Source organism: Amblyomma mixtum, chromosome 10 (genome assembly GCF_055824585.1).
Source record: "Amblyomma mixtum isolate Tamu chromosome 10, ASM5582458v1, whole genome shotgun sequence".
Taxonomy (NCBI): domain Eukaryota; kingdom Metazoa; phylum Arthropoda; class Arachnida; order Ixodida; family Ixodidae; genus Amblyomma; species Amblyomma mixtum.
In genome coordinates this window covers 134,964,624-135,036,712 of record NC_143021.1, presented here as the reverse complement: position 1 = coordinate 135,036,712, position 72,089 = coordinate 134,964,624, and the positions used below count along the sequence as shown (strand labels likewise).

The 72,089-nt window shown below is 47.1% G+C and overlaps 1 protein-coding gene and 1 long non-coding RNA gene across 2 annotated transcripts in view; both read left to right on the top strand.

The window, feature by feature from the left end:
* Positions 1 to 49,634: 49,634 nt before the first annotated feature.
* LOC149327021 (uncharacterized) lies at positions 49,635 to 63,821 on the top strand. Its single transcript, XR_016286282.1, has 3 exons — positions 49,635 to 50,038; positions 53,323 to 53,396; positions 63,678 to 63,821. It is a non-coding gene; the product is annotated as an uncharacterized LOC149327021 (long non-coding RNA).
* A 3,308-nt stretch (positions 63,822 to 67,129) lies between these two features.
* LOC149327020 (uncharacterized) overlaps positions 67,130 to 72,089 on the top strand; it is a 17,959-nt gene continuing 12,999 nt past the window's right edge. The window contains exons 1-2 of the mRNA XM_089564760.1: positions 67,130 to 67,313; positions 67,394 to 67,482. Of these exons, the coding sequence (XP_089420886.1) occupies positions 67,130 to 67,313; positions 67,394 to 67,482 (273 nt within the window). The remainder of the gene's footprint in view (positions 67,314 to 67,393; positions 67,483 to 72,089) is intronic.

Below are 72,089 nucleotides of genomic sequence, written 5' to 3'. Positions count from 1 at the left end.
AAAAGCTAGGTGGTCTGAATAGTCTAAGTCTACAACTGGAGCTCTTGTCTTTCAGTTTATTTCAAATAGCTGTTGCTATTTATTGAAACCCTGGGCTGAGGCATGCACCGAAAGTGAGCAAATTCCCGTGCCTCCCATTTTTTTTTGTATACGAACTACTGCCAGCTGTCAGCGAAAAATATTCGGAGCGTCGCAGGTTGCAGCGTCGCAGGCTCTTAGTTGCGGGTTGGGAGCACTAAAGCACTCAGCTTAAGCCCTTGGTTGCGTGCCAACGTTTGCCCTTATCCCGCGTCATGGATGCCTCCTTTGTGTGCAATAAGTTTTAAAATGCGGTCGCACCAGTAGAAAAAAATAAACCATGCGCTGACACAGCGAGGAGCTGATTGTCCGTGTAAATACCTTCATTACATAAATTAGATTAAATTTTTTAAAGGCTTTTACGATAACAAATAAAGCAAAGTTTGAGGGTGGCTTTGTAAAGTTTTTATTTTGCAATGTACTCAGGTAAAACCCTTTAGAAACACGTGTAAGTGTGTACAGTTCGAAAAAAAATCTTTGTTTTCAACACAAACTCTTTTGGGATTAAGACAAGCGTCCTCTGGAAGGAATCAACATGCCTTTGGCGCTACGAATTCCTGTGTGCTCTCTGCGGCGGCTATGACCTCGTGCTTCGGAGGCGCGAACGGTAGGGTTCTCTCTGGCGCTGCCCTGAGCTTCTACTCGGGCAGCTCGTTAACCAGCAGCGGCAGACGAAGCATTTCCGCCTATTGCATCACTCATTCTTTACCAATAACTTCATGAGACTATTTATCATAGTTAGGGCACTTGCCGGTTGTTGTTATGGTCCTCAAGGACTTAATGGCGCTTGCCCACGGCGGGGAACTGGCCAAGACACAGGCGGCGACCACAAGATGGAGAACAACGTGTTCAGGTAAAAAAATTACTGCAGCTTAAGTGGTTTAATTTAAGAACAAATCGCAAACAGCGAGGTCGGTAACTAATTGTAACTAATAGAACCGGGGACATACGTGCACTGTTTAGGATGCCTTGACTACTGATTATTTTTCACATCAATAGCCAGAAGATGGAATTCAGAAATATTTTCCGATGGGAGCCATTTTGTACATAAATCAAAGCTGAATGGTGGAGAACACAACAGGCAGCTGGTATTTCCTCACATATCTCCCTGTTCTTTTCGAAATTGCATAATATTCGGAATGACGATGATGTGCAATGCACTGAGCAAGTGCGTGTTGTATTTTCCAATCCAACTGACACAACACCAAGTGTGCGCTTCAGTTTAACACCGCGTGTGATCGGTTGTGATAATGTGTGTCCGCGTGGCAGAATAGCGTGTGTGGAATAGTTAGTCGTATACAGTACTATGCGGCGGGCATGTGTTGTGCAATCGTGGATTAGCGGACAGACGACAGACAAGAACTAGGTGCAGGATTTCTTTATCAATCAGGATATTGCTGGCAACATGAAGGAGTTGTAGAGTATTAACGAGAGGATGGTAGCTATCGCAACTAGGCTTAATAAGGGGTACAAGCTGAAGATGGTGGAGGTCTACGTGCTCACATCCAGCCATGCTGACCAGATTGTTCAAAGATTCTGTGAAGACGTGGCATCGGCAATGAATAAAGCAAAATCACAGTACACTGCACTAATGGGCGGCGTCAGTGCGAAGGTAGGCAAGAAGCAGTCCGGAAATCAGCCGGTAGGCGACTATGGCATAGCCTCCAGAAATAGCATGGGAGAGTTATTAGTAGAGTTCGCCGATAGAAATGACTTACGGATCATCAATACCTTCTTCCTAAAAAGAAAGAACAGGAAGTGGACACGGAAGGGCCCCCATAGTGGAATAAAATCGAAATATATTTTATACTATGCGCTCTACCTGGCATCGTAGAGGTGGTGCTCGGAAAGGTGCGTTGTAGCGATCACTGAATGGTAAGGTCTAGAATTAGCTGAGACCTGAGGATAGAATGAAAGAAATCAGTGCAGCGAAAGCCGATTAACGAGTTAGCGGTAAGAATTAAAGTAGAGGAATCCAGGATATCGCTGCACAACAGATATTCCGCCCTAACTCATGAAGACGACCTTAAACTTCAAACAATCTACGATAATGTCACGGTTATCATTAGAGAGTGCACAGTATAAGTAGACGGTAGGATCGTTCGACACGATACCGATAAGCTATCTCAGAAGAAAAAAAGTCTGATATAGAAACGCCCACTGGCAGAGCTACGAAAGTTAACAAATTAGCCCAAGGTAGCCGACATAAGGAAGTTTATAATAGAGAAATAAAGCGGGCTCTCAAGAACGGAGGTACCCTCAAAAGTGGTGAACAGGAAACTAGGCAAAGGTAAAAACCAGATGTATGCGCTAAGAGACGAAGAGGGCAATGTCACTAGCATTATGAATAAGATAGTTAAAGTAGCCGAAGAATTATACACATATCTATCCAGCCGCCAATGTAATCAGAACGTTAATGAGAGTTGCAGGAGAGCATAGCAATGGGACATCCCGCCAGTAACGACATAGCAAGAAAAGAAAGCCTTATGAGCAATGTAAAGGGGCACGCAGCTGGTGAGGATATGGTAACAGCGAAACTCTTGAAGAACAGAGGGTAGGCTGAGCGAGAAAAACTAGCCACACTGTAGACCAGTGCCTTATGACCTCGAGCATAGCTATACTTTCTATGCTACTCACAATATATAAGTCCTAATGAATGCAATACAATGTTTTAGTGTTTAAGCATGTTTCAATGTTTAGGAAGAGCAGAGCATTGTCAGGTGCGAAACTACCTTTTGCTTCCTGTTACTTGATTTGCGTAATGTAAGTAAGAAAGAAAGAAAAAGAAAAAGTTGTAGAAAACTAACTTTATATTAATTGATAAGGAGACGTCTACGCCTTGAAAAATTTTAGACTGATCAGCTTACTGCCCGTCGCCTACAAGGTATGTACTGATGATAGTGAATTTTTATGGCGCAAGGGCATCTGCAAGGTATTTGCTAATTTAATCACAAATAGTATTGCAGCAACCTTAGATTTCTATCCACCAAATGATCAGGCAGGCTTTCGTAACAGATAATCGATAATAGACCATATTCACAATATAGATCAGATGATAGAGAAATGCTCAGAATATCACCAACCCCTATGTATAGCTTTCATTGGTTACGAGAAAGCATTTGACTCAGTGGACATCTCAGCTGTCATCCAGGCATTGCGGAACCGGTATGCAAATGAGTTTTATGTGAAAATACTGGAAGATATCTCTAACGAATGCACAGGTGCCATAGTCCTTCATAGAGAGAGATATATAAAGAGAGGGGGAAAGGCAGGGATGTTAACCAAAAGGTTTCCGGTTGGCTACCCTGCACTGGGGAAGGGAATGAGGGGATAAAAAGGGAAGAGAAGTCCTTCATAAAGTCAGCAATAAAACTATAGTAAGAAAGGGTGTTAGGCAGGGAGATACTATCTTGCGGATGTTATTCACTGCCTATTTACAGGAGGTGTTTCGAGGCCTGAATTGGGAACAGTTGCGGACAAGAATTAGTGGAGAATACCTAAAAAGTGTGCGATTCGCTGATGACATTTTTTTGCTAAGTCACCTAGAAGATGAACTGGAAAGCATGGGCAATGAGTTAGGCAACGCAGAAAGGTGGGTATAAAAATTAACATTCAGAAAACCAAAGTAATATTCAACAGTCTCGAAAGGGAACCGCGAGGTGGCCGCATATGGCAGGTTCTTTGAGGTCACGAATGCAGGTTACCAATATCCCTCAAGAGAAAAGTAAGAGCAGCTGTATGACAGCGGTACTCACCTATGGGGCAAAATTGTGGAGGCTAACAAAGAGGGTTCAACTTAAGTTAGGGACAATGAAACGAGCTACGGAAAGATGTATGATTTCTGTAGTTTTGAGTGCCATGAAGAGAGCAAAGTGGGCAAGGGATCAAAGACGTGGTAATGACATCCTCGTCAAAATGACGAGGAATAAACGGGCTTGGTAAGGGAATCTTGTTGGGAAAGCTAGAAACCATTGGTCCTTAAGGGTAACGGAGTGGATTCTAAGAGAAGGCAAGCATGGCAGGGGGCGGCAGGAAGTTAGGTCGGCGGATTAGGTTGTAATATGTTTGCAGGGCTAGGGTGGCCACAGTGGGCGAAGGGCAGAGTTAATTGGAGAGACAAGGAAGAGGCCTTCGCCTTGCAGTGTTCGTAGTGGGGCTGATGATGAAGATGATACGTAAAACATTTGGTGAGTTAGCCTGCTTGATTTCAATTCAGTAAAGAAAAAAAACTGTGGCAATGGCACAGTCCTCTCGTGCAGTGGCCAGAGAAGCTGGTCAATTCGCGCCGCCGCTGGTTCGAATCTAAGTCGCGAAAACGCTTGAATTCTTGTTGTGCGAAAAGGAAAAACACTAATATAGCGGTTGACAGCGGCGCCTCGCACGAACAGTGCGGCATTGGTAGGTGTGGATCCAACTAACAATGCAAGTCGCGTTTTCTTTCACTGAGCTGCCCGATCAGGTGCCCTTTAAGTACGCTTGTTCATTTAACACTTGTTAAGTTCCAGGCAAACAGAAACAAAGAGATGAACTGATCATCATCATCACTCTGACTACTCACACTGCAGGGCAAAGGCTTCTCCCATGTCTCTCCATTCAACCCTGTCCTTTGCTAGCGGCGGCCACTGTATCCTCGAAAACATCTTAATCGCATCCGCCCACCTAACTTTGGGCCGCCCCCTGGTACGTTTGCCTTCTCTTGGAATCCACGGAGCGGATATGAACTAGAGGCACAAATTTTGATTTTGTTCATCAAATCGGTTCTATTTATCACCGCTAGATGGCGTCACAGGCCAAACAACTCTGCTTAACCTTACCAGCGGAACAATTTGCTTTTACAAAGCTTGCTCGCAGCACGTCCCCTATGCTTATCATGAGCAGGCCAGCATAAGCGGAGGGGACCGTAAAACCGGTCAGCTAAAACTGTCTTATGGCATCCTTCACAGCGAACCGCAGTGATAGGGGCTAAATTTTAGGCGACCTTACAAAATTATGTGAACGATATATTGGTGACACTCTGCTGCTTATGTTTCGTTACAGAACGCTTTTCCTTTCGATTTCGCATCCGTATCATCGTGAAACCTTACCGTGTATCAGTCCTGGTTACAGTTGTCATAAAGCGCCAGCCCAATCACACTGTGAGCAATAACCTACCTGTCCGGCTCTGCCTCAATAAAGGTAAGGACGTGAATTACGGGTAAATACCAATTGCGTTTCCGTTTCTTGCATGGAGAGCCCGAATGACTGAACAGCCGCACATGTTTCTTAAAAACAGGCGCCGTGTCTCTTGATTGCTGTGCTTTTCATAATACTGCTGGTGAAACAAAACAAAAATATTATGACTGCAATCTTTCGCTTTGCCGTGAAGCCTGCGCAATTCTTCAGCAGGTCCTTGGAACAATGAGACATATTTCCTTTTCTAATACCGCTCACCTGGCAAACGTACGCTGGAGACAAGCTATTGGCCTCCATGCTTGGTATAACACCCGTGCGCACCAAATAAAATTTATTCACAAAAGGAAAAAACGCTGAAAAAAAGAAAAAAAGGAAAATAAGTCTAAGTTTTGTGTGTCTTCAACAACTACGGTGCTGACAGTAATTCGCATGGCAACATCTTAAACGTTTTTCGAGATGTGCGTGCGTAAGCTTTTACGTACATCAATTCTCAAGCACGCGGTAACTTCTAGCCTTACTAAGGAATCCACCAGAGCGTCAGGAAGCCGCTTTCTTTTCAAAGACGCGCGCTTTAGAACCACGGTTACTACCATCTCCTCCTACACGTCCTACTGCTGCAGCACCACGTCTAGAACTATGTAGGACCGAACAACGTGCAATGCTGCGGCGATAAGAAACGAGTTTTCCTGCACTCCTACAGGAGGTATAGTTGAAAAATGTATCATGGTATGAGAAGAAATGCTAGTCATTCCCTTTATTGGGCTCATGCCTACTATAGTGCAGTAACACCTATAGTGTGGATTCCCAGTCTTTAGCCGCTTTGTTTTGAAGCGAAAAGCTTCACTACGCTAGTCAACCCTGCGTTTCGTGTGAGCCAGCGTATGTCGGAGCACGAGTGACGTCACGCACGGCGCTGGCTACTGCGCATGTGCGCCACCGTTTGACCTTTCGCCGCAGCTGTGCGCAGTGCGCTTTTGAAAGAAGGGGTATATAAGGCGGGCTTGTCCATAGGACAGGCGCACGCTGCGGCGTGCTATGCGCCATCGTTTGACGATCGCCTCAAGAGCGTGTTTATCGAGGAGGTCAGCCGTATAACCGCTTGCAGCCATAAGCTAAATCGTAAGCATAACCTTAAGTTAAACAATAATCATATTGCCACGTATCATTGTAGTGTTTGTTCGTTCACGCTCAAGGCTGCAGGAAAGGGTTGTTATCACTTTTGTTCGTGGCGCGAGAAGCGACCAGACTAATCTCGATTGATCGCAGCCATGAAGGGCTGCATCTAGGTTTTTCTAGATTACTGTAGATGATCTTGTCCTGTTATCTGGAAGTTTCCTTGCCGCCTTTAAATTGAGCGATGCCGCGAGCGGCGGACATTCGTAGTTCGACGACCGCCGAGCACGCCTGTTGCTGCCCGAGCTCGTCCAGACCCAGCGAAGGTTTTTTTCGGCGCTGGCTTCCTGAGAAGTTTCATCGACAAGTGCAGGCGGGCCCCGGATCCACTGCGACCCGGAGGTTCCGCAACCAGGATCCCCCGCCCAGGCGCCGTGCCTTTGCCGGTGCTCGGGCAAACTGCGTGAAGTTCGTGCAAGCAGCAGCCCAGCCGGCCACCCGTGACGTCATGGGAGGCCCGGGACCTGCTGCCCCTCCCGTGTTCCGTGCGCCGCCCCCAAAGGCGCACTGTTTTTCATTTACAGTTACTTCCGACGCGACAGCTGACGACATCGTGGACGGCATCGAGTTGGTTGTAGGCCCGAAAGGGCTAGAGAGCCTCCAGCACCATGGAGGCATGAAGTTCTGCGTCGCCATGGCCTCGGCTGCGGCGGCGGAGAAGATGCTCGTGGAAGGCGCCTTCAACGTGAACGGCACTTCCGTCCCAGTAGCCTGCGTGGGTCCTGCCGTGGTCCACGTGACGGCTTTTCGTGTGCCGCTGTTCGTGGGAGACGCGGCGCTGGCAGCGGCACTGAGCTCCTACGGCAAGGTGCTTGACATCACCCATCCCGTCCTCAAGGGCCGTCGTCACGTCGGCAACGGGACGCGGGTGGTCCGGATCGAGATGAAGCAGGCGGTGCCGAACTTCTTGACCGTCCAGGGCCACCGCGTCATGTTTGACTACCGAGGCGTCCGGAAGGTGTGTTCCCGCTGCGGGCAGGACGGCCACATCGGCGCGGCGTGTCGAACGCCGCGGTGCGCTCGCTGCGAGGTGTTCGGCCACGACACGGCCGGATGCGGAGCGGCTTGCAGGCGCTGCGGTGGAAGCCACGCCACAGCGGACTGCCTGCGACCACGGTCCTATGCGGCGGCCGCCGCCTCGAGAAAGGAACCGAGCAAGGACAACGTGGTCGCAGAAACGCGGAGCACACCAACTGTCCGGACGCCTGTTGCCGACGCGGACCTTACGACCAGCAGCCCGAGGGAGCCCGAGCCCACCCCCGCGACGGAGGTGCCCGTGAAGGAGCAGCTCGAGGGGACGCCTTCAAACGAGGTGGAGCCGTTCGGTGCTGTTTTCGCGGAACCCTTGCCGCCGCTACCGCGCACAGCTTCCTTCAACACCGAGAGCAGCAGCGGCGATGAGTCGAGCGTGGCGTCGGGCGACCTGGTGGACGTACCGGACAAAGTCACGCCGCTTCGCCTGACAGGCGACTTGACGTGCGGCCAGGTGTCAGGAACGACGACTCCTGGAGGTGCGGACGACGCGCGCTTCCCGTCACCAGCCAGCCACACCCTCCCATCGGCGACCCTGGCGTCGGCATCGGCTTCAGCTGCGAGCGTCGCCAAGACCACGCAGCAACCGGTGAGCGAGGCCACAAGCGCCGACGGCCCCGAAAACATGGACTTTTCCCGACCAGACTTCAAACGTGCCCACCCCCAATCATCGGAATCCGAAGGGACTGTTAACGAACGTTCTAGCAAAAAAGTGCCGCGCGCGCCAAGCGCCGCCCATGGCAGCGCTCTTTAGGTTGTATGCTATGCCGTCGGTGCTCTTGGCAGTCATGGCGGTTGTGCATCTCCTCTCCCTGAATGTTCGGGGATTTCAATCCGTAGACAGACAGAGAGAGGTGATGCATTTTGCCAGGGCTAGGGGCGTCGACATCTTGTTTTTACAGGAATGCAACTTCCGTACTTCACTTGATGTGCTGAATTTCACCACCCGGTTTTCTGTTTTTGCTTATTTTTCGTTGACTGATTTTCATATGTGCGGTGTTGGTGTCGTTTTTGTAAACCCCTGCCTGCGCGCGGGTGCTCATTGCACTTTCGGGCTGGACGGCCGCACTCTTGCGGTCGACTTCACACTAAACCAGCGGCGGGTACGTGCGTTGGTTGTATATGCGCCAGCACGGCGGACTAGTAGTTCTGATTTTTTTGAGCGCCTCGACTCATTCCTCCTTGATCCCTACCCCACTTTCATCGTCGGTGACTTCAATTGTGTACTTAACATCGACCGTGACGTCCGCGGACAGGGTCACGGTCGCCGTTATTGCGGTGCCCCCGCGCTCCGCGATCTCGTGACTCAGTTCCGCTTGTCTGACGCGTGGGTGCAGCTTCACGGGGATGCCTTTGGAGCGACGTTTGAGAGAGCACAGTCAGCGAGTCGGATAGACAAATTCTATTTTCCACCAGAGCTCGCTTCCTTTGTCGTTAGCTGCGAAGTTCTCGCGTTCCCTGCAGGCACGCCGGTGATTTCCGATCACCACCCCTTGTCAGTCAGGCTCGACTTTGGTGAGGACACCCCACGTACTGTTACGTGGCGCATGGACACGAGCCTACTGGCGGACCCGGAAAGCGTGGCGTCGCTGCGTACGGCGTTGGCAGCATCGTGCAAGAGCTTCGCTGCGACTGATTCATGGGACACACTCAAGGCTCGTTGGCAGGCAACTCTGGTGGCGGCCGGTCAAGACCGCAGACGCCGGGTAACTCATGCACTGAATGACACCCTCAAGCGCATCCGTATAGTGCAAAGGGGAGCACCCTTAATCTTTGCCATGAGCGATTACCTCAGCCTACTTAAAGCACGTTACCACGTGTTGCTCTGCCAGTCATCACGGGCAGCTAGTCGTGCACACCAGCTCGGGCGGCCGATATCAGACCCGGCTGTGCTACGACACGTACGCGCAGGCACGGCAGAGGAATTCGCTCCCGCTACTGTGCCTTTCGTGACACTCCCAGACGGCACCCAAAGCAAAACCACGGCCGATATCTGCACGATCTTCGCAAGCCACTTTTCGAACCTGTTCTCTACGGACAGTTGGCTACATCTTCAAGATGGTTATGACGGGCTTCTACAAAGTTTTTTTGGAAACTTGCCCCGAGTAGCTGAAGAGTTGCATGAAAACCTTTGCGCACCAGCCACAAGCCAAGAGCTGCACGCCATCCTGCAGAGTATGAATGCAGCCTCTGCCCCCGGTCCAGACGGCATTCCAACAAGTTTTTATTCAAAATGTTTTTACGAGATCCAAGGAGCGCTCCTGAAGATGGTCAACGGCTTCCTCGCGGATGGGTTACGTCCAAACTCTTTCCGCGAATGTCGCATCATACTCATTCCGAAAGCGGGCGGTGACCCCTCCGACCCGCAAGCATGGCGGCCCATAAGCCTCTTAAACGCAGATTACAAAATAGTCACATCTTTACTGAACACAAGAATGCGGACGATCCTACCTCACCTAATCCACCGGGCTCAAACCAGCAGCGTCCCTGACCGCTCTGTGTTTGATGCATTGGCACTCACTAGAGACCTGTTCACATTTGCCAGCAGGACGGGCTTCAGCGGGTGCTTTGTTTCACTAGACCAGGCGAAAGCATTCGATCGGGTGGAACACTCGTATCTGTTCGGAGTCCTTGAAGCTTTCGGATTCCCTCCGCAAATTGTCAGCAGGCTGCGCTTACTTTACGCAGACCTGAACGCTCGTCTCTCCGTAAACGGCCACCAGAGCGCTCCCTTCTCAGTCACCAGGGGCATAAGGCAAGGATGCCCTCTCTCCCCAACATTCTTCGTGTTGTGCCTGGATCCACTCATCCGGCGCATTATCGACAGCCCATCCATACGCGGCTTCCCTCTGCCTGGCCAGGGCCAAATCAAGGTATCGGCCTACGCTGATGACGTGTCGCTTTTCCTCAAGGACGAGGATAGCTACGCCGCTTTTTCGCGGCTGTTTCTCGAGTACAGCGAGATATCTGGGGCCCTATTGAACAGGAGAAAAAGCAAGGCACTAAGGTTTGGCACCTTCACACCGAACCTTGCGGGCGAGGTGGAGTGGGTGCAGGGAGTGAAAGTCCTGGGAGTAGTATTCCTCGCCAGCGGAGAAGTAGCCCGCGAAACCTGGACTACCCTCCGCACGAACGCTGAGAAACGCCTCTCGGTGGCGTCAACTTTCCGCCTTTCAATGGCAGAGCGCTGCTATATAGTTAAGTCCACAATCCTAGCCGCATGTTATTTTGTCGCCCGCGTCGCAAACCCACCGCGCACGTTTGCGCGCAGGCTAACCTCGGCCTGTGGCTCTTTCGTTTGGGCGGGCAAAACCGAACTTGTGTCACGAATGTTCATGCGCCTTCCATCGTACATGGGTGGGTTTGGTGTACCTTGTATCCGCACCATGTGCAATGTGCTCGCCTTGCGAGGAGTACGAGATCTTGTACGCAACCCAGACTATCCCGGGAGAACACTCCTCACATACTTTCTGGGTACAGCGCGTAACGTGTTTTTTTCACAACACGTGGTTGGCCCTACAGCCGAGCAGCCGCCGGCATTTTTCGTTAATGTGCGTCGCACACTGACGTCGTTGACTGCCAGCGTGCCCGATCTGGATGTTGATGAAACCCCGGCCTCCAGAATGTGTGAAGCACTAACGGTCGCTGCGCTGACCCGCGAACAACTCCAGAAAACGAGACGGGCACGCTGGCGCCAACTGACCTCAGCTACGCTTCCTGCAGATGTCAGGGACTTCGGCTGGCTGCGAGGCTGGCGGGTCCTGCCCACAAGAGACCGCCTTGCGGCGTGGGGCGTGGCGCCCTCCGCCCGATGCCCGCAGTGCGGTCTGCTTGAAACTTTGCAGCACGCAATGTTTGAGTGTGTAGTTGCGCGCACCTTTTGGACATTAGTGTCACGCATGTTTTTAACCCGCCTCGAAACGCGCACTAGTTCACGCGAACTGTTCACAAATATGCTCTTGTGTGTCGGCATGTTCGTTTTGTGGCGGCAGCGTGGAGTGGCATCCTTAAATGGGCGTCCGCAAAGAACAATGTTCCCAATGTTGCAGCGCCTGCGCACGCGCCTCTTTGAACAAGCATGCATGGACGCTCTGTCAATGAGCGAGGCCGAGTTCTTGCGCAAATGGTCGACATACTTTATCGTCCTGCGCGGCGGTCGAGTATCGGCATTTTTACTGCATTACTGACGTGCTCAGTGCTGCGTCACTGCGCATGTGCTTGACTGATCAGAGAATTAAGTTCATCTGTTTTGTTTTTGGTATTTTCTATGTTAAAACAGAAAAAATAAACTTCTCTTTCTACGCCGCCGCTTACAACTGTTGCTTACAACTCCAGAAAACGAGACGGGCACGCTGGCGCCAACTGACCTCAGCTACGCTTCCTGCAGATGTCAGGGACTTCGGCTGGCTGCGAGGCTGGCGGGTCCTGCCCACAAGAGACCGCCTTGCGGCGTGGGGCGTGGCGCCCTCCGCCCGATGCCAGCAGCGCGGTCTGCTTGAAACTTTGCAGCACGCAATGTTTGAGTGTGTAGTTGCGCGCACTTTTTGGACATTAGTGTCACGCATGTTTTTAACCCGCCTGGAAGCGCGCACTAGTTCTCCCGGAGTGTTTCAAAATATGCTCTTGTGTGTCGGCATGTTCGTTTTGTGGCGGCAGCATGGAGTGGCATCCTAATGGGCGTCCGCAAAGAACAATGTTCCCAATGTTGCAGCGCCTGCGCACGCGCCTCTTTGAACAAGCATGCATGGACGCTCTGTCAATGAGCGAGGCTGAGTTCTTGCGCAAATGGTCGACATACTTTATCGTCCTGCGCGGCGGTCGAGTATCGGCATTTTTACTGCATTACTGACATGCTCAGTGCTGCGTCACTGCGCATGTGCTTGAATGATCAGAGAATTAAGTTCATCTGTTTTGTTGTATTTTCTATGCTATGACAGATAAAATAAACTTCTCTTTCTACGCCGCCGCCGAGTGATTCAGTTCTTTTGAGGGCGCAAGTCAGCCCAAATAAAGAGCTTCGTTTGCAAGTATTTCTGGTGTCTTCCTGACCGCTGGACTGCCGTCACTACAACGTGACATCTGGTGGAGGTGCGGGGTAGCCTCCCATGTTCCGGACACCCCCTACAAGTCGAGACGCCAGCCCTTTGAGTCATCTACCGCAGGACCTGAGTCCAGTCCACCGCGCAAGCCGACGCCTGCAAGGGGACGCACCTGAGTTCGGGACCCTGCCGGACCCTACCCGGAAGCGGAAGCAAGTACCAACATCCATCATGACCTTGCCCCAGACGACCACTCCAATCATTCTGCAGCAGCCCTGGGTGCCACCAACCTTCGACGCTTCGCCTGGCGCCGACCCCGAGGAATGGCTGGAGCAGTTCGACCGTGTGGCTGTCTTCAACAACTGGGACGACGCCATGAAATTTAGGTACGTCTTCTTCGCCCTGGAGGGACCAGCAAGAGTCTGGTTCGAGAATGAGGAAGCCAGCCTTGCCAACTGGGAAACCTTCAAGGAACAGCTTCTGAAGACCTTCACAAACGTCGTGCGAAAGGAGAGAGCCCAGCAGCTGCTACAGTCTCGCATACAACACCCAAACGAGACCGTTGCAGTGTATACTGAGGAGATGAAGCGTCTCTTCCGGCGTGCCGACATGAACTTGAAGGAAGAAGAGAAGGTGAAGTTGCTTATGCGAGGAGTTAAAGAGCAACTATTTGCCGGCCTCGTTCGCAACCCACCGAAAACCGTCGCTGAATTCGTAGAAGAGGCATCCACAATGGAGAAAACTCTCGACGCCCGAGCCCGCCAGTATGACCGCCAGCAGCGCTTTTTGTCAGCAAGCTGCATGGACACCGCCAACAATGATAACCTGCGGGAGGTTATACGTGAAGTTGTGCGAGAGGAGCTCCGACGGTTGCTGCCAACGGGAACGCAGCCGCAACTTTCATCGCTCACTGACGTCATCCGGGACGAGGTTCAACAGGCCTTGGGTGTGACGCCGACACCCACGCAGCCTCTGCAGCCCCAGCCATGACTTACGCCGCAGCTGTGCGCCGTCCTGCACCTCGACGACGGGACCCAAGCCCCTATCGCCCTCAGCCAGCTGCGTTGGACCGCCGCCCATTCGCCCCAACCCGCCCGTCCTACGAGCGACGCGCGCAGCCGAGGAAATGCGACGAGTGGAGAACTCCCGACCAGCGCCGCCCACTATGCTTCTACTGTGGCGAAGCCGGTCACGTCCTCCGGCACTGCCCATAGAGAAGACTGGGCATCCGAGGGTTCTCTTACGACGCTCCACGACCCCGACCCGGCCAGCGACCAGCCGAAATCGAGGAGTTTTTACGTCGGGAAGAATACTCATCGCCGAGCCGCCTATCACGTTCCCCGTCGCCATCGTCCCCGCGCTTTGTTTCTCCTAGCCGAGGTTACGCCGAGCGTGGACGCTCCCCCAGCCCACGAAGGTTAAACTAAATAAAGCAGCCTCTGGAGGTGAGGTTGCTTCTAAGCGCAATGACAAAGATCCTCCATCGACGAGTACTCAAGACCATGCCTCAACTACGACGACAACACCGACGACGACAACACCGACGACGACAACACCGACGACGACACCGACGACGACGCGGCCAGACTTGAAGCTTTTACCGCTGCCCAGTGAAGTAACGTCGCAGTACGCCCACCGCAGCCTCACTACTCGACGAAGCCGAGATCGGACACCGAAGACAACGTACAATACCAGAACGCGAACAAGTGACCTTCAAGTTACGGTCGACGGTCACGCGGTTACTGCCTTGGTGGACACGGGAGCTGACTACTCTGTCATGAGTGGCCCACTCGCTGTCCGACTCAGGAAGGTGACAACAACCTGGGATGGTCCGCTGATCCGCACCGCAGGTGGCAACCTGATTACGCCGTCAGGACGCTGCACCGCGAGAGTTACTGTAAATGGGAGAACCTATGCGACAACCTTCATGATCCTACAACAATGCTCGAGAGACGTGATTTTGGAAATGGACTTCCTGAACGAACATCGGGCGATCATCGACCTTCGATCTAAGTCAATCAAGCTTTCCACGGAAAAAGCCATACCTGTTGCGACGAGCGCGACTCATCACGTTGCCTTAAACGTCCTCGATGAAGCATTGAGCGTGCCGCCCCGATCAAGTGTCCTCGTCGGCATAGGTACTGGAGACATCGAAAATGCCGAAGGTGTTATCGAGGGGAACACCCAGTTACTCCTAGATCGTGGATTGGGCGTCGCGAGGGGAGTCGCCGAAATCCGAAATGGCCGAGCCCAGGTGTTGCTAACCAACTTCACCGAAGAATACCGGCATCTAAACAAAGGTACGACGATCGCTTTCCTCGACGAGCTGGCAGACATCAGAGACGTATTTGCCCTACCCGACCAACCTGCAGAACTACCTGAACAAGGCCATCAACCCACGTTCGACATCAACCCAGCATTACCCCGGAGGAGACAAGACCAAATACGCATTCTTCTTGAAAGGTACACCGATTGCTTCTCATCAGCATCGAATGTGCGACGAACCCGGCTTGCCAAGCACCGCATTGTCACAGACGAACCGCAAGACCACTGCGACAGAGCCCCTACCGCGTATCGCCGTTAGAACGCCAAGCTATCCGCAAGCAAGTTGAGGAAATGCTTCGTGACGACGTCATCCAGCCATCGAGGAGCCCCTGGGCAGCACCGGTCGTCCTAGTGAAAAAGAAAGACGGCACCCTTCGCTTTTGCGTCGATTACCGCCGCCTGAACAACATTACGAAGAAGGATGTCTACCCCCTCCCCCGCATCGACGATACACTGGACCGGCTGTGCAACGCTAAGTACTTCTCATCGATGGACCTGAAGAGCGGCTACTGGCAAATTGAAGTCGACGAAAGAGATCGCGAGAAGACTGCGTTCATCACGCCAGACGGACTCTTCGAGTTCAAGGTGATGCCATTCGGCCTCTGCTCTGCCCCAGCGACGTTCCAGCGAGTAATGGATACGGTGCTCGCAGGCTTGAAATGGCAGATTTGCCTAGTCTACTTAGATGACGTTGTTGTCTTCTCCTCAAGCTTTGAAGACCACCTCAGAAGGCTTCGGATAGTGCTGGAAACGATCAAGTCTTCAGGCCTGACACTGAAACGAGAGAAGTGCCACTTCGCTTACGAGGGGCTGCTGTTCCTTGGTCACGTCGTAAGCAAGGATGGAGTTCGCCCAGACCCCAAGAAGACGGCTGCGATCGCAGAGTTTCCACAGCCTAATGACAAGAAGGCTATACGCAGATTCCTTGGATTATGCGCTTATTACCGGCGATTCGTCAAGAACTTTTCGCGCATCGCTGAACCTTTGACCCAACTTACCAAGGCTGACGTGCCTTTTAAATGGGAAAGGCCGCAAGAGGAAGCTTTCAACGAACTGAAGCGCCGCTTACAGTCCCCTCCTGTGCTCGGGCACTTTGATGCAAACGCCGAAACCGAAGTTCATACCGATGCAAGCAGTGTGGGCTTAGGAGCGGTCCTCGTTCAGAAAAATGGCAGACAGGAGAAGGTTATCGCGTACGCTAGCCGTTCACTGTCGAAAGCCGAGGCCAACTACTCGACCACCGAGAAAGAATGTCTCGCCATTATTTGGGCCACGTCGAAATTTCGCCCCTACCTGTACGGACGACCATTCAAGGTTGTGAGCGATCACCATGCTCTGTGTTGGCTAGCCAATTTGAAAGATCCCTCCGGCCGCCTTGATCGTTGGAGCCTGCGCCTTCAAGAATTCGACATAACTGTAGTCTACAAATCTGGCCGCAAGCATTCCGACGCAGACTGCTTGTCGCGAGCCCCCGTCGACGCAGCACCGGAAGAGGAAGACGACGACGCTTTCTTAGGACCGGTAAGCGCGAGCAGTTTCGCGCAGCAGCAGCGCTCGGATCCTGAGTTGCAAAGCCTGATTGATTATCTGCAAGGCAAGACCGCATCGCCTCCCCGAGGGTTCAAGCGCCAACTGTCGTCCTTCGTCCTTCACAATAATGTCCTTCTGAAGAAGAACTTCGCGCCCAACAGGACAGTGCATCTTCTTGTCGTGCCCAAAAATCTCAGGCAAGAAATTATGCAGGCATGTCATGATGAGCCGACTGCAGGGCATCTGGGGATTGCTCGCACGTTGCACCGCATCCAGGAGAAGTACTATTGGCCGCGGCTAGCTACCGACGTTTCGCATTACGTGCAAACGTGCCGTGAGTGTCAACGACGCAAAACGCCTCCGACTAGACCAGCCGGACTCCTGAACCCCATACCACCGCCAACTAAGCCCTTTCAGCAAATCGGGATGGACCTACTCGGCCCCTTTCCTACTTCATCATCAGGTAACAAGTGGATCATCGTGGCCACCGACTACATGACCCGCTACGCCGAAGCAAAAGCGTTGCCTAGTGGTACCGCAACAGAAGTTGCAAAATTTTTTGTCGAACAAATTTTCCTCCGACACGGCGCACCCGAAGTACTCATCACAGACAGAGGAACAGCATTTACAGCGGAACTGACGCAAGCCATTTTAAAGTACAGCCAGACAAGTCATCGGAGGACAACTGCCTATCATCCGCAAACCAACGGACTCACAGAGCGTCTGAACAAGACCATCGCAGACATGCTCTCCATGTTCATCGACGCCGAACACAAGACGTGGGACTCTATTCTGCCCTACGTGATCTTCGCCTATAATACTGCCACCCAGGAGACAACCAGGTTTACTCCATTCCAGCTGGTATACGGCAGGAAGCCCACAACAACACTCGACGCAATGCTCCCGCACGTTTCCGACGAAGACAACCTCGACGTCGCCGCCTACCTTCATCGCGCCGAGGAAGCCCGAAGACTTGCACGGCTTCGCATTCAAGACCAGCAGCACACCGACGCCCGACGCTACAATCTGCGCCGACGAGACACGCATTACAAGCCAGGTGATCGGGTTTGGATATGGACGCCAGTTCGCCGCCGCGGATAGAGCGAAAAGTTGCTGCGACGCTACTTTGGCCCGTACAGGGTTCTCCGTCGCATCGCTGACCTCGACTATGAAGTCATCCCCGACGGCACGACAGCATCTCAGCGACGCCGCCCACGCCCGGAAGTCGTACATGTCGTACTCCTGAAGCCATATTATGAACGCTGAAAGACTCGAAGTTTCATTCTCCGTGTTTATTTTCATTTTAAAGCATCGAGACGATGCTTCTTTGGAAGGGGGGTAATGCCACGTATCATTGTAGTGTTTGTTCGTTCACGCTCAAGGCTGCAGGAAAGGGTTGTTATCACTTTTGTTCGTGGCGCGAGAAGCGACCAGACTAATCTCGATTGATCGCAGCCATGAAGGGCTGCATCTAGGTTTTTCTAGATTACTGTAGATGATCTTGTCCTGTTATCTGGAAGTTTCCTTGCCGCCTTTAAATTGAGCGATGCCGCGAGCGGCGGACATTCGTAGTTCGACGACCGCCGAGCACGCCTGTTGCTTACGCCGCCGCCGAGTGATTCAGTTCTTTTGAGGGCTCAAGTCAGCCCAAATAAAGAGCTTCGTTTGCAAGTATTTCTGGTGTCTTCCTGACCGCTGGACTGCCGTCACTACAACGTGACAATATCCATAAGTTAAACTGTAAGCATATCCATAGGCTAAATCATAACGCATAACCGTAAGCTAAACCGTAAGCACATCCATAGGCTAAATCATAAATCATAACCGTAAGCTAAACCATAAGCATCACCGCAGCTTTTCGCTTCGAGATATCCAGGCTTAACCTTAGCTAAGCCTCAGCCAATTTTTTTTTGGCCGGTTCTCTTAGATTATGAATGACAGTTCACCACGATCCCGCGAGAGAAAAGTATATAATAGTTCTTTCTTACCGGTTCTAACCGACGATGGCGAAACGTTCATGGTTCCGACCAGGCTTCAAATTTAATTGAGGACAAGAGAGCTAGCTAGCGGAAGAGAGCAGAAAGGTACCGGAAGTGGGCAGAGTGGGTCATAAAACAAACCGGGGTGAATGGTATTCTAGCCGGAGTGAAGAAGAAGAAATGGGCTTGGTCAGGACATGTAATGCCTCGAATACATTGAGTGAACTCATCGACCAGCGTGAGGCAAACAGAGCACGTCAATGCCTGTCAATGCAATAATAGTTCAAATGCTTTAACGGAACATGAAAAGGTACTGACCAAGCCATTGTCTGGGACGTGGCTTGTGTGGCTGCCAAAGTAAAATCCATATCAGCACGCTTGCTCACGGAATTAATCTGCATTCACATGGCACAACATACTACCAACCAACACGACACAATCTTCAAAGGGTACACAAGTTATGTTCCAGAAAAATTGTCGCAACTTAAGGCAGTGGCCAATTTTCTCATCATAGTGTGATCAAGGTACTGGTAGGGGTGCCGAAAGGTCCAAAGCTTTTTTTTTGATTGGGCGCGGCGGCACAGCAAGCATGCGGTACGATAATCCGCTCGTCTACTTTTTGCACATAGCTGTCACCTTGCTGCTGGTGCCAGAAACCTATGGACCGCAAGACTATGCGACACAATCATCGTTAACTCGACTCTTCGATGAATGTGAACACCACGTACTGACGGCTTTACCAAAGCTGGACTGCCGCGGCATCAACCACGACTACCCATCTCCTGGAACACAGAGCGCAGACTCAGAATTCGGCGCACCCCTGGCGGCAAACCGGACGCGTATAAAAGAACACCACAGGCATCACGGCACCATTGGGCGCGGCGGCACTGCAAGCATGCCGTACGATAATCCGCTCGTCTACTTTTTGCAGGTGAGCAAAAAATTTGGCAAATGTATTCGTTCAGATAATCCATTCTTGGTAGTGCTGCCGTGCCCAAGGCTGCTGTGTCTTGTACTGTATGATTTAGCATCTTATGTACGAAATCAACTTCTGCTGGCTGGAGACATCGAGTCAAACCCTGGCCCCGACATGGCCCAAGTGATGAAACAAATTCAAGAAATAGCGACTGACCTAAAAGAAATCAAGGAGAAACGTCTAACTTCCATAGATGAAAAATTAGAAAATCTTGCTATCCTCGATAACAAGATCTCGCGCTGTTTGAACGAGGTGGTCAGCCTGCAGGGGGTGGTTTCAGACCTTGAACTGAAACTTGACGATTTAGAAAATCGCTCTAGAAGGAACAATTTGATTGTTTACGGTGTACCGGATGATTCTGAAGAGAGCGACGACTCGCTTGACAAATCAGTGAACCAAAACATCTTTAACAAGCTCCTCAAAATTAAACCTGCAACAATCGAAAGGATACATAGGCTAGGAAAACCGGGAAAGAAGAAGAGCAGAACAATAATAATGAAACTCCTGAACTTCCGGGATAAAGCCCGAGTGCTGAAAAATTGGCACAAACTAAAAGAAAGTGCCTTTTCAATTGGCGAAGACCACTCGGTACGGGTACGCGATATCAGGAGGAAACTATGGCAGTGTGCAAAACCAAATAAGGATAGTGGAGACAAAGTAAATTTGGTATACGATAAAATACGCATAAACGGAAACCTTTACCGTTGGGATGACACAACAAACGATAAGGTACTCATTGAAACAGATTCTCAGGTTCCACAGGAGCCTGATTCACCCCCCAGCGAAAAAAAACGAACAGGTAGATGCACCGGCGTCGCGCACGCGTCGCCAAGCGAACCGTACCAAATAAGCTTCCTAAACATAAATGCCCGCAGTATTATAAACAAGACAGACTCACTGGAATCCTTGCTTCTGTGCCTGGAACCTGATTTTATTGCCGTAACCGAAACGTGGCTATCATGCGATGTCCGGGACGCTGAGATTACGCCACCTGCGTACTCTGTCATACGAAAAGATAGAACAACACGTGGCGCCGGAGTGGCTATCTTCATCAAGAATGAAATACCGTACACAGTCTTGCCGGACGTCGAAAACGTCGAGGCGTTATTTTGCAAACTAATCTTTGGCTCACGTAGGATTACCGTTGGATGTCTTTACCGCAGCCCTACAGCCGATCGTAACTGTATGTGGTCTCTTTATAATTACATGCGTCGCTATGCTTTGGGTCGAGATTAATACTACTCGGTGATTTCAATCTCCCTGACATCAACTGGCAGACATTAGAGTTTAATTCTCCTTCCTCAAAAATCATCATTGATTTCATGCTCAACTTCAACCTATCACAAGTAGTTAATCAACCCACACGATCACAGGGACTCGCATCGAATATCCTTGACTTGAGCCGCCGCGGTGGCTCAGTGGCTATGGTACTCGGCTGCTAACCCAAAAGACGCGGGTTCGATCCCGGCCGCGGCGGCTAGAATTTCTTTGGAGGAGAAATTCTAGAGGCCCGTGTACTGTGCGATGTCAGTGCACGTTAAAGAACCCCAGGTGGTCGAAATTTCCGGAGCCCTTCACTACGGCGTCTCTCATAGCCTTAGTCGCTTTGGGACGTTAAACCCCATAAACCAACCAACCTTGACTTGATATTTCTCAGCGATCATTTTCCTACTGACAAAGCTCAAACTGAAAGCCTAGATGGGATATCTGATCACAAATTGGTGTTATGCAATGTTCCCGTCCATGATGCCGTAATCTCGTCTCAAACGCAAGTCTTGTACCGTGATTTCTGTAACGCAGACGACACCAGTATTCTAGATTACCTGAATTTTGAATTCTCACGTTTCGAGGTTTTATCTTCCAACGCTTCAACAGACATTGAAATGTTATGGCTTAGGTTCAAAACCATTGTATTGCACTGCATTCAATGTTTTGTTCCAACTAAAACAAAGAAAACAAAGAAACAAAATCCATGGATTACGCGGGACATCATTCACGCCAAGAGGAAGGTGAAAAGACTGCGAAAGCAATTTAAGTCAAATCCAGAAGCTACACTCGTTTAAAGCGCGTCAAATTTGACAAAGATCGCTCTTTGCACTGCGGCGTAGTCAGGGTCAATCCTTTCGAGCGACTGTGAACGCATGTGTTAGCGGGTGTCTGAAAATGCCGCAGTGGGAACCCAGCGCGATTGGACGTTGCGAGCTGCGAAAAACGGCGTGGACCTCCGTACGGGCTACACCAGCAAAATGCAGAGCAAATTTGGGAAAGTAGCCCCCTCCACGCATGTCTGAATTTATTTTGCTAATGTGCAGACGTTCGTGCACTCATATCCGGAAGTGTTCACCCCGACACACTGCAAACGTTTCCAAATGAAGTGATCGTCTATTTACCTCCAGTTTAGTAGCGCCAAAGGGAACATGCACTGCCACAGTCTGAATTCTTGTTTTGCGCACCGTAGAAAAAAGGAAAAACACTAATATAGCGGTTCACAGCGGCGCCTCGCATGAACAGTGTGGCATTGGTCGGTGTGGATCAAACTACCAATGTAAGTCGCGTTTTCTTTCACTGAGCTGCCCGATCAGGTGCTCTTTAAGTACGCTTGTTCACTTAACACTTGTTAAGTTCCAGGCAAACAAAAACAAAGAGATCTGAACTGATCATAATCACCACTCTGACTACTCCCATTGCAGGGCAAAGGCCTCGGCCATGTCTCTCCAATTAACCCTGTTCTTTGCCAGTTGCGGCCACCGTATCCCCGCAAACCTCTTTATCTCATCCGCCCACCTAACTTTCTGCCGCCCCCTGATACGTTTGCCTTTTCTTGGAATCCACGGCGGGAGTGGATATGAACTAGAAGCACAAGTTTCGATTTTATTCATCAAATTGGGTCTATTTATCACCGCTAGATGGCATCACAAGCCAAACCACTCTGCTTAGCCTTACCAGCGGAACAATTTGCTTTTATAAACTTGCTCGCCGCATGTCCGCTGTGCTTATGTTGGGCGGGCCAGCGTAATCGGAGGGGACCGTAAAACCGGTCAGCTAAAACTGCCTTATGGCATCCTTCATAGCGAGCGCAAGTGATAGGGGCTAAATTTTAGGCGACCTTATAAAATTATGTGAACGATATATTGGTGACATTGTGCTGCCAATGTTTTCAGAAACAACGCTTCCTTTTTTAGTTTCGCATCCTAACCATGAAGCAACCTTACTATGTACCAGTCCCGATTACAGTTCTCATAAAGCGCCAGCCCAATCACATTGTGGTCAATAACCTACCTGTCCGGCTCTGCCACAATAAAAGAATGGACGTGAATGGCGGCTAATAAAGAATTGCGTTTCTGCTTCTTGCATGCAGAACCCGAATGGCTGAATAACCGCGCATGTTTCTTGAAAACTGGCGTCGTGTCTCTCGATCGCTGTGCTTTTCATAGTACTGCTATTGAAAAAAAAAAAAAACATTATCACTGCAAACTTTTGCTTTGCCGTGCAGCTGGCGTGCAGTTCTTTAGCAGCTGCTTCGAACAGTAAGACATATTTCCTTTTCTAATACAGCTCACCTGGCAAACGTAGGCTGGAGATAAGCTATCAGCTATGCTTGGTATAACAACCGTGCGCTGGAAATTAAATACATTCACGCATGGAGAACACCCTGAAAATAAATACTAAAAGAAGGCTAGGTTTCGTGTGTCTTCAACAGCTACGGTGCTGATAGTAATTGGTATGTAAACATCGCAAAATTTTTTCGATATGTGAGGGCGAGAGCTTTTACGTACATCGAATCTCAAGCACGCGGTAACTTCCAGCCTTAATAAGGAATCCACCAGAGCGTCAAGAAGCCGCTTTTTCTTTTCAACGACGTGCGCATTAGAACCGGCGTTACCACCACCTCCTCGTGCATGCCCTGCTGCTGCAGCACCACGTGTAGAACTGGGAAGGACCGAACAACGTGCAACGAGTTTCCCTGCACTCCGCCATACAACACCTTTTTCAGGAGGTAGAGTTGAAAAACTTGCAAATACATGATAAGATCTGCTAGTCGTTCCATTTGTTTTGATCATGCCCACTATAGCGCTGTAACACCTATAGTGTGGATTCCCCGTCTGTAGCCGATGTCTTTTTGTTCGGCTGTTCCCTCAGATTATGAAACGCAGTTCACCACGATCCTGCGAGAGAAAAGTATATAACAGCTTTTTCTTACCGGTACTAACCCATGAGGCCGGAACGTGCTGGGTACCGATCACGATTCAAATTTAATTGAGGGCAAGAGAGTTAGCTAGTGGAAGAGGGCAGAGTGGGTCATAAAAGAAACCGAGGTGAATGGTATTTTAGACGAAGCGAAGAAGAAGAAATGGCCTTGGTCAGGACGGGCAATGCGACGGCGAGATAACCCGTGGTCATCAGTCAACGGCGTGGACAGCAAGAGAAGGCAGGCGTAGCAGGGGACGGCAGCAAATTACGAGGTCGAGTGAAATAAAGAAGTTTGAGGGGATAACGTGGCACCAGCTGCCAAAGGACCGTGTTAATTGTACAGGTATGGGCGAGGCCTTTGTCCAGCAGTGAACGTAGTCAGGTTGATAAATATGATTCGTTTGTTTGGTTGTCTCTTTGTTAGGAGCCTGCCATGGGTTTTATTGATTTATGGGGGATGAACGTCCCGAAGCAACTCAGCTTATACGGGACGCCGTACTGAAGGGCTCCGGAAATTTCGACCACCTGGGGTTCTTAACGTGCACAGACATCGCACAGCACACGCGCCTCTTGAATTTCGCCTTCACCCAAATTCGGCCGCCGTGGCCGGGATCGAACCTATGCCTTTCGGGTCAGCAGCCGAGCGCCGTAACCACTGAGCAGCCGCGCCGGGGAACCTGCCTTGTTTGTCTCTAGCTGCCAACCGTCCCTCAGAGTTGTGGGCCACCCGCCAGGCGTGTATATAGGGGGTGTTTCAGGGAACACTATAAAAAATTTTCAAAAACAACTCTTTTTGTGAAAATATGGCTTTTGAGGCATAGTATTATGAGAGTTGGCGGACTTCGGAAAACAGGTCAATATGCTGAAGTAGTGAGGTGGTTAACTAATTAATAATAATAAACTTTTCAAGTAGTAAAATTGGGCACCGGGTCGAAACTGTAGCCGGTCGTTTTCTAGACGGTCGTTGGTATTAGCCCTATCATAGTTTAGAATTTCCAAAACGCGGTTACCCTTCGCGCTACAGCTCGAGAAAATTTGGCGTTCTTACCTGCACTGGAGGTGTTGCTTTTCATGCATGCTTTCGAAAGAGCATGTATTTTTGCACTGTGCAGCGAAATTGGCGCTCTTTCTCATTCAAAAAGAGCGGCGGAGTGCGGGCAGAATCGTCCAATCTCTCAGCAATTTCAGAAGCTCCCACTATCTCACTCGTCACTTTGTTCACGTATTTGTGAATTATCGTCGTTATTTCGAAGAAGAGCGCCAATTGTGTTAGAAATGCAACCCGCCGTGAGTCACTAATGTGGGGATATAATTCTGGCCCTCCTGGGTTCGTGCGTGATAGTTTTTTAGCGCGCATTTTGCTTGCCTGTTCATTGGAGAGTGGGTCCTGGTGCAATGCGATGCCGGTGCCAGATAAAGCGTGACATCTTCCCTTTTTTCCTTTCGTTTCTGCGCATGCGCGCGATAAGGTATACGTATACGTGGCGCGCCGCAATAAAGTTTTGGTGAAGTCAGCGCTTTGTGGTGTTTCCGTACTTGTCCGTGTTTGACTATGCGTCGTGTAGTTGTAAGCATGATTTTCCAGCACACCCAGCAAGTGGTGTTTAACTGGCAATAGTATGCCACAAAAGGTGTATGTTTACACCAAAAAGATTTTTTTTAGAAAATTTTAAGTAGTCCCTAAACACCTGGTGTATATTGTAAAAAGAAGACGCAGATTTGCGGGATAGAAGAAGGTGAACCTGCGCTTGAGCGGCACTGCCATCGCAGCATGTTTCTGTGCTTGACCTCGCTTCGTTGCTTGCATTATTCTTTACGACATTTATGTGCCTGCTACTGTAGCGACCATTCTCTCTTACCAGCCCGGTGTCTCTGAAATATACTCCTGTTTCCGAACTCGTGCAAGATGCCGAACACTGCCGCCAGATCTCCCGCTGAACCATGACCGACAATCAGCATCGCCGGAAATGCTTCTCCACTGGCCCCCTTGTGGGAGTTTGTATGCTGTCAAGCACCCTTGGACTGTCCTATACGCAGTGCCCACCATGGCGGGTGGCAGCTCAGTTAATGAATGCTCCTGGGGGGTGCTCGGGAAGAGCAGCCTAAGTCTCTCAAATTCCACCGTTGCCACACCTGCCAGCAAAGGGCAGTGCCGCATCGCTTAACCAGTAGAGCCAGTGCAATCATTCCAGTGTCACTTCCACGAAACATACAATTATTCTGCCTGACCTTTCTCTGTGTCTCAAGAACTTGCGCCTGTCTTTTTTTATAAAATGTGCCACATTATTCCATACCTGAAAGCCTTGTTCAACTAATTGGTGCACATCTGCCGAGTGGAGTGTCATACCCAGCCTCAAAGTATACATTTTTTCAGCAGTTCTGTGCAGTAGAAAAACAGTATGCCAAACATTTCTACTGCAGTGAGTGTACTGAATATATTGGAGAGCTTACTGATGGCACAAATGTCTCATGTAAAAAATGCAGCTATGAACACTCGATTGATAGCCTGAGAAAGTCTTCATCCTATTTTCTTATTCTGGACTTGAAAGCCCAGCTACGTGAGCTGCTAGAGTCTGGAGCGGTTCCAAGAAGCCGCGCATCATTATCATATGATGCAACTGATATTACCGAGAGCATGGAGTACCACAGGTTGCCCTTAAAAAAAGAAGACATTACACTGACTTTCAATACAGATGGTGTACCTCTTTTTGAAAGCTCTAAGGTTAGTATGTGGCCACTCCTGGTAATGGTTAATGAACTTCCCTTCAAGCAACGCATTCAAAGATTGATTTTGGCCGGGTTGTGGCTCAGCGCTAGGAAGCCTCCTGTTAACTGTTTTATGCTGCCATTTGTCAAAATTATGAATGACTTGTCGTCCAGAGGAATAACATGGAAAGATAATGAGGGAAAAATGCATACAACAAAGGTGTTCCCTGGCCCGTGTGCTGTAGACAGTGTTGCCAGGTGTGAGCTAATGAAAATGATTCAGTTTAATGGACTCCATGGCTGTGCCTGGTGTGAGGAACCAGGCAAGGTCGTGCCTAAAGGGAATGGATTCTGTCGGGTCTACCCTTCACCTTCTTCGGCATTAAAGTTGAGGACACAGGATTCATTTCAAAAACATGCACGAAAGGCGAAAGCAAAAGAACGCCCAAGTTGCGGCATCAAAGGGTCCAGCGTACTTAGTTTCTTGGCATTCTTCACATTTGCCTCGGGCTTCGTCATTGACTGCATGCATGCAGTCTGCTCCGGTTTTGTTCGTGCAACACTGTACATGTGGCTTAGGTCGGAGCGCTGCCGGGGCTTTCAATTGCGCCAGTGCCTTGATGATGTGGACAGGCAACTAATGGGGCTCACTGCAACATGAGAACTTTCAAGGTTGCCTCGGTCCTTGCATGACAGGAAAGTATGGAAGGCATCCGAGTGGAGAAATTGGATGCTCTTTTACTCTCCATTAATACTTAAAGATAAAATTCCGGAACGGCACTACAAACACTGGATGCGGTTTGTTGCGATAATGCATTATCTCCTTGGCCCATCTGTTTGTATTGAACATCTTGTCACTGTGCAGAAGGAAATGACTGAATTTGTCGTCGAATATGAACATTTGTACGGTGTTCAATACATGACATATAATACTCATCTTCTCCTCCATCTAGTTGACAGTGTGAAGAACTGGGGCCCATTATGGGGATACTCGCTTTTTCCTTTTGAAGCGATGAATGGCACCCTAGTTAAATTTGTTCAAGGCACACGGTATGCACATTTCCAGATTGCACAAAAATTTTGTGTCCTGCAGGCACTGACAAAGCTATGGGCAACAAATTCTGTTCACAATATGCAGAGCACTCTTGGATCAGCATTCAAATGCTTGCTGAAAGGATATGCTCTCCGAAAGCATTTTGTACAAAATGGATCAGTGTTGCTTTTGGGCAAAGGCGTGCAGAAAGACGAAGGGATAGAGTTCCAAAAAATGGTGATTGGATCATTTAAATTTTGCACTGCACGGCTGGACAAATCGAGGAGAAAAAACTCTTATGTGTGTGCAAATGTTTTTGGGCGCATTGTGCGAGTTGTGTTCTTGGAGAGCAGTAGTGAAGTGAATGTGCACATTAATGTTTTGAGCGTAACAAAAAGGCTATTCAGCGCACATGTTCTTGACAAGTTTTTAGACTTTGTGGAGGCACGGTGGACCAGTCAAAACGTTATTGTAAGTGCAGCCTGCCTGAAAAAGTGCATTTGTCTAGCCAATGGCGAGTCTGTTAGCTTGTGTGTACTGCATGAATACCTGGTCCTCGAGTCTGTGTAAGTTAGAGGTCATTTCCCTGCTTACTGTATGACTCCACAAAAACCGTGATCTTTCATTACCATCTGATTATTGAGACTGTGTTGCATATGTCACCGTTTTTTGCACCAAACCTATGAAGCCGAATGCTGAGAGAGTTTAATTTAGTGCAGCATTTGTGTCATTGTAGCAACTGTAAATATTAATATCCTTGATATGCTTGTATAGTTTTGTATGTATAGTTTTGTAATAGTTTTGTATGCTTGGTTTGTTGGTCTGAACCATTTGCACTGGAGCACCAGTTGGATGGATGAGAGTTCAGTTGGCTGTGCTGATTATTGAACCTCAGTAATGTTTGATCCCTCTATTTCAGATAATTTAGTTTAATTATTCAGAGTGCCATTTGTCTTCCTACACATCTGTTGCACAGCTGCTGCGGTTTTAAGTATTCATTAGCCTCGGGGATCTTTTTGCCAATTGTCCTGTTTTCATGTCAGTTTCGGTGAGCGCGAACATTGTACGAAAATTCTGTCTGAATGAAATCACCGAGTTGCAGAAAATAAAATGCACCTAGAAGTGAATATTTTCATAATGTTCACATTTTTAAAGGGGGCCTGTTGTGTTTGTGTGATACATTTCTGGCCCTAAATATCAGGAATACAAACACAATGAAGCAAAACGTTCCAAAATCTCGATTGACAAGACGTCAGTTGTGTACCAATAGCTGTGCTTTACGACTGTCATGCTGTTTCCATGAATTGATTTTTGTAGACAGCCATGTCATCGCCAAGATATTGCTTTGATGGTGATGGCAATATAATGGCAATATTTTAATGACATTATCGTAAATAATTTATACTTTTTCAGTAACAACAATTTACAGAAGTATTTAACACTACCACCAGGAAACTACAAAGGGCAAATATTTTCCCACTGGAAGCATGCTAAATCAATCAATGTGTAGAACTAACCAGTCCCAGTTAGCACCTTGCTGTCATAAATTACACTTTCATTTCTGTACTGCATTCTCTGGACAGAGAGCTATGAAGAGAACTAAAAAAAATAATCTACTTGAGCTAATTAAGCAAGCGGTGCAAAGACAAGCAAATAAAATGCCAGAAGTAGCAGCAGGAACTCTCATCATGAGGCGCCCTTCTCTGGTGAAGAGTGAAAAAGCTATCGTTGCTGCCGCAAGCTATTGTGTACAAGTACTTCAATGCTGCCAATAAACAGTAGAACAAAGGAATTAGCGCAACAGTAACCACAAATATATTGGCCATCTTTGAAGGTAGAGGAAAGTCCCTGAGATGCCTCTCCAAGTCCAACAACAGTTAAGAAGGCATTTCCAAAAGTTTAAAACATTTGCCCTCATGCCGCATGTGCAGCTATACAAAATATATATGTGTGTTTGAAGTTTGAAAATGTCTCCCAGACTACTGTCACTGTTACTATCTATTTGTATGCTCCATAAAACCACAACTGAAAATCAACACAAAATCCCCAACAGAAATTTTATTGAAAAGAGTGCATGGAAATTCTTTTGAGGTACAGTTGAGTGAACTCAACATACTCCGAGTCCATGTTGGCTTTCTGTTGATTCAACTTGAGCTCAACAAGACCTCAACTGTAGCTCAAAATTCATTTTTGTAAGGGTTATGGTCACTGTGCTACCGTTTAGTTAAAAACAGTACATTTAAATATGCCCCTTCTATACCCTCATAGTATAATGCATGCATGTGTGCCTAGGTTCGACGAGTAAAAGGCTTATTGAAAGTTATGAATGCTGCATATAAAGATAAGAGTGAAAACAGCGTGAAAGAAGCCCGAAGGCGAAACGAAGAAGGAACAGGAAAGAGCCTTCGGGCTTCTTTCGCGCTGTTTTCACTCTTATCACAAAGAACCAACTAGCCCAGCAAAAAGTTCTGTTAGACTGCATATAAAGGTTGGTATGTTCTACGGATTATTCTTTCGCTTGAATTGCAAAATGAAAGTGATCTATTGTCGCGCGTCTGTTACAAAGCCAGCCGGGTCTTTTCGTTGACTGAAGTCTAAAATAGGGCTTATTCTGTAAGCACTTGACTTAGTCCTAGTATACATATACTGGTATGAATACATACCAGTATTCATTGTGTCTTGCATTATGAAGAATGATACTTTCCCGTATATTTGCAAGGTCCGTTGAAAATGTAGTGTCGCTGTGTACTTATAATTCATACAGCTTAATCACACGATACTGATGGATGACTATTGCATCCATATCGCGGTATTAGAAAAATAAAGAGCTTGTAGGTGCTAAATTTTTAGTGCCATTTATTGCTCTCACTGCATGTTTTGTAATATTAAAGCCTAAATATTGGTTTGCGTCGTTGTACCGCGAAGCTAAGTGACAATAATTGACATAAAGTCAAACAGAGCATGGTAGATTACATGTTTTGTCCTAGTAGGTACCACGCTCTTTAACTTTCTGAGTGTGCCGACAATGCGAGCTAGTTTACCCTCTTGTTGCTCAATGGGGTTATCCCATAACATGAATTCATTAAAGTGAGCTCCAAGTATTTTTATATTAGTTAATTCTGTCGTATAACCACCCAATTCTAAATTTGTATGAACATTCCAGATAACATTTTCGGCTCTAAAAAAATCGCCTGCGTTCTACGTGTGTTTATTAGTAAAGAATTTTTCTGAGACCACGAGTAAAGCTTACCGATCACGATGTTGGCTTTTCCGACTATATCATTTGAGGTGATACTTGACAGAAATAAATTTGTCTCATGAGTGTAAATACTATATTCTGTTTCAGAGTAAATTTGTATTAGACCTATAATATATACATTTTATAATAAGGGGCCAATTATACTTCCCGGTGGTATACCATGGTTTATTTTACTATAAGTTGAACCACGATTATCTATGAAAACATACTGATATTGGTCACTTAAATAGCTGGTTTGAAGTTTTGAGGTTAAAAAGAAAGTTTACGAACGAATCAAAACAAAGTTACGAGCGTATACAGCGATAGGTGCCATGGTACAACACCCGGGTGTGCCAGACACCGTATGTAGAAAATGTAATAAGTAGAGTCTCCTGAATATTACTGCGAAATTTTTTAGAGAAATCTGTGTATATTCCCCGATATACTTGTTTAGAATTTATGTTAATGAAGATTATTTGTTTTTCCCCAAGAAAGCCATTTCAGTTGACGACTTGGGTCCAAATCCAAACTGTTTCATTGTTATCACATTTCATTTGTCGAGAAAATTAGAAAGACAGAAATGCATCTTTTTGTCCAAACCCTTAGAAAATTAGGCAGCGCAGATACTGGACTGTAGCTAACGATATAGTTTTTTTAACCACTTTTATAGAGAACGACGACTTTCGCTACTTTCTTGTCTGAAGGGGAAATTCTCCAGTAAGATACGAGTTACAGATATAAGTAACTATCGGCAAATACTGCCTAAGGCGTACGTAACAGGTTCCATTTCCGGCCCAGACGCATCTTCACTGTTCGTAATGTTCACGGCTGCATATGTATAAATCACCCTATTTTCATCACATGTTAGAAAAGTACCATTGCTTGTATGGTTAGTAATGTAATCCAGTGGCATATTGTTGAATAATAGAATTGATTGGGCGAGTTGGTTTCCCATTTTGACAGTGAAAGCGCTCAAAAAGACAAGGACGACAGAAAAGGAGTGACTTACAAACCGCTTACTTTCAACTGATTTTATTTTATGCGCAAAACAATTTCATACTATTGGTAATCACCTGCGCATGCTTACAAGACCATTACCAACGAGTGATAGCTGGCACGTTTTTTAAGACAACCGGCGTGCCCGATGTAAGATAGGACATCTCTTTTTCTGACAACAGTATTGAAGGAGCGCTTACGCAATCATCGCCTGCTCGTGCTATCTCAAGAGCCTCCACAATCTTTCGCGTTATTTGCCATTCACTTTTTAAAATACTTTACAAATGTGAAAAATGGGACGGCAGCTTTCCTTGCTTTTCTCCTTGCACTTCAGACGATGGATACTCAATTGCCCACCTCCTTTTTTTTCAGGTTGCAGTTATCCTCTCCTAACCCCTCATTTATGCATCTTCCTGTCTGCCCGATGTAATATTTGCCACATGTCAAGGGCACCTTGTACACGACTCTTTCGACGCATCTTACAAACGGCTTTTGTTGCCTGATTGTGCAAGCGGCCTTTCCCTGGTTAGAGCCCCCTATGCAGGAAAAGAACTTCCAGAAACCAGGCCGCTTGCACATTCAGGTACCAGAAGCCATTTGTAAGATTCGTACAAGTGCTTTTTAAAAGTGATTGCCAAATAACTCGAGAGATAGCGGTGGCTCTGGAGATTGCAAGAGCGGGCAATGATTGCTTAAGCGCTCCATTAATTTTGTTGTCAGAAAAAGAGATGTCGTGTAAGGCCGCTGCTAAATTCTAGCTGCAACTACTGTGTAGGGCGCTGCCCTCGCGGCGGTGGCTGTCCATTGTGAACGACAGCACCGCCGCTACCTTCAGGGCGCCCCCACCCCTATCCCCCCTTATGCATACGCTAACGTCGGAGAGGCGCCCGATGGGTCAACGCTCATTTCCAGATACCACGGTGCAGGGCGCTGCCCCCGCGGAAGGGGCTGTCCATTATGAACGAAAGCCCCTCCAAGCACAGTGCAGTAGGGAGTTCGTCTTTTGACGCACTGCTATCTTCACGGTGTCTCTATCAATGTGTGGGGGAAAACAGGAACCCTTTCGTAGCTGGTATGCCGAGCCGACCGAGAGAGCCCAGGAAAGGACGATTCGAGCATTTTTCTGGCGACGTGGGGAACGACATGCATTCCTCACTTTTATCCGCCCGCTCATCGATCACCCTTGTCCGAGCGCCCCACCGTCTGTGCCGTACCGGCTTCTCCCTCATCTATTGTTTGCATATGACAAACACTAAGGACAGGGGGTACGCATCTGTACCAAGATCTTGACTTGCATTGCGAGTGGAGAGGGGGGGCGGCGGTGTGCTTGGGACAGGTCGGAAGGAGAGCCCCAACGGGAGAGGATGAGCATGCTCTTTCCGACGAGAGAGGGGTGTTGTATTTGTTCTTTATTTTTGTTTTCTTAGAGAGACCCTGGGTTTGGGGCTCAGCTCAACCCACGGGGTAGGTCAATGATTGGAGAATTGATGCTTGGGGCGGGCCACTTAAAATGACCGCCCCATTTCTTTGTTTGTTACGGTTATAAAAACCGAAGTAAACGGATGGAGACCAGCCTGAGCTGGGGCTCCATGCTTAGCATGTAACATTCTGCTACTTAGGCTCTAACCTGCTGGGTCGAAGAGTAAAGTAGCGCAGTTTGTTTTTCTTTTGTAAATTTATGTCTGCTGTTTTCCAGTTTTACTCCTTGTACATGTGTATATTGTAAATATATGCTCCTTATATCTGTCATCATCTGCAAGAATGCCTCCTGGTCTTCCTCCACGCCGAATCAACTAGAGGAAGGGTTTTGGAAACCTTCCTTGAGAAAACGAACAAACTTTACTGGCGCAGTCGACAGGATTCGGCACGTGTTATCACCAAGAGCAGTCACCGCAGCGACAACCACAGGCCATCCGACACGGAGCAGCGAGGAGCTGTCAAGGGACGACTTCACTTCGGCTGCTTCCGACGCTGGTAGAGCGGACGCATCATCCGGGCTCTGGGCGGCAGACATCAGAAGATCTGCGCCGGGTGAGTGGGATTTCTTGCGTTTTGTCGAGGTTGGCATGGTTGCTATTCTGTGAGGCTTAGGGTGCAGACGCGGAAGACGTGAATACCATGGAGGAAAATTTCAGCATTAAGAACTCCTTCAGTTCTAAATTAGGCCTGGAATTGAAAACGCGTCAAGGTGTTATTCTCTCAGAGGCAGGGCAAGAAACTATTCGCCGCCTTGAGTTGAAATTTCATGAGCGGATGAGAGAGATAGAGAGGCAGGAGCAGGAACAGCTAAGGATGCTCGAGCTGAGGTACGCGGGCGGCGGGCAGCATGGTACTGCTTCCGATGGAAGGAAGAGAGACCATGCAGACCTAGGCCCTGAAGCTCAGAGTATTGGGAAAGTTAATAAGGACCTCCCTAAAAAATTGACGGAGGCAGAGAGCCAGGGCGAAAGAGAAAGAACTCATTCCCAGGCGCGGAACATGTCGACTGACATGAAAGGACATTTCAGTCATGGAATACCCTTCAGGCCTGAAGTTGTCCCCGGGTGGGAAGCTCTTCAAGGCGTTACCCTATCAGAGGCAGGGCAGAAGACTATTCACCGCCTTGAATTAAAATTCCACGAGGGAATGCGGCAGATTGAGCTGAATGAGAAGGAAGAGCTAAGAAAGCTGGAGCTCATGTATGCGGGCGGCGGGCAGCATGGCACTGCGTCCGATCGAAAGGACCGAGACCATGCAGACCTAGGCCCTGAAGCTCAGAGGACAGGCGAGGTTGATAACGACTTCCCTGAAAAGCTGACAGAGGAGGTCACTGAGATCCAGGTAGTGGAGGCCTCTGATGCCTTGTCAATTCAGGTGGAAAAACCACTATCAGGGAAAGCAGCGCCTGAGATAGAACGATTGCAGGGCACTGAGAGCGAAATGATGGGAGAGAAAAGTGGCGAAAACACAGACGATATAGTCAGCGCACTTTCAGAGCTCCCTAAAATCCAATCGCAGCAGTCGTTTCCGGACAGAGCTATTTTTGAGGATTCCGCAGTCAGCCGCACTCAACCTACAGATCAGGACGGCGAGCTAGGTGACAAACTAAGCTCTAATGGCTCACAGGAGCTTCTGAACAAGGTTCAGCATGTGCGCGAAAGCGCAAACAACGAAGCAATCAGTAGCGACCAGCTTTATTGCTTCCAGGGTACTGATCAAAAGACAGTAACGGCCAAGTCGCAGCTAGGTCCCTGCTACTGGCTAGAAGATGATTGCGTAAGTGGTCACGAGAACGCAGTGACATCCAGCAGCCGAGAAAGATCGTGTCCGATAGAGGGTAAGCGCGAGAGCAGCCCAGCTTGTGTCAATGACCTTGTGTTGAGGGATTGCGAAGACACCTGCGTGACAGAGTTGGTAGCACAAAGTGCCGCGGATACGGCAGAAATGCGGAAATTCGCCGCAGAGAATCACTGCAGGTGCGGTGGACTATTCGAAGATAGTCCAGTCACCGCCCAAATAGACCAAGCGGGCTATGTACCATCTCCGCCGCCTAAGCCGCCATGGAAGGGTAGGCCCGATTTTTGGAGCGAGAGCCTAACGGTCAGCTTTTGTGGCAGACCGAGTGGTGCAACCAGGCCGGCCTCGGCAGGCGTGAATGTTCCCACTCAGCCGATGTGGTTGGTGCACGAACTGTGTGGTGATGACGAGACTTTTGAAAGTCTACTATATGAGAACACTCAGCCTGTATTAATGAGTGTTGTGCGCGGACTTCTGAACCGCTATGAACAATGCAATGAAGCGTAGTGTGTCTGTGCGCAAGAATGTGGACTCTCCGCAGTGTAATGTGGCCGCATATTTGGCAGATCTGTACGCCAGCATGCACCAGTGTTGTGTTTTATAATTTTTTTTTTGGTTTGAACGGTTCTCGAAGTGTCGAGGTAACCCTGAGAAACGGTGTCCTGGGAGGACCTACAGTGCGGGCGGTGAACGTGCTGCGGCCTTTTTGTTAGTAAGTATAAACGAGCTGATAGCAAGCTAGATTATACTCTTAGAGGGGGCGTGTAAGGCCGCTGCTAAATTCTAGCTGCAACTACTGTGTAGGGCGCTGCCCTCGCGGCGGTGGCTGTCCATTGTGAACGACAGCACCGCCGCTACCTTCAGGGCGCCCCCACCCCTATCCCCCTTATGCATACGCTAACGTCGGAAAGGCGCCCGATGGGTCAACGCTCATTTCCAGATACCACGGTGCAGGGCGCTGCCCCCGCGGAAGGGGCTGTCCATTATGAACGAAAGCCCCTCCAAGCACAGTGCAGTAGGGAGTTCGTCTTTTGACGCACTGCTATCTTCACGGTGTCTCTATCAATTTGTGGGGGAAAACAGGAACCCTTTCGTAGTTGGTATGCCGAGCCGACCGAGAGAGCCCAGGAAAGGACGATTCGAGCATTTTTCTGGCGACGTGGGGAACGACATGCATTCCTCACTTTTATCCGCCCGCTATCGATCACCCTTGTCCGAGCGCCCCACCGTCTGTGCCGTACCGGCTTCTCCCTCATCTATTGTTTGCATATGACAAGCACTGAGGACAGGGGGTACGCATCTGTACCAAGATCTTGACTTGCATTGCGAGTGGAGAGGGGGGGGGGGGCGGCGGTGTGCTTGGGACAGGTCGGAAGGAGAGCCCCAACGGGAGAGGATGAGCATGCTCTTTCCGACGAGAGAGGGGTGTTGTATTTGTTCTTTATTTTTGTTTTCTTAGAGAGACCCTGGGTTTGGGGCTGAGCTCAACCCACGGGGTAGGTCAATGATTGGAGAATTGATGCTTGGGGCGGGCCACTTAAAATGACCACCCCATTTCTTTGTTTGTTACGGTTATAAAAATCGAAGTAAACGGATGGAGACCAGCCTGAGCTGGGGCTCCATGCTTAGCATGTAACATTCTGCTACTTAGGCTCTAACCTGCTGGGTCGAACAGTAAAGTGGCGCAGTTTGTTTTTCTTTTGTAAATTTATGTCTGCTGTTTTCCAGTTTTACTCCTTGTACATGTGTATGTTGTAAATATATGCTCCTTATATCTGTCATCATCTGCAAGAATGCCTCCTGGTCTTCCTCCACGCCGAATCAACTAGAGGAAGGGTTTTGGAAACCTTCCTTGAGAAAACGAACAAACTTTACTTGTCTCATCTTACATCGGGCACGCCGGTTGTCTGAAAAAACGTGGCAGCTATCGCTCGTTGGTAATGGTCTTGTAAGCATGTGCAGGCGATTACCAGCAGTATAAAACTGTTTTTCGAATAAAATAAAATCATTTGACAGTAAGCGCTTTGTATGTCTCTCCTTTTCTGTCGTCCTTGTCTTTCTGAGCGCTTTCAGTGTCAAAATGCCATATTGTTGGGTTCACTCTCAGCAAATGTACATTCTTCGAAATACTGCAAAAAGGGTATGAAGATCACGCCATAAACTACAAGATTTTTGCACAGAATGGAAGGTTCGAAGGCGCCATGTGATCCTTTAGTGCTCATGAGACTCTTTAGCCTGTGGAAAAGCCGGATGACAGATCACCACGCACAGCCACCCCGTTCATCGTAGACTCTGTTCAGAAAGCAATGTGGAATAGTGAGGAGGTATATGCTGCACTGGATAAACCTGTCGGGCTGTATTACTCTATGCATGTGTGTATTCCGGAATTTTGATGTGTGGGCAAGATGAGAGTAGGGCGCTTGTGTGGGTTTCTTTTTCTTTTTTCTACATATGCAGTCTGTAGACTATCGTTTGATCAACGTCAATAAGAAGTTCAATTTCTTTTGCCTATTCGAGGACTACATGCAGTAAACTCTCGTTGGTAGGAGGCCCACATGGCGGGATCGCCGCTGATATCTTTTTCATCTGTCTACGTGAGCAGATGGATAAGTGACTAGATTCATTGCAAATGGTTGCATTCTTGACGAAGCAGAAAGCGCACGCTGCTGAAGGCCAGCTTTTTCTGCACGATGCGTGCGTTGTCTTTCCAAGCTTTTAAAACGGGTATTTTTCAAGCTTTAAGCATATGTCGAAGAATTGCAGTCTGTAATTGCTTGGCATTTCTGTTTTGAAATACTGCGGTTGTGAAACACTGCATAAAATGCAGTTCTTCGACCTATGCTTGAAGCTTGAAAAGACAAGCGTTTGCTGGGTGGATCGGTGCATTAAAAACTGGTAACGAGAGGCATTTCTTTGAATGCCATCCGCACTGTTCTCAACAAGTCGTGCCAGCTCTGCATCACCAAAAGCGTGACTTTGAAAAACCTGCGCCTAGAGGACGCCGGGTTTCCTGAGGAAACCATAACATCTCTGGAAGAAAAGCTACTGAAAAAAGTAAGGGGCGGGCAGCTACAAAAATGCGAAGATCCACGCCGACGAACTCGACTTGTGGTCATGCCGTATGTGCACAATTTGTCGCACCGTCGAAAAAAGACGGCAAAAAGTGTGTGGCGTCGATCTTGTACTGACAGCCGCGGGAAACCTTGTGCGCCTGTACCCTCTCGTGAACGGCGCGGCAAGGCTGCCAAGTTGCACCCCGAACCACCGAACACAGTTCGTTCCTTTCAAAGTAGGTGTCGTGTACAGAATTCCGCTCACTTGTGGCGTCACACATTGGGCAGTTTGGTCGATGCATAAATGACTGGCTTAGAGAGCACCGCTTGGCAGCGGGATCCTTATCGGCAGCGGGGAATCTCGCTGATCACTGTAAACGGTGTGTCATCGAAAGATATCCTGATGACCCTGAGCCTATACCTTGCACTCCTATCTTGCACAAAACGAGCGGACTATCCAAGATAACTTCGTAAGTGCTATAGAAAAAAAAAATTGGCAGTCAGATCGCGAAATTTTTGAAGGCCTATGTATTGATATCGCAGGAAAAATTGCATCATCACTTTTTCTGTCGATTTCTCCAAAAAGATATCGTTCCTGAATAATGGCACAGCTACGGCGCGTGTGTGATTTTTTACAGCCTGAGAAGATTTATAAGAAATGTCTTTGTTCAATAAATGGCCGCCCCAGGCTAGCGGCTGTCGTGTGCGTATCTGTTAGTCTGCCCTCGTGTCAAAACCAGCGCTAGCAAACACAACTGTGTAAGGGTAGATGCGGCCCAATACTTCCGAAAGGAAAAAAATGACCCGCCAGATATGTGAACTTACTGTGAACGAGGCTGTTAGTGGGAGCGCTGACACAGGTTCCCTCCCTCTTCCTCACTGGCCTTGAATTATTCCAGAATTTACCTCGCCAGGCGCTCCCTATTTCTTCTGCGAGGGAGTTCTGGAACACAGGCACGCACCCGCAGCAGACATGTGTATCCAGGTTTCTACCAGTGAAGCAAGAATTTTAAACGTTTATCGAATGCTCCGAACATGGATCGTCCAGGCACCTGCTGGTTTCTAAGAAAGCCATCTATACCGCAAGTATCAGGAATATTAACTGAGAAATATTATCTCTCAATTTATTCGTTAACCGCCACACGCCTCAGGAAGAGACTGACGACATCGTTTGCGTCGTAGGACTTCTAAGAAAGCAGTTACTTCTGGTAGGGAGGCCTCTAGCACTTCTGCATCTTGTCCGCTTCCTCAACCTGCCGTACTACATCAAGGGAGCCCGACTACTGACGACGCCGCACTTACTGCCCCAACCGTTACCTGGCCGTCACTCCCGAATTCTTCCACATCCACTGGGTCAGGAAAGTCAATGCTATCCCAAGTTCGGCGCCTACTGTTGATCCGGAGGAAGGCGAAGGCCTCGGCCGTGGCGAAGAACTACAGGCTATGACAATGCTGAAGTCCATGCCATCCACGCTGTGCTGGCAGGCCTGCCCACGCCAGCAGCACAGAATGCGCTGCAAGTACCGGACGCGCTAACTCTAGTCCTAGCGGTGCTACAGTAGCAGGAACAATATAATATTAAATGTGTGTTGGAATAAAATGACGACGAACTTAGAGACCAATTTATTACAGCGTTCAAGGAATATAAGAAAGAAAGCCGAGCATGGCGGCAACTGCCACCACCCCGTTTCAACCCGATCAAAACGCACGACAGAATTTTTTGTCGCGTATCTGTCGCGCGACAAAATTTTGTGTCGCGCGACAAGCTCTCTTGTAGTGCATTGTGTCGTGCGACAGGGGCTCGTGTCGTGGGTTCTTTCTCGCGACAAAAGTGTTTGTAGTGGGTTCTGTCGCACGACAGTCATCATTCCTGTATTTTGTAGTGTGCAGAAGGTGCCTGTCGCAGGATTTGTCGCGCGACAGGTTTCTGTCGTAGGTGCTGTCGTGCTTCAGGGAGAGTCGTGCCGCGCGACAGGGCCTGCGTGCCTCGACAGAGTTGCCTGTCGCGGGTTCAGTCTCGCGACACTACAGCCTGTCGTGGGTTCTGTCTTGCGACAGATACCTGTCGTGGGTCTGTCTTGCGACAGATACCTGTCGTGGGTTGTGTCTTGGGACATATATATCTGTCTTGGGACAAATAGTAATCGTCCTGCTATCACAAAGGCAGCATGTATGTTACGCACACATGACCCTGTATAAATGATCAGGCGACTCCCGTATCAAGTTTCCACGTTTCAGTTTTTAGCCGCGCATGCTGCATGATCATCATAAAATAAATATATTTTTTTACGACTTCGTTCATTGCTTCCACTGAAAATTTCATGACAGTGACACAACCACCTCGCCAAATATAACAGTGTACACATCCTAAGGCCCCAGTACATCCTTGAGCATATATGTTTGAACACGCCTAGAAATATAAGGGCGCGCGCGTGGACCGTTGCGTCGATCGCGCCTCTCTGTAATTTCCCGAAGGAGCAAGAACCCATGTATTTGTTAGTCGACATGGCGTTGTACCTCGCGACGCCAAGGATTGGGTGGCGAGTTCTGCTACATGAAGTCGTGCCGCAAGAATTCGGTCAGCGAGTGACTTCCCCATGAGGACTTGTTCGGGGCTCCCCCTCCGTGTAATTAACTCGCGCGAACTCCGACTCCCTACTGTAAACGTGCGTTTAATGCCCATTCACACTTGCAATAGCAAAGGGCATGCGACCAGCAGTCGCTTGCGATCGGGCAGCAGCTCCGCAACACTGTTCCTCACACCTACAAGAGTGACATAGCTGCAGCTCGCCTGCTCGTTTAATTCTATATAATTTGGTGAATCAATCCGCTCTTTTACAGACAATTCGCAAAATGCTGCGTTCAATGGCTAGGTTTAACCAGTGGGCCTGTGGGCGCCACTTTTATATTCCTTTGCCCATTCCTTATGGCTGCCAAATAACTGGCACATTTGAAGATCATGATGACGTTCCTTGAAAACAAATAATTTATGAACAGTGGGACTGTCATTGTCACGCCTTTCTGCCACTGATGCTCTCTACAGCATCAAATTGGTAACAATGGTCTTCTCAATGTAAAATCGGTGCCCTCCAAATAGTGCTTATAATTTGACATGCAATGCTCTTCACCAAACGACACTGATGCTAGTATTGTTGGAGCTGCACGACTATTATATCTTCAGGAAAAGTTGCCAGTCTTCCCGAAGTGAGTCACATCACCAGGCATGACTGCTCACTGCAGGCTGCAGCTTGCAGTTCTGCATTCTAGCACTAGATTAGTAATGTTGGGACAGGAAGTAGGCATTGAAATTATTTATTGCCAGGGCCTTACAACAACACAGACAACCCAAACATTTCGTAAGGTCAGAGTCAACACAGCCCTCATCATCTGCAGAAAATTCAATGTAAACAAAATACTTTTGTTACAATGGGTACAGTCAACAAACTACTCCAACCAACCACCATAGGCACCAGCTGTGCTGACTGCATAGTTGCACAATGCACATGTGGAAAACAGAAACTGCATTTGTTATAGTTATACTTCACCTATCAGATGCAATTGTTGTCTTAAGTGATGGCACACAATACAGTCATAGAAAAACAAAGAAACCGTGGTGAACTTACTAACAATGCTTGGTGATTACAAATGGCAAAAAAAAATGTACAGGCGCGGACAAAAGTAAACAGAGCACGCAACTGTCTTCAAATATTTTTCACGAGTCACCTAATTGAAATTTCCAGCAGTGGTACGCACATGCTGGTAGAGGAGGTTGGTGGGCTTTCTTGTAGACAAACAATGCTTCTTCATTACCAATAAAGAAAGCGTGATATGCACTTTGAACGCAATAGCGTGCTCCATTTACTTATGGTCGCGCCTGTACACAGCCGCATTCATGCATTCCTGTACCGGGGTACTCGAAATGCAGAACATAATATACAACAACTTTTGTGGTATAATCACACCACTGCAAAACCACAATCGTAATCTACAAAATATGCATATGACAATATTGTTATAGGGAAATGACAATATGTATACGCTGCCAAAGAAGCAAACATGTTTCAGAAACACAAACTAATAGTACAGGAACAATACAAAATGCTGGTTACATGTGCTGTAACTACATGTGAGGTAAACTAAACACATTTTCAGGTAACAAACAGAAAAAATTGATGACAGCATGTCCTTGCTAAGAACTTGTTGGGGCCAATGATGGTTTGTCAGGAGTGTGCAGAAAGGCCAGGAGGCCAACAGGCAGGACACAGGGCCACAAAATGAAGAATGAGAGGGATTCTTGCAAAATGGTACTTCATGTACATGCGACCTCTGGGCAAAAAACAACGCCTACACACTGAAAAACAGCTGGCTTGTAGAAAGTACAGTAGTTGAGTCGAAGCTATCCTTTTGCATGAATGACAAATATAAAGGTCAAGCAGAATATGAACAGCACAAAGAGGTAATTTTGAGTTCTGCGTCACCAAGAGCAGCACAGCCATACCTTTAGTGCTTTCTTCTGTGGTGAAGGGTTGCACTAAAAGTAAGTTCTGACTCTGTTGCACATCACTTTAGGTGGGGTTACTTCTATGCCTGGCAGCTGCCTATTAATGGACCTTGCCAATCAAGTACATCATGTGCAAAGATAGTGCTTGTGAATGGTCTAGCTTATAACATCAAGGTCTTTACCCTCCATTTGGCCCATGGCTCGCCAGTGTTCTGCCATTCTACACCGGCAACTGACAAAGGACAGGGTTAATTGGAGAGACATGGGAGGCCTTTGCCCTGCAGTGGGTGTAGTCAGGCTGATGATGATAACACCAGCAAGGACTGACTGTACAGCTGTGTGCTGAAGCAATGTAATGCCTGTGTGACCGGCTTGCACAGAGCAACAGCATCAAATAGAAACACTACTTTGGTAGGTGCAGTCTCTTGCACTGGATCACATCAGATATAGTATGCAAAATAGTTGGCAAAATATGCTGGGTACCTAAACTGCAGCTGTAACCAAGTGGTTTAGTATGTGAGTATCCCATGCACCTATCTTGTATGTGATAGGTGCATGGTTCGATCCCCTGTGGCATTCAGTACGGACTGGCATAAGATGCCAGGCACCTATACCACAGCAGTGGAAAAGTGGTTTAAACATCTCCCTTATATGCAAGAGGTGTGCAGCTAAATCCCTGCTGGCAATGAGTGCATGAGCATAAGCTGACTGCTGATGGAAAAGCAAAGGGTCTACATCTGGTCTGGTGATGTGCTCTTCTGAGGGGAGAAATGCTTGGAAAATTAATCTTAGCCCCACCTTACGCTATGGCACTGTTTGGCCAAGATGCCCCTGTGATATAGAAAAACATCGTCATCATGACAAGTAGCTCCACCTGCTCAACCAAAGCACACTTATTTACTTATTTAAACGGGCTGCCACGATGGCTCTGTGGTTATGATCCTCAGCTGCTGACCCTAAAGACATGGATCTGATCCCAGCCACAGTGGTCGCATTTCGGTGGAGGTGAAATGCTTCAGGCCCATGTACTGTGCAATGTCTGTGCACGTTAATGAACCGTAACTGGTCGAAACTTCCAGAGCCCTCTACTATGGTGTCCTTTCTAGCCTCAGTCGCATAGGGACATTAAACAACACATAACCAAACTAAAAAAACCTATTTAAATGAAGAAAAAGGTCTAGGAAAAAATATTAATGAAATCACAATTATTAAACCTCCATAGAGCATGTATTTGTATGTATCGATTTCAAATATTCCATTTAAACTTCACGCAAAGCAAGCCCTAGTGAACGCATGTTATGTAAATGTTTTGTCAAGAGCTTTGAGGAAATTCTGCTGCAACGATTTTGCTAAAATGCATGGCACTGGCTTCTCCTGACAACATGTAATGCAGCAAGAGTGAAATTAACCCTGCATAATACAATTACAGCTCTAAAGTTTTAAGTTGTTATAGAAACAGCATATTTGTAATTTTCATTCAAAATACATGTTCTTTTAAGACTTCAAAATTGTGACTCCAGTAATAGACATTTTTTAGGCCCCTATTCCCCATTTAAAGATTGCAGTACCGAGGTACTGAAATCCTTCTTTCACTCAATCTATGTTGTAATTGTTTGCAATATCGCAAACATAAGAAACATTCTCCATTTCAAGCAATACACACTGGGCAGCAACATCATCAGATGAGTACAGACAAAGATTTCGACTCGCAGGAGCACGCTTACAGGGGTGCATGTACGTGACACTTCGGAAGACTGCCTGGCAGATTACCAACTCTTGGCACACGAGTGCAACCTTTCGGCCATTTATGTTGAAAGAGCAGATGTCTCTCACAAGGCAGTAAATGCCGTCAATCATCCTCACACAGTAAGAACAAGTATTTTCAGGCCTATTGTATTGAGTACTATGAATGGTGATGCCATTTATCTCCAATCGAGCATAATGTAACATTACAGGCACTTCTCCATACTGAGTAACGAACATTCCAGCGACAGCGTCCTCCAAGTGAACCGATTGCAGTGGTGCTCCTAGCACATGTGTACCCGTTGTTTGCATGTCACGAACCTTTAGCATTTTGTTTTTTCTCTGCAAGAGAGTTGATGACAGGCCCACAAACCTATTTGCATTCTTGAGCCACATTTTCATCACGCAACGCTCCGCCACCTGCAATGGCACACCTTTTGCAGCTGTGACATGCCGTACCAGTTGCCCATTGCCATTCTCAAATGGAAATATGGAAGTTCCCCACAGAGGCCCGAACATTTCCACACTTTTAGCAAGATGCAGCAACTGGTGCACATTAAATGAGGCATTGCTTTCTCCATACAGAAATGAAAACCTATTCACAAATGACGACAGCAGTTGCTCTACTTCAGTGAGGTGGACACTGCTCACGGAGGTCTGAATCAGCAGAAAAATGCCTTGACACAACAATGAAAAATGATTTAGGTGCCTTTCAGGGATCAAACCCCTTAAGCAAGGGAGAGCATAATACAATAACCAGAACATCCACTCAGTAGCCTTCCAATATTTACGCTCTGAAATTGGTCTAGGCAATCGGCAGAACATAATCGGAGGCTTCAGTTGCTGAATGCGATGCTCAAGTTCATGAACATGCCTGCCAATATAAAAAGGTTTTCCAACAGCAGTCAGCCATATCTCGGTTACTTGTTGTGTTACCCCCTCAAGCACACAGTGCATATAATCAGGTGGCAGACCCCACACAAGATTGAAGCCTTGGAGGCTGACAAGTGGAGAAAGTCCTTTTACCCCACGCACGGTCTGGCACTGTCTGTGGGCAGACTGCATGTCTTGACGCATATTAGTGTGCGTGCGTGGAGCTGCTGGCTCGCCTCCTTGGACATACCGAACCGTGCCTGCAAGAGACAGGCACAGGAATTAAGCACTTACAATGCTACAACATCATGGTGCAAAAACAGAACAGACGGCTGCAAAGGAGCAAACACAGTTGTCTGCTTTCCTTCCATTATGCCTGTGTTCATTCTATGCTGTGCCTTCATTGTGAGTACAGACAACCAGGCTATCATTATCAAGAAAATCATAGCAGCTGCTAAAGTGAAATAAAACTTCTGTAAATATGAATGTACGATTGCCTGTGCTACAGCATTAACTCACAATCAATGGAGTAACAAAAATTCTCTGTCGTGCAGTGTGCTACAGCCACTTTCTTAAAGGGGCTCTGAAAATGCTTCCGAGGAAAGTGCAACTGGCTAAATCAGTTCATTGTGCTCTCCTGAAAACCTGACCCAAACAATACACTTCAACACGCAGCATAAAGCAGCTTTTTCATTTTCATGCTCGCACCCTCCTCCATCGCCTGCACCTGAGTATGAGAGCTGACTATTGGTTACATTCTTTCAGACGTCAAGCAGCTATGGTGGCCGCGGCCACTAAGCGGCATAGCTCTGGCAGGTCAGGAAGCTCTGCTCCCAGAAGTGGAGTCGGCGGAGGAGCGTCTACCTTCCAGCGTAAAAAAAGTGACGAGAGGAGAAGGAAAGGCACGAAGCTGCTGAAATTCAAGTTTCAACTACAGATCACTCAGCTTCTAAAAGCACATAAAAAACATTCTAGCTGGTCAATATTCGTAAAGCAGCATGTTTTAACATCCAAGGCATACAGCAGATTTATAGAGCCCCTTTAAATATGTGCAGTGGTATATCACAGCACTGAATTTGGCACCAGCCTGTTTGTGAGGCTTTTTAATACCGTGCATCAGGGCTCTGTGTAGTACACGAAGATTTTTGGATGCCTTAAACATGAAAGCAATGCTAGCAGTGCAAGGCTGCAATCATGGTAAGTATCTTGTGTCCTGCCTTATGTCGAAGAATGTTGTACTTGGATCTTTAATGTCAGACTATACACAACCATTAAATTGTACACCATACAATAATGAAAACTTAATATTCAAGGTGAAATGACAGGATGAATGTCAATTTGCATTAATAAGCATTTTCAATGCATGGTACTTCGCAATTTATTAGACATAACAACGCAAAATAGACTGATTTTTCCATATACTCCGCGCCCTGCTCAGAAGAACCACAATCTAATTCATCTGGCCTCCACATATTCTGTTTTGTCTTTTGCCATACTGGTCATACCAACAGTTCATGTTACTTGCCCGTCTTTGTCAAGCGAAATGCTGCCAGGCTTAACCAACTATAAGCCATGATATAAGTTTCAGAAAGTGTACAGCACTCATTTATGCTCATGACATGAAGTTTTTCTCATGTGATGGACTGTTTCTGAGCCTCGTGATGCTACTAGTAAGTGTGAAGAGCAGTGTACAAGAGCAGATGCCACAATGTCAGGCAGCTGTGCATACAAAAGATTATATTGCAAATGCCATTCATACAGGTGCCCACCTCGCAAACATTACACATACCTATGCCATGAACAAACAGTGCAAAAACAATAAAATTACTAGTTTGCAAAAATATAACAAAATATTGATGTACAGGTTAAGCAAACCTTTGACACTCAGCATACAAAACAAAGACCCCTTAATTTAAAAGCATTTGGCAGACCACAATGCAAGTTAACATGAACACAAGCCCGATTCCCCAATAGAAAAGGCTTACCATCAACTGGAATTCCTTTGTGCAGGCACCAGGAGCACCCAAAATATCCATTGAACTGCTTCATGTTAAGCAAAGATGCCCTGGCTGGTGAGTCGACGCAGCAGCACGCCACAGTCACACTGGACAGCACAGTTTCAGTGGCATGCTTCCACGCTATGGTGCCAATGTCATTAAATGCCTTGACAAATGCCTTCATAAATAGATGTTGAGCAGGATGGGTCTTCGCAAACCACAATGCCCCCACAATCACATTGTGGAACCGAGTGTTGAAGGGCAGCTCATTTATGAGTAGCTGAACAGGCCATACACTAGCCTTACTAGACTTAAACACTGGTGACCCATCCGTGTTCATGGTGACTGTCAGGTCACTCCATTTTGCTTTCAGTTCCCTGTTGAAAATTCCAGCAAAAGTCATGTTGGAGAAAACGGTGGGCCGAATGGAAGTGTTGGTTTCCATGTTGGAGAAAACGGTGGGCTGATTGGAAGTGTTGGTTTCCAAGCTGGGTGCTGGTGGAGCGAATGGAAGAGATGCTGGATGCACTAATGGCGACTTTGGGCCACCCTGGATTGAGTGGAAATTGTGGTGGCTGCACTGGCACTTTCAGTAAACAATATTGGGCTGAATGGAAACCACGCTGGACACTTCAGTGAGCACGATGGGACGGGATGGGCTTGGTGGTATCCATCGTGATTATCTCGGTGGGCCTGGCAGGCAACACTGGACTATGTGGAAACCACGGTGGGATCCTATGGATGTGTACAGTCGCGAGCAAAAAATATTAGCACAGATCACTGGCGATCAGAATTCGTATATCTCACCACGCGGCGCTGCGGTAGGCAGAACTGCCTAACGGGCCGTTTCCATGTTTGCAGCCTAGGGGGGGGGGGGGACGGCAGGAAGTAAGCTTTATCAAGCGTGCACCGCCCGAGCGTTGAAGTGCCGACCCTACGTTACTGTGCTTGCGGAATTTATTTTGGCTCGGTTATCATGAGCACAGATGGCTTCTTTTTATTACTGTTTTTTTATGTCCGCGATGGTTTGTCAAAAGGAACTCGCGGGAACAATATATGATAGCGCTGCTTTTAGTCAGCAGTTTTGCTGTCCGTGGCAGTCCGCTAATTTGCTGTCCGTGGCAGTCCGCAGTAATTTTACTGTCCGTGGCAGACCCCCTTAATACTGTAGAATGGGAACGGCCCGGCACTCCCGTTATCAGCCTCTCCGCCACCCGCAGTGCCAGGCGTTGTCATTCCGGCGCTCTGGTGTTCCGTCATGTGCGCTAATCTTTTTTTACCCACGACTGTACCTACTTGTTTGGCATGGCACAAACCATGGCTGTATTTGAATGGCCGATGCTGGGCAGCGGATACTGCATGCATGTGCCTATATGGTTGACAAAATGAAACTCATCAATGCACTAACAATCTCAGTGGGTCAAATCCATCAAACGTACAGTCTTTGTCAAAAGTAACCAGGCTGCATGGTTTGCTTCTAGCTCGTACAGTGGATCCCTCACAGCTTCCCTAAAGCTGGAATGGTAGCTAAAGGTAAGGACTGGGGGTCTTATTACCTTCCAACACGTTTTGATCCTTAGGAATAACACAAGGGCTCCACTATACAAGCTAGAAGCAAACCATGCAGCCTGGTTACTTTTGACAAAGACTGTACACTTGGCACTTTATGCTGTTAGAATAAAAACTGCAAGACAAATTTCTCTTTTTTACACGTGCATTTGTTGACTTGACAGTTTCAGAAATTTTTTTTAAAAAGTAACGACTTATATACTTGGGCTTAGATTATCATTAGCAAAATATTTGAGAAAAAGTTTAACTTCATTGTTCACAAAATAATAAATTGCAGGTTTGCAGAGCCCTGCATGCCTGAATCCGAACACTCAATTTCATTCAGAAAATTTTATTGAGCGTGCAATTCAAGACATACTAATTCAATTAACAAATTGTTAGCCACATAGCTGGCCACACAGCTTCTTTGTAGAAGGGTTACGAATACAAATATATACAAAGAATATTTCGACAAGGCTGCACTCTTATACATGCACCTAGGTACACAATTACCAGTACAACACTGTTTTTCAAAATAGATATGCAGATATATATAAACACAATATGAGGATATAAATTACACAGCATATTTCATACTAAGAATTGATTTGGTTTTCACGTTGGATGAGAGAACTCCACTATAAAAAATGCACACCTTCACTGTAGTCTCAAAAAAGCATATACCATGGAGGTTGTTCTCTCGACGCGTGTTTCAACGCTGCCGCCTCTCACGTCGTGCTGCCGATCAAACAGCGTCACCATGTTTTTACGACAACCTACTCTCTACGACTGCTACGTTGGGTATTTTGTTAGCCTTGCTGATCTCCCATCAATATAAAAAAAAACTTCCCCATACAAACAGAAATCGGCATGTAATTTCGTGAATGAGCAAAGCAGCAAGCCATACTGCCGTGAGAACTCAGGCATTTTTCAACCGCAGCGCAAGCAACAGGTCGTTAATTCGCGCATTTCTACCAGCGGTAATTGCTCGCAATCGCTGCAATTTCTGTGGATGCCGATACGGCTGAATACCCAATAAAAATACCAAAAATAAAACAAAAAGTAGGATACAAGCTTTTTCACAACGAAACCGAAACAGAAACTGGTTGTCACCGCCAGGTGGCTGCCGGTAGCTGTTTTTCTGTATAACCCTCATGGCGGTTCGGGTGCTGCGTCGCGTGCGTCGCGCTTCGGCGCTTGCTACAATTCGCTTCTTGGATTGTGAGCCGTCGTGAACTGTGTTGTGGTTTGCGTGTGTTTCTTCTTGCTCAAGGGTGCACAATCGCGCAGTGCTGTCGACGTAGCCTATTCGAGGCAAAGTGTCATTTTTCTGGTCTCTCTAACTTTTCAGTCTGTGCGCTTCTTTGTGTAGTCCGGGATGGGTGTCCAGGCACAAAGACGCGCGGGCAGTGTCGTGGTGGAAATGTTCCAAATAAGGCCCGGAATATTTTCTTCTGTGTGACTACGTGGTAGAGAGTGCCGGCTACGTAGCACTCGTGCTGAACTCTCACTGGTTGGTGTAGTGCCCGTGACACGAAGGCAAACAGCGTTCTGCACGACTACGCAATCATCTGAAAAGGTAAGCAGTACTCGTGCATTATCCGAAGCATATAATGCTGGAACGGTGACCTGTCGTACAGCTGCAGTATTCGTGTTCAATGCTATAAAAAGCGTTTAAGGCGCTTTTGTTGTCGCCGCGGTGAGTTGCTCTGCCAAGAATTGTCGCTGTCGGTACTTGTTTTGGCAAAGGGGATGCGACCGTGCGTGCGCTAGCTTTGCATGATTTTGGTATGCGCATGTTTGCGCGTTTTGTTTCTTGTTGAGCACAGATTTGTCCTCGTATATGCCTCGTTCTACGCGTTTCTGCCCATGCTTGCTCACACCACCGCGCACGTTTCAAGGACCGGCACTTTGGCTGTGCGTAAAATGTATGATTGTCTTTCAAGATAGCGTTAGCACTTTGAGGGGGATTGAAACACTTTTTATTCGCCGCGGTTTTTGCTTGGCCCTAGACTGTTGAACCTTACGTCATGGGGTCGATCCTGATGGCAGTAGCCGCATTTCGATTTAGGTAAAATGAAAAAAAGAATGCCCCTGTGCTGTGCGATGTCAGCTCACGTTAAGAAATTCTAGGTGGTCTAAATTAATCCGGAACCCTCCAATACGATCAGTGCCCATTTTCCGCATTGTCACAAAATTCGGCGCATTTTAGGAACAAACAAAGAAAAACCGCCGCGCGTACGGCGTCTCGCCGGCGCGAGACCGACGGGGGAGGGGGAAAGCCCCCGCCGAGCGCGTGCCTCTCTCTCCACCGCCGCGGCGTGCGCCGAGGAAATGAGTCATCCCCGCCGATTATTCTCGAACATGCGAGTCGGTTCTACAGCTGACGGGGGGAAGAGGGGGAAGCCTTGCGTGCGCTAAGACATGTCCCCCTCCTCTGCACTCGGACGTCGGCGACGCCGCCACGACGGCGCCACGCTAGAACACGCTGGAACCTTCGCGAAACGACTCCTGACTCTGACCAATGGGGACGCGCGGCCAGTAAGAAGAGAGAGGGGAGACAGCACTGCAAATGCTGCGTGTATGTGCGCGCCTACTCTGGCGCATTGAACAAACAGACGTGAAAGCGAGCCTATAAAAGAGGACGTTGACCGCTATCAGTCAGTCCGGACCGCCGTTTAAGCTTCATCGAAGCGCGCCCGTTCGACTCCCGGGAAAAAACACCACTCGGCCAGCATCGAACCAACGAGGCAACGGTCGCCAGTCTGCGGGACGGCATCGTCATGGAACTCTGGTCGTCGGACTGCCGCAGTGCCCGGTGAACAAATTGTGTTTTGTTTGTTTACCTCTCTCTCTTGTGTTAGTGCACTTTAGGTGCAATATTGCCTCTGTATTGTAGTCTCTCTCTCGAGTTTAACTTTGCACGAATTGCATTGTTTGTTAATCACTTGGTATGTGTTTGTACTAGTGATTGTGAAATCCTCTGTATCGTCTCTTTGCTGTATAAACTTTGTTTTGTTTTGTAAACCTCTGGCTCCGACCCATTCTCTGGCTTGCGACCAGCGAAAGCTGGGCACCGAACGCCCAAAAACCTTTTGTCACTTGGTAGCTGGTCTCCGCTGAGTTTGCCACGCTGAGTCGAGGGCATCTCCTTTGAGTCCGAGACCGCTACCCCCACACGCTCTAAGGGTGTCTGGGAGCTTCCCACTAAAAGTGCGCGAAGTCTGGGTGACAATATATTCTGCCGTTTCCGTTCTCTCTCTTCTTGTTCACGTTTCCTTCCACTGCACATTCTCCTTTCTCAGAGGCAAACATCTGCTTTTACGAAGATGTCATAAACGAGTGTTATCAGCAGAATATATTGTCACCCAGACTTCGCGCACTTTTACGTGGGAAGCTCCCAGACACCCTTAGAGCGTGTGGGGGTAGCGGTCTCAGACTCGAAGGAGATGCCCTCGACTCAGCGTGGCAAACTCAGCGGAGACCAGCTACCAAGTGACAAGAGGTTTTTGGGTGTTCGGTGCCCAGCTTTCGCTGGTCGCAAGCCAAAGAATGGGTCGGAGCCAAAGGTTCACAAAACAAAACAAGGTTTATACAGCGATGAGACGATACAGAGGATTACACAATCACTAGTACAAACACATACAAAGTGATTAACAAACAATGCAACTCGGGCAAAGTTAAACTCGAGAGAGAATTCACTTACAAAGGCAATATTGCACCTAAAGTGCACTAACACAAGAGAGAGAGGTAAACAAACAAAACACAATTTGTTCACCGGGCACTGCGGCAGTCCGACGACCAGAGTTCCATGACGATGCCGTCCCGCAGACTGGCGACCGTTGCCTCGTTGGTCCGATGCTGGCCGAGTGGTGTTTTCCCGGGAGTCGAACGGGCGCGCTTCTCCGAAGCTTAAACGGCGGTCCGGACTGACTGATAGCGGTCAACGTCCTTCTTTATAGGCTCGCTCTCCCGTCTGTTTGTTGTTCGCGCCCGAGTAGGCGCGCACATACACGCAGCATTGGCAGTGCTGTCTCCCTTTCCTCTTCTCACCGGCCGCGCGTCCCCATTGGTCAGAGGTCGGGGGTCGCCTCTCGAAGTTTCGAGCGTGTTCTTGAGCGGCGCCGACGCCGACTGGCGAGGGGGACGTGTCTTAGTGCACGCAAGGCTACGCCCTTTCCCCCCGTCAGCCGTAGAACCGACTCGCATGTTCCAGAATAATCGGCGTGGATGACTCATCCCCTCGGCACACGCCGTGGCGGTGGAGAGAGAGGCACGCGCTCGGCGGAACTTTCCCTCTCTCCCGTTGGGCTCGCGCCGGCGAGACGCCGTGCGCGCGGCGGTTTTTCTTTCTTTGTTTCTAAAATGCGCCGAATTTTGTGACACGCATCTGAATTCAAACCCCACTATAAAGAAAGCACTGTCTCAGGTTGCAGTTACCAACGAAAGTTAATTTCCGGCCGTCAGGATCTAATTTTTAAATGAGTATGTGAAGATTTTTTTTTATGATACCGATAGCGTTTCTGGCTACCCAGAGTATAGGATCTTGCATTTCGATCACTCTGCTGTTTGAAAATTGGTTTCTGAGGAAAACAAGTGACGCAATAATTGTCTCAGTTATTACGATGTTTATCTACGCTTTCGAACGCAGATTTGTTTTGCTCATAGCAAGATTCCTTTACTAGTGCTAGGGGAGCTGATGCATTTTAAACAGGGTAGTTTTCCTTTGTATTGAGGCGTATACTTGGGCAAGTATATTTTTCCTGATCTTTTTACATTCATGTGATATTCACTGTTGGACCGAGTTCGCATGCTTGTTTTTGTACTCCTGTCATAGTGATAATGGGAAATTGGTATCCGCAGGTGGCACATCTGTCTTCCAGTCCGAGTCAATGGCATGGATTTTGTGGCCACCAGATGAAGTCAAAAGCTGTGTTGTAAGTTGTTACTGCATTGTGCTTTGTTCTTGTTGTTGCCATGAAATGTTCTCTTACTTTCATTGCTCTTTTCCTTAATGCTACTGCTTGGAGCAGTTTGGATAGCTCTGGCCTGATATGTTTACATGTTTATATGAGTAATATTAGTTGGCTGTCAGAATGGGCCGGTTGCAGGCCATTTGAAGTTTTACATTCAATATTGCTCGTCTTTTAACCATTGCATTCTATGCATGAAGTGCGAAATGTCTGCATGTTTTTGGCTGCATTATGTGATACTATTTGACTACGAATATTAACATTATGATGCATGTGTGTTAACTTAAATATGTGTTTTTATGCCACTCATCGCAGGTCACAGATGTAAAAGAAAAAGTGCACACATGAGAACTGGTTTCATTACTGCTGCCTTGTTTTTGCTAAGCATGGAGAGCTGAGCTAATTGGTTCTGGGTAGAATTATGACACATCATTCCAGTGTACAAAAACACATGAACGAAGAGAGTAGACTCCATAGACCCCATACTTCAACTGAGGTTGATTCCACAACATGAGCTTTTTACATGCAAAGTGGTACTAGTGACCCCTGTGGCTGAAAAGTGTTTCCTCGACCAGGTAACAATTATTCAAGGTTGCAAAAACAAAAACATAGACGTAAGGTTAGCTTGTCACTCAAGTTGAATGCATTGGCGTGACTAAACATTGCCTACCTGGCTGACCCAACACACATTTGCGTTGAGATAATCTATTTCTCTTTCTGCCTGCCTGCTCCAGTCACCTTACTTCGGCATTGACGCTGTCACGACTCTGTGACAGCATCAATGCGCAAGTAAGGAGACTGGAGCAGGCAGTTTTCACAGGAGAAATTGTAGCCTTAGTGGTAGAAAGCCAGGTTCGAGAGATGAAGTGTGCTGGGCAGCGCAAGCCGGAAGACAACGCACATTCGCAACAGGGACCTGTCATTGTGCCCTATTGCCATCAGGTGTCACACCGCCTCAAGAAGGCCAGTGACAAACACGATGTACATGTCGTATTTTCAGCTTGGGAAAGCTGGGATGCATGTGCCACCTGATAAATGACGTTACGAAAAAGCCTGCCTACAAAACTAAGCACACCAAACCCCTCGTTAAACATGAGGTTGACATGGTGTACAGCATCCTCCTTGCCTGTGGCAAACATTACATTAGACAGACGAGGCTTGCATCAATGAACGCTTGCTTGAACATTGCAGGACAGCTGATTCATTAAGTGGCAGAGGTCATTTAGCTGAGCACATTCGCCTTTGCTCGCACAAGCGAGCATGCAAGGCGTTTTTGAAAGAAACACATGCCTTGTGCAAGTTTAGCACTTGAAAGGGCTGGGAAATTTTTTAAGCCTTTTGTATCTCTGCTGAAAAGAGAATTACGTCAGCAGCCCTTCTGCAGCGCTCCAGAAAAAGAAATAGATTATCTGGAGGCAAATATGTTTGTTGGGTCAGCCAGGTAGGTGATGCATAGGCGTGCCGATGTGTTGAATGTGAGTGGCAAGATACCTTTACCCCTATGTTTTTTTTGTGTTTTGGTTTTTGCCGTCCTGAATAATTGTTATCTGGTGGCGGAAATACTTTTCAGCCCCAGGGATCACTAGTACCCCTTTGCACATAAAAAGCCTGTGTTGTGGAATAAACCTCAGTTGAAATATGGTGTCCATGGAGTCTACTCTCTTCATCCGTGTGATTTTGTGTGCCGGAATGATGTCTCATAATTCTCTCTTGTTTTCAGTGAATAAGGAGGGCTTCTGGTGTCTCTTTTTTTGTATGTGATGGTTATAACAAAGTGGCTACCCATAAACTGTCATTTTGGGCTTAATTGAAGGATCCTTGGGAATTTGTTTGACAGCATATTCCATGGGCACTTTCTTGAGAAAAATCAGTTATTTGTTACCCATTTCACTGCATTAACCATTGATTCTCATCATGTCTCGAAAGTCATTGATAAGCACAAGCTTTCGAGTACCTCAGGGCTGTGTGAGAAGCCTTCTGACATACTTTAAACTACTGAGGATATCTGAAGACAGATTTTACCAATAATTGTTAGCCAATCCAAACCTCTTGGTTCTATCCCTGACAACCTGAAGCTGACCTGTCAATAATTAAGGCTGGAAACCGTTCTGATCCCCAAACTGTTCTCCTATTTTATTGATGTGCATTTTGCATGAACTGTTAGAGCACGAAATGAGTCCGCATATTACTTGCCACCATAATTCAAACTAATATTTCTATACCAGTCATCACGGCTCCCATTCTCTTTACTAATGTGCAATCCAACTTTTTGAATTCACAACAGATTTTCACCCAAATTTAGATTCTTTATTTTAGGCAAGTGTCATCGACTTGAATTTCTCCAAAGCTTTTCATGTTTGTCATTATAACCTTTTAGCTACACTCTCATGCTTGAGCCTTCATTCTTTGATATTAGTGTAGATTCATTGCTTCCTGTTCTACGGCTGGCCTTAAAAAACTATTGTACTTCTTCTCTTATGAAGCCCAGCATATCAATATGCAAAATCATAAGGCGTCCCTCATCCTGAGTCACTTTGGGATGTTAAACCCCCATAAACCAAACCAAGCACATTACTAAAGTACATTAATATTAGCCATTCAATAACAGTCTTTGTCTTTATGTCCCAACCTTGTCTTTATGACTGCATTATTGAGAAGGATGCCCCAACTATCTCAGCTACTCTGACTGTATTGACTTTTGCAAGATGGATGAATGGTCTTGTTTGTAATTCATCGTGTCAAAACAGCGCAAAGAAGAGAAAGATGAGGAAGGAATGCGACGGTGCGAGTGCTGACTTTCAAGAAGGTTTATTGGAAAGCACATCAAAATATATACACTGTGGCCTAAAAAAAGAATGAAGAAAGGGCGCCTTGTAACATTCACTTTGGATCTGTCAAAAACAAAACGAAAGTTGAATATGAAGCATTTAAGAGCATGAACTCTTTCTTAGGGAGCGATAAAGAAGGTGTGTTAACACATTGATTGCGTTTTTTCTACAATTTCAGTGGCCTCGATCATCTCATGCACAAACTTTTCTGTGTCTGTCTAGCACAATGCAGCACAAGAAATTACGCCTCACAGCATAAAGGATGTGGCAAACGATCGCAGTCGCGACAATGAAACATCAGATTCCCCCTGCTAGCTTTGTTCACATCGTAACGGTGGTCTTTTGACCTCTCATTGGCACCTCTGCTAGTTTCTTGCTGAAGTTGATACATTAGCCAGATGGTTCAACTTTAGATTATTACATAGTTTCTTGGCTCTGGACATTGCTATTAACAAGTCAGCTGTTGTGTGACACTTGAACTCAGAATTAACTGCCTCCGTTGCCTTGGACAGAAAGACGCCTTTAGACATGACCACAAAACCACCTTCTTTATCAGCAGTTGAATGCGATAGGGCCCACCGTCTTAAACCCGTTACAGTTCAGCCTGCGGGCAAGTTCCTGGCATGGTTCAAACCACGACACCCCATCAACCAACGCCCCCTGAAACACACCTGTCAAGCTCAGGTCCAGGCACAGGAAGGCAAGACGTCAAAGTATGGCAAACAGCTCCAGAATAGTCCTCTTCGAAGGAACAATGGCAAATTTTGGCCCGTATATGCTTCAAGCAGCAGACGAGGCAGCAACTCAGTGTCGACATTGTGCACCTTGTTTTCAGACACTCGTGCCTTGGCTTCTCTGCTCCGGGCTAGTGAGCGCAAAGTGGCTGCAAAGTGGCATTCCAGATGGCTTTCACCTGGTCAACGGTGCGTGACACCGTCAACCAGCCACTCCCTGGCTTGTTTTCAGGCACAAGAGTTTGACAACAAGGTGCACACCTTCAGCTTGGAGTCGCTGCCTCGTCTGGTCCTTGAAGTGCTTATGGACCAAAATTTTCTGTTCCTCCGAAGAGAACTATTGTGGAGATCCTTGCCATGGTTTGACGAGTTGCCTTTTCCACGCACAGACCTGAGTGTGACAGGTGTGTTTCGGGATGTTTTGATGCAGTGTCACGGTTTGAACCCTCTTTAGGAACTTGCCCACAGGCCGAACTGTGTCGTATTTAAGAGGGTGGGCCCTCTTGCTTTCAACTGCTGATAAACGGTGGTTTTGTGGTCGTATCGAAAGGCGCCTTTCAGTCCAAGGCCACAGATGCAGTGTATTCTGAATTTGAGTGCCACTTACTATCTGATTTGTTAAAAGCAAAGTCCAGTGCCAAGAAACATTAACAATCTAGAGTTTAACCATCAGGCTAATGCCATCAACTTCAGTTAGAAAAATTGTCCAGCTATCTTCTTTACCGCAAAGACCCATAAAGGTGACTGCTCCTTGAGGGTTGTAGTTTAAGAGAATGGAACCTGTCAGAAACAAATCGCCTTCTCTTTGCGACATAAAATTAAGTTGCTGAGCATTGATGACTCCTCTCGTGTAAGATCTGCAGAGAAAGTAACGCAGTTTCTACACAATAACTCTCGCACCAGTTTCATGGGGTGCTATGTTGACATCAAGGATTTATATTATGCCATCCCTCAATCAGGATCAATAATGTGTTGAAGAATTCATTAACCTAAATGGAGCAGTGGCATTCCAAACGTCTCAGGCGTTTTGGTGAATAATTTTGTCGCACTTTTAAGCTCATACCTTCAGTCCACCTTTATTACATTTCAGAATAGCTTGTTTTTGCAAAAAAAAAACTATTAGCGCCGCTGTTACGTGGCTTATTGCAGGATCTCCAATCCTGACGAAGCATTGTCTAAGGTGAGAGAGGAGTTCAGTCAAAGCCTCAGTCCACTTTGAATCACCACTGAAATTATAGAGGATAATATGTCATCACATTTATTGGATCTCAATCTTGGGTGGTTACACTTGTTGGGCTTACGAGCCAAGGGAAAACAAGCTACTTTTACCATTTGCTTCGGTTCAGTCTAAGCTGGTCAAGAGGTGTCACTAACCTTTGCTTCAAAAATTCCTTAATGAAATCCTGTTTGATTGCCATGACATCCAGTTTTGCCCAGCTCATATGCCGTTTGTCCTTTACTGGATATTCAGAACCTTTGTCAGTGTCTTTAGCCGATTGCTTTAAGCAGAAGTTGAAACATTCCTTTTGTGCCCCCGTCGAGACTGTAACTCCAAAAAGGAAGTTTGTACGTACCTTTCCCTACATCCACAATTGGTCGCACCGGTTAAATAGGCAGTCGAGTTGGCGTCGATATTGTTTTTCTAACCCTATGAAGTTTCAGTACCTGTAGTCAACCGAGATTATCCATCAGAGTCTCTTCGTGCACTGCACAGAAGACAGTGTGTTCGAACGCCTTGAAATGCGGCTATGTTTACATTGGGAAAACAGGCAAGTGTGTCACTGAGAGGTTTAAAAGACCACCACGAAGATGTGAACAAAGCTTGCGGGAGAACTTTGATGATTCACTGTCGCAATTGCAATTGTTTGCCAGATCCTAAACGCTGTGAACCGGAATTCATGTTCTGCATTTTGCCTGACAGACACAGAAAAGTTTGTGCGTGAGATAATCGAGGCCACTGAAATTTAAAAAAAAACCGCAATTACTGTGTTAGCACACCTTCTTTATCGCTTCCTAAGGAAGAGTTCATGCTGTTAAATGCTTCTTTGTCAGTTTTTGTTTTGTTTTACACTCATGCAATGTGGTTGACACAAGGTGCCCTTTGTTCGTTGTTTTTTTAGGCCACAGTGTATATATTTTGACGTGGTTTCCAATACACATTGGCGATAGTCAGCACTCATGCCATCATATTTATTCCTTCGTTGTCCTTGTCTTGTCTGCATTGTTTTGTCACAACGTATTGACCTCCTTTCCCACCTCTAGGGTTAATGGTATGGAGAAACCTTAACCAGATGCAGCCCCACATACTTGGAGCATGTCACGATACATGCTGCTGGCACCACAAGGGCACTCGGGTTTATCAGATGTCATGATCTGTGTGCTCTTGCCATGCTGCGCAGTTTATGCATAAAAATTTTATTGATTCCAAACTGAAGTATTCCCTAGCTCTTTCAATTTTGCACCAAACTGTTTGATGCTACGCCACCAACTCCCTTTAATCCAACAGCGACACTTGGTACAGCATATGTGTAATCAGTCATCTCATTTGACCACCAGACATCACTGCATAAAAGGGGAAATCGCTCGTTTAGGTGTGTTCCATATACTCTACAATACTTTTCCACAACTTAATGTTACATGTTGCTGCCCCGCTTCAGACCAGGATGCCATCACAACTAAATCAAGAAATTTTTCCTGTTCCCATTGAAGAATAAATCAAATCAAAGTTTATTTCCCATCTAGCACTACAGATGGAGGAATCGTAGAAAAAAGCTGCCCTTGGGCAGCTTGACGAGTCTACAATCCTAATTATTGACAGGGAGGCAACACAAGAGTTTATACAATTTTAAAAAACAAGCACATCAAGGAAGCACCGGAGAATACACGAAACAGCAATATGTACGAGGGGGTACCCAAAAGAAACCGGACTTATTTTTGTTTGAACTTATTTGTTCACATTTTCAGCACAGACCTTCAATATCCTTCAAAGTACTCTCCACTTACAATAATACGTTTGTCGAATCTTTCATTCCATTTTTCAAAACATTGTTTAAATTCATCTTTTGTGATGCTTGACAGTCCCTCCGTCGTTTTTTTCTTCACCTCAGCAACATCAGCGAAACGCTTTCCATTCACCTGTCTTTTCATTCTACGAAACAAAGAAAGTAGCACGTGGCAAGGTCGGGTGAGTATGAGGGTTGAGGAACAGAGGTCATGCCATTTTTGGTCCGAATTTGTCGTAGAGACAGGGCTGTGTGAGTAGGGGCATTGCCATGGTGGAAAAACCAGTCACCCGTCTGCCACAAATCAGGCCGCTTCCTCCGAACACTGTTGCCCAATCTTTTCAAAACATCCAAGCAGAAAGCCTGGTTAACTGTCTGACCCTGCGGAACAAATTCTGAATGGACGACTCCTCTCACGTCGAAAAAACAAATCAGCATTGTTTCGAGGTTTGGTTTCACCTGACGAGCTTTCTTGAGGCGAGGTGAATTTGAAGTTTTCCATTGGCATGACTGTTGCTTTGTTCAGGATTTAATTCAGGAACACTTAAGTTGTCCCCATAGCATCGTCCGTGAACGTCTTTCTGAATATTTCAAGAGTTTCCGTTCCACTTTTTCCGAGAAAAATTCAGAATTTCACCGGCGCACGCTGTTCACGAACATCAGCCATTGCAAAAACGACGCTCACACAAAACAGTCGTCACTCTAAAACTCTGCCTAAACTAGTCTGACCTCCTTCAGCGACGGCACTCGGCTTACTGACTCTGAAATGTTCGTTCTATGCGCTCCTGGCGGCAAAACATGGTACCGCAGAAGTTTTGCCGATTGAAAAAATTATTCCGGTTTCTTTTGGGTACCCCCTCGTATACATAATGAAACTTAAACAATGTTATGCAAAAACAAATTATCTAGTTCATGACGTGAAAAAGAAAACAAATCGAGGTTAATGTGGATATACCTATTTAGAAGAGATGGAAGTGTGTACTGAAGGCATTCCCTACCAAGATTTAGTCGAGGTGTTGGCACTGTCCATTCTTCGCCACGTCTTGTTGGATAGACTGATTCTTTTTTCCTTAGTTCTGCAAAATTTTTAAGATTTGTTACATTCTTCTTGATTTCTGTTTTAAAAGTAACACTGAGGCGATATTTATAAAGATTATGTGCTTTAATAACTCTGGAATGACAAAAGAAAGCTGCACTGGGATGTCGGAACGGTAAATTATATGCATTTCGGAGATATCTTTTTTGCATTAAATGAATACGTTGAAGGTTAGTGAATGTTGTAGTGCCCCACACCAACTGGCAATAGTTTAAATGCGAGTTGAATATTGAATTGTATACCAGCATCTTAGTTTTTGTGGGAAGTATGTATTTTAGACGGCCTATAACACCAGTGATTTGAGGCTATTTTTTTCAAGATATAATTGACATGATAATCCCATGACATACTGGCAGAAAATATGACCCCAAGGCATTTAAACTGCTCAACAATTTCTACAGCCCGCGAGTTTAATATAATATTATCGTGCAGTGGGATAACTTTATTTTTCGGCCTAAATATGACAGCTTTGGTCTTACTCTCATTTATTTGCATCAGGTTAACTGCAGACCAGACCTCAAGAGCTTTCATTGTGGCATTACATTGTTTGATAAGTTCATGACCATTTTCACCCGAAAAAAATACGCTCGTATCGTCTGCATAGATGAAAAACTTTGTATTATCGCTAATGTTGACAATATCGTTTAGGTAAATATTGAAGAGTAGAGGCCCTAGCGTACTGCCTTGGGGGACACCGTAGAAGAGCGGCTTCGGTTCAGAATGTATACCATTTATGTACACCACTTGCTGTCTAAACGACAAATAAGAACTTAGCAATGAGAGCGCTTTTCCTCGGATACCACAGTAGTGTAATTTATTTAGTAAGATTTTATGATTTACCAGGTCAAAAGCCTTTGAGAAGTCCACAAATACACCAATGACAATAGATTTGTTTTCAAGTTGCTTTATTATATATTCCTTTTGTTGGAGTAATGCAAGTTCAGTGAATTTGCTTTTGCAGAAGCCAAACTGAAATGGTGTTAGCAAGTTAAATTTATGGAAGAAATTTGACATTCTTAGCTGCAGCATTTTCTCAAATGCTTTCGAAAACACTGGCAAAATAGAGATTGGTCTGTAGTTGGCGAGGGCGTTGCGATCCCCTTTTTTGTAAAGAACAACAACTTTTGCTAATTGCATTTTTTCCGTAAAAACTGCAGTTTCTAAACAGATGTTAAAGATGTGCGCAAGTATGGGAGCAATTATGTCAACTACATGCTTGACTGGCCGTATTTGGATATCATCAATGTCACAGCTACTGCTATTGTTAAGATTTGTTATCACCGACACTACTTCGTCTACCGTGACTGGGTGCAGAAAAATTGTTTCATCATTCTGAATTCGAACATATTTGCAAGCGGCAGATCCGGCAGCACGTGTTATAGCACGGGTAGCCAAGCTCGTTAAAAAAGTATTGAATACATTAGCCAGTTCGACGCCAGAAACTTCCTTTCCATCAATATTTAATTTTGTTAATGCAGTGCGTGAACTGTCCCGCTGCAGAAGTGTATTTAATCTGGACCATAGTACACCATTTCGAGCATTCTTAACATCTAGAAGTGACACGTGATAGGCTGTTCGTGCAGACCGCAGTTTTTTAGTCAATTTGTTCCTATATTTCTTAAATACCGCAAGGTCCTCAACCTTCCGGCTGCTCAAAAATTTTCTGTACAGCTTGTCTTTCATTTGTATTTCTCCGCGAAGCTCTGGCGTTACCCATGGCTTGCGGATTCTGCGACTTTTCACACGTGTTACAAGAGGAAAGCAGTCGTGATATATCTGTTTAAAGCAATCAACAAGCGTATTATAGGCAACATTTGCATCATGAAGTTCAGCTATCTTACTCCAATATACTTTCATGAGCGCATCCCTAAAGGATTTCAATGATGATTCTGTAATAGCTTGGTATGTGATTGATGTGGACTTACTTCCTATTGTACTAGCGTTCTCAATGCAAGCAAACACAGGAAGATGGTCACTAACACAACAAGATAAAACACCAGAAAAAGCATTCAGCTGCATAGAGTTAGTAATAATTAAATCGAGAACAGAATGGCCTTCGCTTGTGACTCTACCTCACCACATTTTCATTTCATGTGGTCCCTCAAAATTATGGAAATAAGTGATATCGCTTGGAGCATTGACACTGGTTTGTTTTACCTTTTCTTTGCTGCTGTTTTTATTTTTTGCAACTGATGTATCAATGGATTGTATGCCTCTTTTCGTAGTGTATCGTCTGCGACATCTCAGCTGTGCTACTGCAGTCACCCTTCTGATGTTACCTTTATATTGTCCCTCTTATTAATACCCCACTAAAAGCCTTCAGAGGACAAAAAACGATGGCTTTTTTATTTTGCTCATTATGGCACACGTCAGGCTTATGTTTAGGGATATAGGAGAGGCCTTTGTCTTGCAGTGGTGCTAGTTATGCTGCTGATGATGGTACTTAATGATGAGCATATGATATATTGATTTAGGCTCACTTTATTCCTGTGGCCACAATACGGAGTTTACTTTTTTAGCACTCTAATACTGGCAAGAATAAAAACTTGTGGATCCTAATTCTTTCATTTCAATCTTTTCTGCAGAGTGCATCGCCCAGTTTTCCCAAGCCCTCATGCACCGGTGGTACATCAACAAGGCTGTTTCATGGGGCCCAGCTGCATTGACAAGTGGCTAAATAAGAGCAAGAGGAGCATGAACACAAAATAAAACTGGCTGTAGGAGCTTCATCTATTTTGAAATTTGCTGTCTCATTGCGACAGACATAACATTGCCCCATGGCCCCTGCCCCAACATCTCCCAGTCATTCCAACATGCCCAGTCATTCCAACATGCCCAGTCATTCCAACCTGCCCAGTCATTCCAACATGCCCAGTCATTCCAACATGCCCAGTCATTCCAACGTGCCCAGTCATTCCAACATGCCCAGTCATTCCAACATGCCCAGTCATTCCAACATATTTTCCATTACCATAATCCACCAAGGTTTCCAGTGTTGGTTTCCAATATTTACATCATTGCCTTTTTTTCCAATAGGGTTGGCTTCTTGTGCTTCGATACAGCCGCCCATCTGTGATATCTGCGTACATGGAGGGTACAGTCGAGGCCATTTGCTTCAAGCGCTGAAACAGTATCCCAGAGTACTGCGAAACGATGTCGTAGATCTGTTCTTTCAAGTTGAAAATTAGAAAGAAACTGCCTCTTGCTATCAGCCGCCGCACCGTCTGTGTGGTATTGCAGTGCACGCATGTGAATGCGTGCGTTGTTTCTTTCCTCCTCTTGCTTCCAAAGTAACCAAAACAAACTTGGCAAAAGAAGTGAACCTGAAGGGAGTCCATTTCAGCCTCCCACATCTTTCTAAACATGTGCGCGGTGTCAGGCAACACGTCACTGCCACAAAGCGTGTTGATCAGCTTCAACAGCCCCTCTACTTGGGTCCAAGAGAGGCCTGCGTGTACAACGTACGTCAAAATTAGAAGAATGGCCTGCGCTTTGTTTATGGCCTGGTTGGGCAGGGTCTCTTCGGCACATTTTTCGAAATAGCGTCTGAAGTTTTCGTCGCGTTCACTGAATGACGCTGGCTCTTCTTCGTTCGGAGGACCACCATCGTCACTCTCGTCGGCCTCACTGAAAGATGCCCGTTCATCCGTGTTGGGAGTGCCGCGTTCGCTACGCTCGCCGACGTCAGTGAGCGATGTCGACTCGCCCGAGTTGGGAGGGCTGTCTTCGGTACTCTCGCCGACCTCGCTGACCGACGCCAACTCGTCTCCGTTCGCAGGGCGGCCGTTGTTGCACATATCCGCAGGGTCTGATCCGACAGGGTGACCAACATCGCCGATTGCCTCTTCGTGGCAATAAAAAAAATTGTCAGGCGCTTCACTGCCATCAACAGAGCTAGAATCGTCTGCTGAGTGGCCGGAACTGTCCGAACATCGGCTTCCGTGAGCATGGTCGGACTCGTCGCCTTGTGTCACACTATCCAAGTTGCTAGCGTGAGCGCGTCGAGCTCTCACCAGCTCATGGTTGTACGTCGTCTGCCTCGGCACATCCCACGGCTGTCCGGGCTCCAAGTACTGACGGTATCGCTTGCGCCGAGGAGTACTCATCGCTGTACGAGGAGCAAAAGTGCTTGCGGTGATGCCGGCCTCACGTTGTTGTTGTTGTCCTCAGAAAGGTTGGTTGGATGCGACTGCGCGCCAAGAAGAAAAAGTGAACGCGGCCGAAGCCTAAATATAAACGGATTGGATTGGGTTGGATTGTGGAGGGTCGGCCCACTCGTTGGTTTTGCTGGCCGAGTGCTCAGTCATCGTCTCAGTATCGAGCGCAGTGAATTGACACCTCAGGTGCCGTTTGAACCATCAAGCCACATACCGTGGCGGGGCTTACTAAAGGCTTCCGGGGGTCTCAATGGCCTAGAGCAACCCCAACTGGGGTCCTTCAGTGAGCTGCCTAATTTCCTGTTTGGGAGGCCGCTATAATTACAACCGGAGGAACGTGCGCATTGGGTCAGAATTTCAAAGCTCAAAAACTTTCGTGCTATGTTGTATGGCTCATTGCATGAATATATCTCTTGAAGTTGAACTCGTCACTTTTCCACCGTACCGCTTATAAATATGAAGGCTCTGCGTGAACCGGCCTCGCTGCACTTACTCGTTTCTTCACAAAAGGGGACCCAAGTGTCTGACTTGGGGAATTGTGTATGAACGTAGAAGTGAATATATGTATTCACAGTTCAAACGCTGTGATTGCATATCGAAAGGAGACAGTGCCGCTTAAATGCGCATTGCCTGCAATTCTAAGCATACATACGCGTACAATCGCGATCGAAAGAAACGGGAGCAACGCGGAGCGTACGCGCTCAGCTGTTCGCATTTCTTTTCACCGCGCTTTTACTTCGATGGTAGCAAAAAGACGCTATAGAGCTGTCCGTGATGCATTCTAGGACGAGTTCGTCGATCATGTAAGAGTGCGATCAAAAGAAATATGAACAGCGGAGCGCGCAGGCGCCGCGTTATTCGTGCTTCTTTCGATCGCGATAGTACGTGCAACAAATTGAGCAAAAAATTAATGTAGTAACTGCATAACGATGCAACTATGTATAACACACAAAAAGAAACAAGGAAGACGCCGTCAACTTGCATTGATCATTCTATTGCTACATGCTATTTAATTGTGTCACCCCTCTTTACGTCACGACACGTGTGTTATGAATAACCCATAGAATAACCAACTATTATATAGCTTGTGTACGCGTACACTCTAGCTAGTGAAAAGAATTTGCAAGACATATGCATGCTGTTGATCAGTTAATTCTGTTTTCGTCTTCTTTTTTTTTTTGCGATTGACACCATTAATACGCCTGAACATTTTAAAGGACATGAACTTTTTGCTGCCCTCTACAGCATGCACAAAGTCTTGCGAATATGTGCAGTGGCATTATTGCCTGATCAAATTAGCTATAGTATATTTACTCGAATCTAGGCCGCGGCCATGATTTTAAGCCAGATATATTTTATTTTTACATGCAGCTTGTAGCGGGCCAGCTCGCGAAGACATCATATCATCCATAAACCATTGCAATAGAGATACAGTGAACTAGAATAATGCGTGGGAAGCAAGAGCCATCAAGTCCGTAGACATAAGGTTGGTCACGCCAGTAGGGCTTCAGAGTAGTTCTTGCACAGAGGCTAGAAGAAACCTTCTAGCCTCTGTAGTTCTTGTTATCACCGCAAACATGGTGGCGCACATTGCTTGCTACACTCAAGGCACTCAGTAAAAACAATAATAAAACCTTAGCGTAGAAAACCGAAATTAATCATATATTCCTGATAGACTAAATTAAATTAAACGTTAATTAAATATGACAGATAAATGCTTGTTTACAAGAAAAATTGGTGCGGTTTGGTTTCCGACAAATACGAACACATTTGGTCAAATCGGTTGCCGGCCATGACTAGGCGTAGCCATACCGCTTCGGAGAATCCGCTTAGCGTACAGAGGTACTGAGGTGAGCACGCACGTTGTTTGAAGCAACACGATGTACGTGCTGGTACAATACGAAGGCGAAAATAAGCGGTACGTCGTATCGGACGCCGACGTAAGGAATTTCCGTCCCAATGACATCGACGACTTCGAGAGAGGGAAGTCGTACGATGTTTTTTGGGAAGGCGACAGCACCACCCGGGGCGGGTTTTATAAGGCGACCATTGTACACATGACAGGTAAGTGTTAGGACCCTTTTCGGCGTTGCCGAACACGGTTTTGGCGTTCACTTATCATAATTTTGCGGTAAAAATTGCAGAATCTGCAGAAGAAATGAGGACGTGGCGGCAGAACAAGCGCATGGCCTCGCGCAAGTCTTCCTCCAAGGAAGGCCCGCCGCGGAAAAAGGTGCGTCCAACCGGCTTTCCTGTGCTTGCTGAACATTATGCGCTTAGTCCACATTAACCGCTATTGTCGTTGAACCAGTATCAGCATGTGTACTGTGTCCATGTTCTTGATATTATTGCTCAGTTTTTGGATCAGTGATGAGCCTAGGAGATTCATGCACGCGTTCCACGTTTTGCCTGCACAGCTTTCAGGTGTTGTCGGTCACACGGCAGCAATAAAAACGTCGTTCCAGTAGATTTTTTGATTTGCGGGTGGGCTTAGCGCGATAAAACAGTCGTTCCAGTAGATTTCTTGATTTGCGGGTGGGCTTAGCGCGAGAAAACAGTCGTTCCAGTAGATTTTTTGATTTGCGGGTGGGCTTAGCGCGAGAAAACAGTATACAGGACGAGCGCTAACTTGCTACTGAAAGAAAGGGCAGGGTAAAGAAAAATGGGGGCCCTGGGCTAATGAGAATGTAGGCCCCCTCTCCCTTTCTTACCACTGACCCCCTTGTCCCCATGCTACACTACTCAAATAAATCCCATGTTCCATTGTAATTACACCTAATTAAAAAGAACGAAGTGCAACCAAAAGGATTCATGCAACAGTAACGCAGTAGCATTACATTTACAGCGCGCAAAACACAACGCGACTCTTGGAACGCGCGACACGTGTACATCTGTGGTCGAGCGCCGAACGCCACGGAAGAGCCACTCAAACCTACCGACAAGTTGCGGGGCTGCATTGCAGTGCGCTGCGCGCGCCGCCTACTCTCCTCTTTCAATGACACTGTACGCAAGCCGACAGTGGGATTTTTGTTCGCAGCACTGTTTGAATGCTCACGCATTAAAGAAAAGCAGGCTGAGCCAGCTTCCTGCAGGGAAAGCTGGGTACTCCAGCTGCCGGCAGCGACTAGGAAATAGAAACACTCATTAATTAGTGTCCTGAGAGGGTATTATTGCAAGTTATTAAATTCATTTGATTATACATCGAACGTTTGCTACTACTCTCACGGGGCACATTCGAATAGCAGCATTTAAGTCCTGGATCAGTGGTGAGCGTGCTCGGCGCTGAGCCGAGTACTCGGGTTTAAACCCAGCCGCACGGTGGCCGCATTTTCATGGAGGTGAAATGCAAAAAGTTACTCGTGTGCTATGCGATTTCAGAGCCCGTTAAAGATCCCCAGGTGGCCGAAATTATTCCTCAGCGCTCCACAACGGCACCTCTTATTTTTTGCTGCCGCGGTGGATCAGTGTAACGTTATGGTGCTCAGCTGCTCACCCGAAAGACGCGCGTTCGATCTCGGCCACGACGGTTGAATTTCGATGGAGGCAAAAGTCCAGAGGCCCGTGTACTGTGCGATGTCAGTGCACGTTAAAGAACCCCAGGTGGTCGAAATTTCCGGAGCCCTTCACTGCGGCGTCCCTCATAGCCTGAGTTGCTTTGGGACATTAAACCCCCATAAACCAATAAACCAACGAAACCTCTTTCTCTCCTTTCATTCACACCTTCCTCCCTCCCCTCAAGGCACAGTTGAGGTGTCCACCTAGAAGTGAGGCAGTTCTGCGCCTTTTATTTACTCGAAAATTAAATTTCACCTGGCTCTACAAAACCGATCCCAAGAAAAAAGAACGTACAAAATAAATTACCCCGGTCATGGCGGTCACATTTCGCTGGAGGCGAAATGCGAGAGGCATGTGCACTATGCGATATCAGTGCACTTTAAAGAATTTGAGGTGGTTGAAATTGACTGGAGCCTTCCACTACGGAGTCCCGCATAGCTGGACTTGATTTGGGACGTTAAAGCCCATAGTGGCCGCCGGAGCACAAAGTGAAACTGTGGGAGTTCCGAGAAGCTAGCACAGCCTGATTAGTTTTTCAATTTGGTAAAGCTAAAGAAGAAAACCTGGTGTTGTATATAATTCTGACGACCAAATGTCTTATCTGTGCAAAATTCGAACATCCACCCATGTGGCTAAAAAAAGCATTCTACTGCACGCGTTTATTTTCTCAACAGTCTGTATATGATACTCGCACACATAGACGCCGCTTCAAATTTTGCTGTGCATTCTAGTTTCGTTTTTGCCTACCCTGCTCTAATCATACTTGTGACACTGATGCGTTGCATTGCCTTATATTTGTATGCCATGCAGAGGGCGCCAAGAAAGTATTTTTTACATCGGATATATGTGCGGGGTTAAAAATTAATTAGTGGATTTTTAGCGGATTATGAAAGCCATCCCAGCAGAATTCTTGGTGGCGAGGCAGGAGCCCCACCTGTTATGCCGACACCAGGATTCTCAAACACACTACACCTTCAGACGCCACTGGACGGGGGGATTGACAGAAAACCACGAAAACCCTTCCGGAATCCGTACACAAACGCGTATATCGCTTCGTAAGAAAGGAGGCCCCCTCCGGGGTAGCAGGGGATTCCTGTTTTTGCAGCTCGACAAGCTGCGCCCAACTGATTAGGCTAAATGAAGTTACATAAGGTGGGGGGCCCATCTTCTCGTTCTGGTTTTCATACGCTTCATACGTGTCGCTCGAAGTTCCATTGCCCGCGGTTCCATACACTAAGCAGGTTAGAATAAGTGGGCCCCTTCTCCTTCTGTCCGAGGTGAGGCCCTGGGCTGCAGCCCCCTTAGACACCCCCCCATAATACAGCGCTGAACGGAAGCAGAATTACTAGCTCGAGGGGCTCTTTCCTCGTTGGCATTGCATAACCCTTCTCGCAGCGCCACCTCTCCTCCTCCGCTCTAAGAGTGTGTTCGTCGTATTTTCCCGTTTTCGTTTGTTTACTGGATGTTTCTATTGCACTGATCTGTGCACTTTGTTTGAATTATTCGTAGCGGCGACTTCGGTTTTCTTATGTTTGCACTCCCTACTTTGCGCACTGATGTGTGCACCTTGTTTTAATTATTTGTAGCGCCAACTTGGGTTTTATGTTTGCACTCCTTACTTTGCACCAGAGGGAAACAAATTTGTGTGCAATTGACCTACTGCTTGCCACAGTCCTAGAAGGAATGCATCCAGCTCTCAGAAAGTCTACAGAGAGAATAGTGATGCTGCATCTAGTTTGTTTCCCGCTGCACTTGCTCAAAACATAAATTAATTTCTTGCCTTTTCCCTCGAATGCCAAATGCAACACTTATCCTGCAGTTCCTGAACGTGGTAACGTTTTCGCGGTATAAGTGTAAGCTCAACGCGGGAAAACCCAAGTCGCCGCTACGAATAATCCAAACAAGGTGCACAGATCAGTACAGTAGAAACATCCAGTAAACAAACGAAAACGGGAAAATACGACGAACACACCCTCAGAGCAGAGGAGGAGGGGTGGCGCTGCGACGAGGGCTATGTAACTCCAACGAGGAAAGAGCTGCTCGAGGAACTGAATGCATGCCCAGCTGTCCACTGAGGATAACAAGCAAGTTTGGCGTGGAAGTTGTTTTCTAGGCACCTCGAAAACTGTCGAGCCTTTGCGCACTGGCGAGCCAAAGCCGTAACAGACTGGCTTGCAGCATCAAGCTTGTAACCATGCATGCTCGTTGCGTGCAAATTTGGTGTTGTTTACGAGGCCCCTCTGAGTTGTAGCAGTCTCTAAATAGGGCAGACCGGCCGTTGCTTCAGTGAACGCCTAACTGAACACGCTGCTTCTTTTAAATCATCTCAGTCTAGCAGCCTGCTTAAGCATTGTTTGAGCTGCAAATGCCATCCTCTTTTTGGAAAAACAAAAGTTCTTGGCCGTTCTAAACAACAACTAGCAGGGGAGCTGCTTTAGGCTTCAGTTATTCATAAGTTAGGAAGCAATAAGTGCGTGAGTGGCTCTAGTTTTCTGCTGTGAAAAGAATCTGTTCCTAATTTCTGATTAATTTCATGGGTATTGCTGTTTGAAGGTGAAAGAGGTGGTTCCAGTTTCTTTCTGTGCCATTTTTGTCATTGTTTAGTCTGAGATATTGCCTTTATCTAGCACTCATCAGTTCCTCGGGCTCGTAATTCTGCTTCACCGTGCCCTCTCGCCTACTGTTTGTCTTGGCTTGATGCCTGTATGCTACTAAAATGATGCTGACAACATAGCCTTCATATGTATGTCACTACAAGCCAGTCTGCCCTATCGTTTTCTGCTCAACCGTCTGTGTTTGCATTAGCGAGGTGGAAATGTGATGCGCCGAAAAGAGCATAATGGCTTTGGAAACAAAACGGTGTCTTGAGTAGTTTTGCCAAACACTGTGTGTTATCTGCCTACGACTTTTGATGGGGGGATGTGGTTTTGCATACTGCCAACTAAAAAAAAAGTTTTTTGCTCACCTTAGCCTGCAACAGAACTGTAATTATGCATATGACTAATGACATCCTAAATGGCAGCGACTGAAGTAAACCCCCAGTGTACATATGCTTCCTGACCCTCTCTTTAAATCCAATACAGCTTTAATCACTTCATTGTGAACAAAGCTCCTGCACAGGAGGCAAAATGACTTGTTATAATTTTTATGGTTGCAATTTTGTCACGTTCTAATGTGATGTCTAATCAGAGGAGTTTCTGTTAGTCTCATTTTTGTACCAGTTTTCTCGGGGTACAAGCTGCCCCTTGACGGGGTAGTTGGCTTTCCGTGGGCTAAAATGCTTGG